The sequence below is a fragment of the Schistocerca serialis genome, chromosome 6 (assembly GCF_023864345.2).
Source record: "Schistocerca serialis cubense isolate TAMUIC-IGC-003099 chromosome 6, iqSchSeri2.2, whole genome shotgun sequence".
NCBI classification, from domain to species: Eukaryota; Metazoa; Arthropoda; class Insecta; order Orthoptera; family Acrididae; genus Schistocerca; species Schistocerca serialis.
Window position 1 is genome coordinate 472983870 of NC_064643.1, and position 72089 is coordinate 473055958.

The window sequence follows — 72089 nt, forward strand, 5'->3', positions numbered from 1 at the left end:
GACTCTTTAATGGGACTCTGAAGAGGTTATTCTGTTGGATATCCTCCCTCATGGTGCTACGAGGTTGTGCTATTGTCAGGAAACTAAAGAAACGATTTCAGCGTTTTCGTCACCACAAAAATGCAAATCAGTGTCTTCTTCATGACAACGCAAGGCCTCACATTTTCCTGCACACCCTAGAGGAGGTCACAAAACTTCATTGGACTGTTCTTCCTTACCTACCCTACAGCCTAGGCCTCCCACCTTCCGACTTCCATCTGTTTGGCCCAATGCGAGCAGCAGTTACGATAAACCGCATTCGTGATAGGCTACAATACGACCTTTATCGAAGTCGGAAACGTGATGGTACGCATTTTTCCTCCTTAAACGAGGCATCACAACGCTTCACCAGGCAATGCCGGTCAACTGCTGTTTGTGTATGAGAAATGGGTTGGAAACTTTCCTCATGTCAGCACGTTGTAGGTGTCGCCACCGGCGCCAACCTTGTGTGAATGCTCAGAAACGCTAATCATTTGCATATCACAGCATCTTCATCCTGTCGGTTAAATTTCGCGTCTGTAGCACGTCATCATCGTCGTGAAGCAATTTTAATGGCCACTAGTGTATGTGATCCGAAACACTTGCTCCTGCACCAGCGCATCAGATATACCAGACAACTACCGCCGAAGAACGCTGAACACGCAAATCACGATGAAGAGTGATGTGGTATACGAGCACGTTTCTGAGGTCACCAAGCACGTTAAGATTGACATTTGGCGTCTTTCCCGATGACAAGCTTGTCCGTGTGAGGACGGCTGAAGGCCTCGCCCACTGTCAGGGTCAGCGAGTGAACTACAGTTGCTTGGGGGGCCCCGCCGTTATCTTCCGCTGATAGCGGCTGTCGTGGAGCCGGTAGCTGCAGCGCTCCAGAAGCGATACGACGGCAGTGGTCGCGTAATCTGGCGGGTCGTTGGGGTGGGAGGGGGGAAGTTGGAGGGGTGGCAGGTACGGGTCGGTCGCCCCGGGCGCTGCGGCCCTCCGAAAACACGCTGGCCCTATAATTAAGGGAAACCCAAACACATTTGTGTAGTACTGACACCGCCAGATAGCGTGCGTTTAGCCTCCCGTCAGCCGGCCTTTTGTCGGCACACACACACACACACACACACACACACACACACGCACACAGAGGCGAGGCCGGCTTGCCGAGTGGGCGGAGTCGGGCGCAGGTACAGGGCCCCGCAGCGCAACCGCAACCTCGGCTTCCCCGCTGGGTTCCCAGGCGGCCCTGCGGATTTCGAGTGAGGCAGAAACCAGTGTCCGAGGTCGCTGCTCCCGCCCACCTGGACCTAGCAGAGTGTGATGTACGCGCGCTACGTGGACACCTCCCTCTCAAGAGATGTGCTTTAAATATGACAACCCGGAAAGACGTTAAAAAGTAAGGGTAAAACCGTCATCAAACCGTTGTTTTGTTTCACAACGCGTTTCTATGGCTTAAACTTCCATCATCAAGTGGACACCAGGCATGCATGTCTTGTGTTACGACCGTGGAATAAAATGTGGGACTCTTTAGTAGAGAGTACGTGGCCAAAAGTTTTGTGGAGATCTTTGACTAAAAGGTGATGCAACATATAAAAGTCAAAGTGAAATAAATAAAGTAACAGTTATTTAACTAAAAAGCTTCTTTATATGACACGTTGTTAAATCGGAGTGAAACTCCTTTCCGTCCGAACAGCCCCCGGAAGACCCAACGGTACCGACCGATCGCCGTGTCATCCTCAGCCGCTATGCGTCAAAGGTGGCGGATATGGAGGGGCATGTGGTTAGTACACCGCTCTCCCGTCTGTTGTCAGTTTTCGTTACCGGAGCATGAATAGTACACATAAGCCACTAGCCATCTTATTGCACTGCAGATGAAATGAACAGCTGTATGATTTTAGCCAACAAGAGCTGCGCTATGCACTCCTTAATATTATCTATTGTATGCGCCCCACATTTTTCGTTTTAAATTTTACTAGTGTTGTCATAGCCTCGAAGAGTCACAAATATACAGGAGTATTTATATTGGATTAGGAATCTGTATGGTGCCAGGAGAAATTATTTTAACCTTTTAGTCTGTTTAAAAACCATGCTACATTACAAGATTATTTGTTCAAATAATTATTTTCTGCTTTTTAGTCTCGTATGTGAACTTTTTCAGTCGCTTTCAATCATTCTGATCAGATTGCAACAGAGACGTGCCGTAAATTTCAGGTTTATTTAATTTTTTCTTTGCCTAAGTCAATAAACAGATTGCTTGGACCTATGTATACCACGCGAAAATACTGTGAAACTAAAAATTAGAGCGATCGAGGTCACATGAAGGCTTACCAGCATTCGTTATTTCCACGAAACATTCGCGATTCAAACAGATCAAAGGGTAAATAGCAATCGTACACAAAGTACCATTCCCGCAAACCAAACACAAAAACGAGTTAATATTACGTAGTCATAGAGTTCTAAGCTATGCCGAAAGTTGAAAATCTCTAGGTCATCGGGAAGTTAGATTGAAATCAACTGCAAAATTTGTACCGAACAGACAAAAGACAGAGAAACAGAGTACCCCCCGTCACACACCAGACAGTAAAGTAAATTAATATCATACTGTCGTACAGTCGTGAGCTACGTCGAAAGTTTCAAGTGTCCAGGTTTCGGCAAGTTAGTATAAAATCAAAATGAAATTTTTTACCGAATACATAAACACAAGCAAGCTACCTAATAAAAACGTGGTAAGATGGCCCCACTGCTCACAGGCTCCCTTTCTTGTCGTGATACATAATATGCACCACCACACTCTGTAAACACTGAGACAACAAAGATGACGTCTACAAACTAATAACTGCGAAGCAGACGTAGCAAACAAAAACACTACGTCGGAACATGTACTAGAACCAGGTACAGAAATAGAGTTTTGTTTTTCTGTACTAGACGGTGCCACAGGCTACTTCAAGTTGTAACACAATACATACTTGCCATATTAATGTATATAAATCTACCTGATGATGAAGTTCTAAACCTTCGAAACGCGTTGTGAAAATAAACAGGGACTGGCAACAAAAAACCTAAAATAATAAAATCCACATCCTCTGGTCTTTTATCCGCAAAGCGTTTCAGCGCAGAGATTTTGGAGTGCATTTCCCGCCGTTTTAGAAGAAACGGTTGAGATTAGGTTAAAAAGTAACCTTAAAAATAGAGAGGGAGGTGTTTGCTTAAATCCTGCTTGGACTAGTGCTCTCTCTCTCTCTCTCTCTCTCTCTCTCTCTCTCTCTCTCTCTCTCTCTCTCTGGAACTAGAGTGAAGCTACTTCTTTATCCGATGGTACTGAGCGAGGTGGCGTAGTGGTTATCGCACTGGACTGGAATTCGGAGGACGACGTTTCAATTCTCCATCTACATAGACAGGTTTATATTCCCTGTGATTTCCTTAAATTGTTCCAGGCTATATCAAGGATGGTTTCCTTGAAAATGGGGCGATCGATTTCCTTCGCTATTCTCGCGTAATCCGTGCATGTGTTCTCTTCTAATTGCGACACTGTCAACGGGACCTTTCACCCGTTGGTAATAATGTTCACCGACGTGGGTCATTTTTAATTACGTGGTGGCGTTAGGTGTTTATGGAGTATAAAAAAATGGTTCAAATGGCTCTGAGCACTACGGGATTTAACGTCTGAGGTCATCAGTCGTCTACAACTTAGAACTACTTAAACCTAACTAACCTAAGGACATCACACATATCCATGCCCGAGGCAGGATTCGAACCTGCGACCGTAGCAGTCTCGCGGTTCCGGACTGAAGCGCCTAGTACTGCACGGCCATGGAGTTTATGTGTTGCCTTTCTGCATAAGTGGTATTATGGTTGTCGACCGGCGTAGCATCACCTAACGGGAGTTTAAACTTCGTTGCATTTATGCCTTGAAAATTACGGGCTGATCACCTGGTCGTATGCTACTGGCTTAAGAAAGGAACGTTAACTAAACACTTGGCGGTTGGATGTCTCGCAACGTGAGTAGGACCGAAGGATAATGGCTGTAGGTTGTACAGCTATGTCTCGCAGATCAGGGAACGGTTAAGGATATTAAGGAAACCAATACTAGCCGTGGTGTGGCTCATTCTCGGTCTGTTCATGGTCTAGCACACCTACAGCGTGTCTTGCTTTCTACGAGTGGAAACTGCAAATGCGGTGAAAATGGAGCCCTGAACAAATTTGTGCTGTACTGTGAGCGGTACTCACATACACGGCGAAACACAACAAGAATCACTTCAACACATAAACACAGGCACTCATACAAATTGGTACAAGTAAATGAACTAACAGGTCACGTTTCTCAGACAGAACACACCATCTAAAAAAAGAAAAAACGAACGAGAGAGAAAGAGAGAGACAGAGAATGAGACTTGACAGGCACTGTAGTATACGAAAAAGAGACGACTCGATTAGTTCAGATGTGGACTCCAGTACAACGGACTCCTACAGCATCGACGCTTAGGACATGACTCACGAAGAAGTGCTTGAACATATTCGCAGTTCGAAAATGGTAAATCTGCTTGAGCATGAGAAGCTTCTGTCCATGGATTAGCGCGCTTTTAGAAAGCAATGGTACTGCGAAACTCATCTTTTCTCACATGATATTCCACGAACTATGGATAAAGGGCAACGTGTAGATTCCATATTTCTAGATTTCCTGAAAGCATTTGACATGGTGCTCCATTGCAGACTGATAACGAGGGTACGAACACATGGAATAGATTCCCTGACATTTGAGCCACTCTAAGACTTTTTAAGGAATGGGACGCCGTATGTTGTTTTCGGCGCTGAGTGTTTAGTAGAGATAAGGCTGTCGTGACGAGTGCCCCCAGGGAAAAGTGACAGGACCGTAGTTATTTGCTGCATACATAAATATTCTGGTGGACAGGGCAAGCAGCAGTATGCGGCTTTTTGCTGATTTGCTGATGATAGTGTGGTGTACGAGATGATGTCGAAGTGGAATGACTATAGAGGGATAGGAGATAGAAGATTTCTACGTGAGGTGATCAATTGCAGCTAGTTCTAAATGCAGTAAAATATAAGTTAATGAGGAGTAGTAGAAAAAACAAACCTGTAATGTTCGGATACAGCAGTAGTAGGGGCCTGCTTGACACAGTCACAGCATTTAAATATCTGGGCGTAATGCTGAAAAGCAATATGAAATGGAGCGAGTGTGTGACGATTGTGGTAGGGAAGGCGAATCGTGAAGTTTTGATTATTGGTGGAATTTTGGGAAAGTGTGATGCATTTGTCAAGGAGACGCATATCGGACGCTAGTGCGACATATACTTGAGTACTGCTCGGGGATTAAAGGAAGGCATCCAAGCGGTTCAGAGACGGGCTGCTATATTTGTTGCTGGTAGGTTCGAACAATACGCTAGTATTACGGAGTAGCTTGGGAAATACAAATGGATATCCTGCAGGGAAGCGACGTACTTTTACAGGAACACTACTGAGAAAATTTAGAGAACCCGAATTTGAAGCTGACTGCGGAAAGTTTGTAATGTCGCCAACATACATTTCGCTTAAGGAACAAGAAGGTAAGATACGAGATATTAGGGCTCATACGGAGGCATATAGACAGTTGTTTTCCCCTCACTCTACTTGCGGATGGAACAGGGAAGGAAATGGCTAGTAGTGGTACAGGGTATACTTCGCCACATAAAGGACGGTGGTTTGCGGATTATGTATATAGATGGAGATGAGGGTGAAGATATGTGGACATCTAAATATAGGACCAATAAACATATATAAGCAGAGAGACATTTGTTATCATATAATCGTGGCGGTTATTGTTCCAAGCGCCACGTTAAACGTGTTACTATTGTGACATAGATCTTTAGCACCTACCATAAACCACAGTAAGGGTACTGTGCTGGCGTAAGCTGACGCCAGCACACCAGGCGGCAAAGAAATTGCGAGAAGATCGATAGTAGGAACAAGCAACGCGCCTATCAGGCGAGAGGCCAAAAACAGACTCGCAGGCAACGTGCCGCCAACGCCCTGTCAACCGCAAGTATTCAGATCGCCACCGCGGACCGGAGGGCCCAGTCAGTCATCCAGTCAGTCAACGAGCCGAGTCATCAGTCGCAGGCCAGTGGGAGTCGCAGCAGCAGTTAGCTCAGCCTCCAGTTCAGACTCAGACGGCACCTGGCGACCGGAGTAGTGTGCATAGCGCGACGTGTACTTCACCAGCAGTGAGGCTAACGTGGACTATTACAGAAGAGCTTGTATCACAACATCTGGACTATCTTAAGTAACTTCTTGTTCTTACGAATAAAGACCCTTTTAATGCATGTGTGCAGTTAGTGTTATAGAAAGTGGGTACTGGCCACCAAACAATATTCTCTACGTGTTTCCCATGGTACAAGCCTACAGTGACATCGAGGCACACAAAAGGACATACACGTTAAAACACACAACGAGACAGAATACATAGCGTACACAACACATATCAGCAATAATCCTTTATTACATTGTATACAGACACCTTATAGAATGTCTAACCTATAGTAATCACCAGTCATTGTACCAGGTACAATGGTGAACATATAAAACGCTAACCTAGAATTGAGCAGCGAACATATTAAAATATCTTAATAAGTGGCCCTGGGAGTCACTGCACAGGTATTCAGGCTCGAGGTCACATTCCGAGACCCCCTTCCTGGTCAGCGCAGGTGAGAGGACATATACTACGCAGTCTATCCTATCCCCTTTTCTCGCTCTTCTTTAGTCAAAATTTTTCCTCTTATCATATCCTCCTTCAAATTGCTCTGAGCACTATGGGACTTAACAGCTATTTAGAACTACTTAAACCTAACTAACCTAAGGACATCACACAACACCCAGTCATCACGAGGCAGAGAAAATCCCTGACCTCGCCGGGAATCGAACCCGGGAACCCGGGCGTGGGAAGCGAGAACGCTACCTCACGACCACGAGCTGCGGACTTAAATCCTCCTTCCAATTTTTCATTTATAATAATTTAATTAATTTATAATAATTTAATAATATGGATACCATTCACGCAAAGAAAAAAGAGGACAATAGATCTACACGATGCCCCACCTCCACCTGGTGCTGCATGGGCAATATAGACCGAGGCCTCAGTTGCGTAGCGTAAGAGCTTCACGGTTGGGGTCATTGGTCCCTGGAGTGAGTGGAGCACTACAGTCTGCAAAAAACTTACCAGGCAGCAATCCTAGTAGTCCAAATGCAGCACAAAAAAATGAAATAATGGCTGTTGTCGAAGATGTCAGCCGGCTGCATTCCCGCAAGATGTTTGAACATTTATGCCCATTCGATAAGCCGGAGTTCTTACGATGTGATTGCCCCCGCTTACTATTTCATTTGTTGAATCCGGACTAAGTACGTAGAAGCCAGTCATGACCACATTTTAAAACAACAAATAATGACACGTTGATACTCTCCATAAGTTGCGACGTAGTTTTGTAATTAGTGAAACGAATTTTATGATATTTTCTAGCAACGGTTATCGCGTTATAGAACTCATGGAAGTCGTGTTGCAAGCTGTCGTCATAAACTGTGTACTGTTTACAATTACTCATGTCTGTCCAATTTAGCCGGCCGTAGCGCTACAGTCTGGAAATGCGCGACCGCTACGGTCGCAGGTTCGAATCCTGCCTCGGGCATGGATGTGTGCGATGTCCTTAGGTTAGTTAGGTTTAAGTAGTTCTAAGTTCTAGGGGACTGATGACCTCAGAAGGTAACTCCCATGGTGCTCAGAGCCATTTGAACCATTTGTCCAATGTGCGTCAATTCATAGTAATGTTAAATCATGCAGACTTGCTAGACATCTCGAAGTAAAGAGCTTGGCATTGTTTACTTGTTAATACATTTAAGAGGAACATTGATAGATTCACTGCTTTTGTATCGTACAGTGCTTTTGAGAAAGACTTAGAGAAAGCTTTTGACAATGTTGACTGGAATACTCTCTTTCAAATTCTAAAGGTGGCAGGGATAAAATACAGGGAGCGAAAGGCTATTTACAATTTGTACAGAAACCAGATGGCAGTTATAAGAGTCGAGGGACATGAAAGGGAAGCAGTGGTTGGGAAGCGAGTAAGACAGGGTTGTAGCCTCTCCCCGATGTTGTTCAATCTGTATATTGAGCAAGCAGGAAAGGAAACAAAAGAAAAATTTGGAGTAGGTATTAAAATTCATGGAGAAGAAATAAAAACTTTGAGGTTCGCCGATGACATTGTAATTCTGTCAGAGACAGCAAAGGACTTGGAAGAGCAGTTGAATGGAATGGACAGTGTCTTGAAAGGAGGATATAAGATGAACATCAACAAAAGCAAAACAAGGATAATGGAATGTAATCTAATTAAGTCGGGTGATGCTGAGGGAATTAGATTAGGAAATGAGACACTTAAAGTAGTAAAGGAGTTTTGCTATTTGGGGAGCAAAATAACTGATGATGGTCGAAGTAGAGAGGATATAAAATGTAGACTGGCAATGGCAAGGAAAGCGTTTCTGAAGAAGAGAAATTTGTTAACATCGAGTATAGATTTAAGTGTCAGGAAGTCATTTCTGAAAGTATTTGTATGGAGTGTAGCCATGTATGGAAGTGAAACATGGACGATAAATAGTTTAGACAAGAAGAGAGTAGAAGCTTTCGAAATGTGGTGCTATAGAAGAATGCTGAAGATTAGATGGGTAGATCACATAACTAATGAGGAAGTATTGAATAGGATCGGGGAGAAGAGAAGTTTGTAGCACAACTTGAGCAGAAGAAGGGATCGGTTGGTAGGACATGTTCTGAGGCATCAAGGGATCACCAATTTACTATTGGAGGGCAGCGTGGAGGGTAAAAATCGTAGAGGGAGGCCAAGAGATGAATACACTAAGCAGATTCAGAAGGATGTAGGTTTCAGTAGGTACTGGGAGATGAAAAAGCTTGCACAGGATAGAGTAGCATGGAGAGCTGCATCAAACCAGTCTCAGGACTGAAGACCACAACAACAACAACAGTGTTTTTGAACCATGAGAAACCGTGAGATGACGAAAGTCAATGGGATCCTCTTATTACTGTGTGGAATCTACTTTTGCCCGGCATAGTGCAGCAGTCCGACGTGGGGTGGACTCAACAAGTCGTTGCAGGTTCCATGCAGAAATACTGAGCCATGCTTCCTCTATAGCCGTCCACAACTACGAAAATGTTGTCAGTGGCCAGCTTTTGCGCACGAAGTGACCTCTCGATTATGTCCTATATGTGATCCATGCGATTCGTGTCGGCCGATTTGGGTTGCCAAATCAATCGCTCGAATAGTCCAGAATGTTCTTCAAACCAATCGTGAACAATGGCGGCCAGGTGACACTTCCATCTTTGTTTGGGAACATGAAGTCTGTGAATGGCTGAGAATGGTCTCCGTGTAGTCAAACATTACCATTTCCAGTCAATGATCGGTTCAGTTGGACGAGGGACTCTAGTCTGTTCCACGTAAACACAGCCTACACCATTATGGAGTCAACAGTTCCTTGTTGACAACTTGCTTCTATGGCTTCATGGGATCTGCACCACACTCGAACCCTACCATCAGCTCTAACCAACTGTAATCGGTACTTGTCTGACCAGGCCACAGTTTTCCAGTCGTCTTCGGTCCAATCGATGTCACGAGCCCAGGAGAGGCGCTGCAGGCGATGTCGTGCTGTCAGCAAAGGCACTGGTGTTGGTCGTCTGCCGCCATAGCCCATTAACGCCAAATGTCACCGCACTGTCCTAACAGATTGTCGTACGTCCCACATTGATTTCTGCTGTTGTTTCACGCAGTGTTGCCTGTGTATTCCTACTGACATACTGACGCTCTACGAATACGCCGCTGTTCATGGTCGTTAAGCGAAGCCTCTTGGCCACTGCGTTGTCCGTGGTGAGAGATAATTCCTGGAATTCAGTATTCTCGGCACACTCTTTACACTATGGACCTCGGAGTACTGAATTCACTAACGATTCCCGAAATGGAATGTTCCATGCACCTAACTCCAACCACCATTCCGCGTTCAAGTCTGTTAATTCCCGTATTGCGGCCGTAGTTCTGTTGGAAACCTTTTCATATGAATCACCTGAGTACAAATGACTGCTCTGCCAATTCACTGCCCTTTTTTTCACATGTGCATATCGCAATTCCATGACTTTTTCTCACCTCATTGTACATAGTCAGGAGTTAAACGACGAAGCAAAATTTCAATGGAAGGAGTACCCCAGCAGGCCCTTCAAATAGTTTTCTGGTAGTTTCGGCAATAGCACAAGTGACCTCTGTTACTTAAAAAAAAATGGATGAGACGTAAATTGCTGGTATGATAAAAAGAGGATGTCTATGTAAGTGTACGAAAAACCAGGAAGGAAGGTGTACCGAGTGCCTGTATGTCACGCCAGGATCTTCAAGGGTGTGGGCCTGCAACGTGTGTATTTTTTTAGAACTAAGAGAATTATTTAAAACTCGATTTCCTGTATTCTGACGGTACGAAGTACAACTGGGCTGGGACCTGAGAGAGCGTTCTTACGTCGTCCCCCATGACGCTCTGGCTGCTTCCTGCTGCCAGCAAGGGGCTTCCCTCCAACGCTCCTTATTGGCGCTTCAGAAGGTGTTGCTTGGAGGATTGTCAGTCAGTGCATCTTATGGGAACAATGAGCCTCTGCTGAGGTGACGATTCTACTCAGCACGTGGGCCGTAATACTTCATATTTGAATACTACAGACGAAAATTTAAGAAGAAGAAATTTAGCATTATCAAGAAATTTCGAGATACCCCCGCCTCCAGAATGGCTAGCCGACGTGCTTAAAAACTTTGCAGATGTCAACACCGTATCTACCCTCTCCAGGTCACTGCGCATTGAAACCAATGCAGTGGCACTTTACCTCAAATGCGTAATAATACAGTATATCCTCGGATACAGGCACCGGCGCTGGCGCTTATCTGAAAAGGACTTGTTACTACGGATATCCAGATCCACACGCACAGAGCTCTGCATAGAAGGCTATTAGCAAACAACGAATTAGTGTACAGAGGTGAAGTCGCTACACGATGCTACAGTCGCTAACAGCATGAATGAAATATAACGAGCGTCAGTAGAAGAAAAGTGCCAATATTGTTTGACACCTGATCGTCGTATATTAAGAGCATTCAACTCTGTAGAAGTTTCTGTCCGGAGTGCTTTTTGGGAAAAAATCCACAAAAGTGCGCCCTTGGGGAAGGCAGATGACAAGCTTAGATTTACTGGAACTGCCCAAAGGGCAAATTACAAAGATTTGCCCTTTTATTAAACAATTAATCATTTAAATGGAGGTCACTTTAACCCACCAATTAATCCAGAATTTGCCTTACCAGTCTGAAGACTATGTAAAGTGATTCTAATTAATAACATCAAAATAAAGATTCACAGGTTGGGTAATGGTCAGAATAAAACTGTGTATTAATTTTCATTCACCAAAAACTAATGAAATTCATTTAGCACGGGGAACCAGCATTTCAAGAATAACTAGTTGAAGATTGCACCCTTTAAGAAAATTAACTGTATCAAAAGTACGAGAATAATTAATGTTTCATCAGTAATATTGCCTCAGAGAAATAAGAGTTAGAACAATATATCATTAAGCGTTGACTAGACCCGTAAACTATTAATCAACACAGTAATGGACCAGATGCAAGAACATGAAGCAGTACAGTAAGCAATTTCTTGCAATATGAAAATCAATAAGTTTCAGTTATTACATGTAATATTTAAGGCCCAAGGACAGTTTATAACCACAATGAACAACAACGTAACTTTGCCAAGTAGATGCGTGGAATAGTTGCGGATAGAACAATGTACAAAACTAGTTGCAACAGGCAAAATATACAAACGAAGTCCCTTAGAAATGGTTACACACAACAGGGTGTGTCGCCCGATGTCTAGGTGATCCTTCCGGAACGCAGATGTGCGGACAGGCCAGCTCGACACGCTCAGTCACCGCAGAGTGAATGATTAATACAGGCAAAGTAGCCCCACACAGGAAAGTACATTAACAACTCTAGGATGGGAGCCAGACCCAGAATACAAAAACTACGACTGACGCCCGAGCAACACGGAACTGACATATCGAGCCCAGAAATAGTGCATTGATAATGGCTGGGCACTAGCCGAAATCTGGATTTGTCAAATAAAACCTACAAAAAAGGACGACTGATTGCTTCCTTCTATAATTTATCAAGAATATAACATTTACTGAGTGCAACAGCTTTTCTAATGGAAGTTAACCTGATACAAAAACGAAATATAAGAGGGAAAACTCGCATTAACTGCACACAGCGGTAGGCCAAATCCGATCTGCACTATTAATATTAACATTTTTAGCAAAACATCGCACGAGGCCACTACGCTTGGAACTGACACAAATTTAAGCAATCGCCCGAAATACCTGGGCCTTACTACGTTGACAAAACGATAAAGTACAATTAATCTGCTGACTTGACAGCCCAAGAAATTTACAGAAATCTTGAATATATAACATGCAACAAAATATTAGCTAGGTCACAAATTTACATCACCAAGATCTGCAATGCTGATCAGAATGTCACACGTAAAATTCCGGAACTTTAAACAAGGGAATTAAGCTTCAGCATCTTACCACAGTTTCAGCAGTGAATCCACGAGTAAATAACGCATCGGATACACCCAGTGGAAGAACCGTCCAGTGACGCAACCGTAGTTTAAACTTAGCTGTCCACATGGGCGGTACTATAATTTCCATCAAATTTCAATCAAATAAATTCAGAAATTTAGTACAGATCGCCCACATGCAAACTTAAGGAATTTCACATTACACACAGCCACAGCCAAAACGGTTGGAGGCAGTAATTTTAAATACAATTTGAAGCCAGCTCTCGCCCTCGCTGGCAATGCAAATGCAGAAGGAAGTAATTACAAAGCTTGTGTGTGTGTGAAATCTTATGGGACTTAACTGCTAAGGTTATCAGTCCCTAAGCTTGCACACTACTTAACCTAAATTATCCTAAGGACAAACACACACACCCATGCCCGAGGGAGGACTCGAACCTCCGCCGGGACCAGCCGCACAGTCCATGCTTACAAAGCTTGGATCCAGGGTTCTTAACAGTAATATATTCGCTTTCATAAGTTCGGCTTTGCTCTCCTCAAGTATGGCTTCAATGCACAAACCCAAGGCGCCAAAAATGAGTTCTGCCAGTCGGCCAACGTGCAACTAAAATACGTCACGAACATCGTAATAGTCACAACTGCCCGCGACAGCGCGCGGAAAAATCACCATTGTGCAGCACGCCCAATAGTGCGGACTTTCTCGTAAACGGTCTTTCCAAGCTCACTACACTCGCTTCACTGTTGCTTCGCCTAGTCTCACTCGCTTAGTTTACCTTCCGGCCCCGGAGCGCCACCTAGCCACACCGCGCGGCAGCGACTGATCGACTCGAAACGAGCTGCCAAGCACGGCTAAGGAACAATCATAAAGGAGTGAAATTTACGCACAAAACGAGGCTCCTACAAGAACACTGAAATCAGTTGTAGAATACTGTTACCCACCGCCAACTTAACATCAGCGGAAGAGACAGGAAAAAAGTGAGAAAATCTCCTCTGTTCGTGACGGATTTGTTCAGTCATTCGAGAGTATTACAGAAATACTTAACAAACGATGTGATCATCACAGAGGGCTTTACTTACAGGGTTCCGAAATCCCACTAGGACCCAAGTTCCAGAATGAGTAATGAGTATACTTGTTCCTGATGGAACAACCGAAGCACCCAGAAGAGGAGGAGAAAATGAAGTGAAACTTCACGGGTTCAGAGGATATGTGATGTTATTTCACTGATTACAACACCGACTCAGATTTGGAAAGAACTTGCAGTATTAGCCAACTTATCACTATGGCGTTACACCTCCTCTCATTTCGGTGCATGCACTGATTCGGTTACGAAGTGTATCATAAAGTCGTTGTATCCCACAACTGTTGTTACAGGTCCATGATATCCTCGACAATGGCACTGGGGGGTAGTTGACGACTAAGCAGCTCCTACAGATATTTTATCAGGAACTAATCTGGGGATCTTCCTGGTCGCAGGAGTACCTCAGTATCACACAGACACTTCATAGAGACATTTTCCACGTGTGGATGAGAATTGTCTAGCTGAAAAATCTCAACACGATAGTGTCGCATGGGAGCTAACATACAGGGACGCAGGACGTTCGCAACGTACCGTTGTGACGTCAGAATTCCCCAATCACTTCCAGCAGTGCCCTAAGTCACATCCGAAGGCTTCCCACACTATGACACTAACAAGGGGAGGCCGCCAATTGGGAAATTCAGATTCGATTCATATTGCGCATAATAAAAGCTCATGGCCAGAGGTGTAATGTGGCAAAGCACCAAGATGCACTTCTCAGCCGTTGTCGAGAAAATCGACAGTTCAAAGAAACCGTTTCGGTGAAATACTCTCTACGATTAATAATTTTCTACATCGTTGTGGCGCAGCGGTAAGCGCTCGGGTTCGTAATCCCAAGGTCGCCGGATCGAATCTCGCGCCATGCAACTTTTTTTTATTATTTGCTTTTTGTAATTCAAATGTATAGACACACAAACACACACACACACACACACACACACACACACACACACACACACATGCATTTATATATATATAGGTCAAAGGCTGTCCTGGTAACCCTACATGACATGAACAAGGTGACGCATTCGTATACGGCACAATATTCAATCACGATGTCTGGACGAGTCTTGCCTCTTATTTTCGTATCCCTCCAAGAGTCCACAGGTACGTTTGGACCCACAGTACAGAAGACAGTCGACGAGTACGCCACGAAGTATACCAACGTTTTTATTACATCCTCCAAATCCGGTAAACTAACAACGGGTTTGTTCATGGAATTCTTGCGTAATGCTTTGCAACCATACGTACAAAAGAAAGAATTTCTCCTTCTGATCGACTCTTGGGGTGGGCAAACGAATCCGTCGTTATACGATGAGATGTTCCAGGACGATAAGAAGTTGCCAACGTGCACTATAAAAGTCATTCCTCCAAAGTGTACTCCTCTCGTCCAACCGTGTGGCGTGTATTTTTACCGGCAGGCAAAATATTTGATCAAGCGCCTTCAAAATTGTGCTTTTTTAATCGAGCGAAACCGTGACATCAACTCCAGAGACGGTTGTATAAAAATCCAATCCCTCGTCCACCACCAATTGTCTTCTCCGATTTTTGCCGATATGATACGATACGCGTGGTATGTATCAAACCTGACTAACGATGGAATAATCTTTCAGAATGTCAATCAGGTGTGTTTCCCAACAGATAATTTAAAACACAATTGTTCTTGTAAAAACGCATCGTTTATCAGAAGTGCTCGATGTCGTGCTGTTTTCTGCTTTCCGTGTTTCTATGATAACTACCACTATGTGCGAGTGTATACCGAACTTTTCAATAAATTGTATCCACTTGAATATTATTTGTGGTATTGTGTTTTATTTCAAGTATTATTTTTCCACGACAAACGACTTTCAACAACTTATTATATGCATAATTGTTTATATACATTTGAATTACAAAAGCAAATAATAAAAAAATGTTACATGGCGCGAGATTCGATCCGGCGACCTTCGGATTACGAACCCGAGCGCTTACCGCTGCGCCACGACGCTGTAGAATATTACTAATCGTAGAGAGTATTTCACAGAAACGGTTTCTTTGAACTGTCGATTTTCTCGACAACGGCTGAGAAGTGCATCTTGGTGCTTTGCCACATTACACCTCTGGCCATGAGCTTTTATTATGCGCAGTATGAATCGAATCTGAATTTCACAATTGGCGGCCTCCCCTTGTAAGAGAAACACTGTTGTGCCTTTCCAAGACACTGGAAGACGGACATCGCCTGATTAGCAGCCATAATCGCCGAAGATGGTCTTTCAGGGCTGTACACAATCGCGATTCACCGTTAAATAGAAAGCGATGCCATTCACCAACAATTCGTGCTTCCCGGCCATGTCGCTACTCCAAATGCAGCCGCTTGGACTATGATGTTAACGACGGTCTACGTTGGGACGATAATTTACTAGTACTGTTGCTGCTAGTCTACGACCAGAGGTCCGTTACTCATTCTCGGATGCGAAAGGATGAGAATGTGCTTGGTGCACAGTACCTCGAACCTTCCTTATGGCGGCAAGACGTAGAGTATGCCTGCCATCAGGTTTCCAGGTAATCTAACATCAGGCTACTGTATACTCCCACAAATCTGGATATTGGAGAACTCGAACAGCCGGCCAAATTGAGAACGACAATGAGTCTCCTTTACAGCTCTGCCCCGTTCTGATAACGCTATGGTCTGTGAAAAGTTCGGTTTGTCAGAAGTGTTGACAAACTGCATTTTGGGACGCCAAACCTTAAGGTGATTTGGAGTGCAGATTGAAACCGGCGGTCGCTAATAGGGAGATATGATCCGGACCGTTTTTGTTTATTTACAATAACAAGACATATAACAAGAGAGATGAGATACGGCGTGAGCTACGAGACACATACTGAGTCCAGCCACAGCTCAGTGTTATGCTGCGATACCAGGTTATTCGATCACATTTCTCAATTTATTCTTAAGGTATGGTTCTTCCGTGTAAATAGGTCTATCAGAGGCTTTGATACGGCAATGACGGGTGGGGAACGTCATTCTCACCTAGTGCTGTTGACAATTCCATAATACATACATGGCACCTGACTCATTCTCGCCATAGCCAATGCTAGTTCGTTTTCTGTACTCTGGGGGTCTAAAACAGTGAAACATTTTACTGTGAATACTTTGAAAGGAAATTATTTGTCTGTTTTGCTAGACCTTTATTTTTGATATAGCTATTGTGAGCACCATGTGTCTAAACGTGTGGGTGTTGACCTTGTGGGCATCTCAAACAAGCAATAGCGTTATATGTAAATTGAAGGTGGAGAGGAAGAAAGGAAAGGAAAGGGGAGAAATCACTGCTCTCAGCTGCATAAGGACATTAAGCGGAATCAGTGGCTACGAGTGAAAATGTGTACCGGACGAGGAGTCCAACCACAGATCTCCTGTTTACTAGGCAGGTGATTTAACCACTGCGCCATCCGAAGCACAGTGTTGTTGCAACTATCTCAGCACCCCTCACGGCCGATCCATATTCACATCGACCGCCACCTATCCGCAGTCCCCGTCCGCTTCCTCCATGTTCGTTCTCTTAGAACCCCACGGGAGGTAAGACGAACTTGTGCATCCACACTCAAGATGGTGGATCTACTGACCAGCTAGGCCTTTCAAATTATATGAACTCATATAAGATATTAGCATGATACTCTAATTGGCTTTCTCTCATGTTTTGACGTTTTTGAGGAAAAAAAATTGAAGTTACAGTCACCACCACAGTTAAATCAATAACCTGTTTCTTAGTTTGCTGTATTTGAACTGTTTATGAATAAAATGTAAATTATTTGTTTATTTAATATGTATCGGTACTACAGATTTTCCCTAACTCACTGTACAAAACGAGCAGTACTTTGGTGATAGTGTGGGGCTACTTCTTTCATTAAAAATAATATGCAGGGAATGGTAGGTACAAATAATTAATTACTATCAACTGATATTTTTAGAGATTTTAATTAATGGCTCACGTCACCCAACATGATTTCAGGACAGAAGATGATAATGAATAATGTTCTACAGCATAAAAATACATTTACAATTGTGTTATTATTATTTTCGTTATAGACTGGCGTATTACCAAACAGGCGTGTGGTTTTGGAAAGGGGAAGGGAGGCGGAGGGCATGGCATAGAAAATGGGGAGGAGAAGGAATGGAGTGTAGAGGAAGGAGGAGGTGAGGGCGAGAGGAGGGCTGTGGCTTAGGAAGAGAGCGTGGCTTAGAAGAGGAATCATTACATCAAGTGCTTACCCCTGACTCTGCATGTAGGCTGCCTGACGGTCAAAGGTCAAATTTCGCCACATCTTATGTTAATTTGTAGCTGCTCATTCATACACATGTGTTAGATATCCTGATTTTTTCCTGGTAAGTATAGATAACACTGTATTGCTATTAAGCCAAATACCATATTTTAGCTGTATGTCTGTCTCATGAGGTGATGATACCATGTGGCTCAGCAGTTTGGTACAAGTCCTTTAATAGGACTCCACTTCGACGACTTGGGTGTTCCTAACCTACCCGACTGTTCCTACCGTTATCGTGGAATCTGGGCCACCTGTCGTCCCTCGCTATTCTCGTTATTGGAAGGTGGAAGTTAGGTTAATGGCAGACTAAAATGTGCGTGATTCGACCAGGATTCGGTTCTGTGACGTCTCAGTTTCCTTGCACACCCTTCACCACTAGCCCAATGGGCTCGGGGTTTCATGAGATTATTTGGATTACCTGCATCTTCATTTCTAATCCAACCGAAGCATGGAAATCCATCTCTGGACTGGCGCGTCTCGTATGCTAATCTGACTTAAACTGATTACTATCTGAACTTTATTCCTGCGACTTAATAAAACAGCCAACGAATGTAATAAGTAATGTCAGTGATTGCCAGAAGTAAGACGGCTACTTTTGTATTAGTTCCTACTTTTTTCTGGTGGTGGTTTCGCATGCAGTTTTCTCTGTGTTCAGTTGGGTAAGTGATGAGCCAAACCAGGCCTAGTGTGCTTGGCCACTGACCTGATGTTCGTGCTGACCTCCCTGGGGTGTAGCGGCCTGCCGTTTCAACTAAAAGCGCATGGTGAGGCAACCGTTAAGAGCAGGTATCGGACTCCAACCCAGCTCAGGGTTGGGCTGATGACGGACGGCCAGTCGCCTTCCTGCAGTTTTCGTATAATTCTGTGTGCTCTGTGTGATATGAGTCCAGGCCTACGTTCACAGAAATACACTCCTGCTCATAAATTAAGGATAACTGCAGAATGTGGTGCCACACAACGTGGCACTACACATAACTGGCGCTAATAGCAAAGGCACATAGGGAACACACACGACACAGATTTGTAAGTCCACCGTATTGATGATAAGTTGAGAAAACCGTCCCGAAACACATGTGCTACAAAACGCCACTATTTCCTGCGCTTGTACCCCGACATCAATATGGGATTTAATCACCATGCACATATACACAGGCCACACAACGGGTCGGCATACTCTGGATCAGGTGGTCGAGCAGCTCCTGGGGTATACACTCCCATTCTTACGCCAGTGCCTGCCGGAACTCCTGAAGTGTCGTAGGGGTTTGAAGACGTGCAGCGATTCGCCGACCGAGAGCATCCCAGATGTGCTTGATGGGGTTTAGGTCAGGGGAATAGGCAGGCCACTCCATTCGACTGATATTTTCTGTTTCAAGGTACTCCTCCATGAAGGCAGCTCGGTGGAGTCGTGCGTTATCATCCATCAGGAAAAAGGTGGGACCTACTGCACCCCTGAAAAGGCGGACATACTGGTGCAAAATGACGTCCCGATACAACTGACCTGTTACAGTTCCTCTGTCAAAGACATGCAGGGGTGTACGTGCACCAGTCATAATCACACTCCACACCATCAAACCACGACCTCCATATATGTCCCTTTCAAGGACATGAAGGGGTTGGTATCTGGTTCATGGTTCACGCCAGATGAAAATCCGGCGAGAATCACTGTTCAGACTATACCTGGACTCGTCCGTGAACATAAACTGGGACCACTGTTCCAGTGACCATGTACTGTGTTTTTTACGGGCTCTCCTGTGACCAGGGATCAGTGGAATGCACCCTGCTGGTCTCCAGGCGAATAAACCATGTCTGTTCAGTCGTCTTCAGGCTGTGTGTCTGGAGACAACTGTTGCAGTGGCTGCGGTAAAGTCCCGAGCAAGACTACCTGCAGTACTCTGTGGCCGCCTGCAGGCACTGATGTTGAAATATCGGTCTTCTTGTGGTGTTGTACACTGTGGACGTCCCGTACTGTAGCACCTGGACATGTTTCCTGTCTGCTGGAATCGTTGCCATAATCTTGAGATCACACTTTCTGGAACACGGAGGGCCCGTGCTACGACCTGCTGTGTATAACCAGCCTCCAGTCACCCTAGTACTCTACCCCTCATAACGTCGTCAATATGTGTTCTTTGAGCCATTTTCAACACACAATCACTATTATCACGTCTGAAAACGTCTGGACACTTACTCGCTGCATCGTACTCTGACATGCACCAACACATCTCTGCGTATGTGGACTGCTGCCAGCGCCACCGTGCGACGACCGCAGGTCAAATGGATCGCATTGTCATACCCTGAAGTGATTTAAATCCGTAAAGGCAAAACTTCCGGGTAAAACCACCTTCGAAGGACATTTTTATTTGTACCGAGATGTCACTTTGCCGGAATGCTAGGCGAGGGGCAGTCAGTGAGAGGTAGTGTCCCATGAGTTGTAGCTGGGCTGCTTCCTGAACAGGAATTCTTTTCTCTTAATGAACATTGGCCAACTTTCTGTCGCCACTTTACGTGACGCGAATAAGCTTTGGCCTAAATAATTGCAAGAGAGTTCGTCATTGGCTAACCTAAGCAAATAGCAGAGTAGAAGTCAGAACAAATTTCCATGAAGTGCTTATGCAGAGATGAGCGTTTTGGCTAAGACATCAAACTGTCTGAAGAGTGGGACATAAACTAAAATTTATTTGAGAACTGCAAGCCCAGGTTGTAACGATTGGTTAATGTTGAAAAACGTTAGCTTAGAGTTGAGATGGTTGCTTTGTTAACAAGACTTCTATTGGCTAGCACTTTTCAGAGCTGTTTACAATGGCACACAAAAATGCATAGACTTCTAGATTGGACGATGAAGACAGTGTTGGTAGAGAATTAGAGAACATTTCTGTACGAACTTCAGTAGAGAACACTTCTGTCAGTGGTTCGGCAGAGAATACACTTTCGTTTAGCAGAAAGAAGAAAACACTTGTGTTCAGACTCCAAAAATGGTTCAAATGGCTCTGAGCACTATGGGACTTAACACCTGCGGTCATCAGTCCCCTAGAACTTAGAACTACTTAATCCTAACTAACCTAAGGACATCACACACATCCATGCCCGGGGCAGGATTCGAACCTGCGACCGTAGCGGTCACGCGGTTCCAGACTGAAGCGCCTAGAACCGCACGACCACACCACCGGCTGTTCAGACTCCGTCTGGAGGTCGGAGGGAGAGCTGTTATGTTATAGTCTGCAGCAGATTATGGCGCCCACTACGCAACATTCCAATTCTCTTCTACGTTCGCTTTCAGAATGAACCTCCCTCTCGTTGGAAATCTGTTGCAACAATAGTGAAGCAATCTTTTTCCGGAAAGTCCTGAGTTCTCACCTCCCCACATAAATTACTGCGTTGACTCTCTCATCACACAGTCCCGGAAATCCTCATAATATGACCACTTTTCACCGCTACTAAAAACTGTTCTGTCTTCAACCAAATTATTGAAGTTCCTCTAATTACTAGATAAGCCGCATCCATCTGCCTCAATATATCTGAGTTACACTAGATACTTCTGCTCTTCAGCTGTAACTTCCATGTTAACTATGTTTTATTTTACATAGATAAAATGTGGCCTGCTGGGCCAAAGCTCTCAAAGATACACAGAAGTTGCATACGATTACATTGGAAAAAAATAATGTCATGAATTTATACAACATTTCTCTTTACACATTCACACGCTTGGAACCATAGAATAAATAAAAGAAAAAATAAGTAGAAGTTTACGATATATTCCTATGAAGTGTTACATGGATATGAAGATGTTGCGTAACTACAAAGGAAGCCGAAAGTATTCCCGTTATAACAATGGTGACCAACCAAAGTGGGACATAAGAAACCATTGGCAGCCCATTACAGAAAATGTTCACCCAGCATTGGGTGAAAATGACTACTGTAAATAAGAAAAAATTCACTTTTGCCACATTGCACTAACTTTAATATACAAAGTGATATTCACAAGAATAATCAACGATTTTTTTTTTCATTTCATAGCGTGCATAATGACTGAAACATTGTCAGTTACATTACTTAATATCATTTTTTTCCTGGCATCAACTGCAATGAATATATCGAAAGAAATTTTGTATTGACTAGTCTTTTTCAATGAAATCTGATGAAACAGCACAGTTTATTTAGCCATATAAAGAGTTACCAAAATACAATTATGTGTTAATCGAATGTTATGCATGCTGCAATAAATCATTTCGGAAACTCTATGTAGCTCATAAAAACACTTCAGGTGATATATACTGTCCTGTTCATTTCTTTTTCTTTCCATTCAGTAGTTATTTTCCAATGCCTAAATACAAAAACTCATCAAATGGTTGTATGACATCGTTGTTAATTCGTAGTATTTTCTTCTTGACGTGTCGATTATGTATTGTTTGAGTGTTACTTTAGTTGGTTTCCAGGCTTACTTTCATATTCTGTTAAGCTCCATCACGGACCACTAAATTTCATTTGTAGCGAAGGCAAACGGCTCTATACTAGCTGTGAAACAGTAGCATAGATATATTCCCGTAACTTATAGTCCTATAATATTTTCCTGGTTTAGTGATGTGAAATCTCCTTCTAGGACTGCAGAAAATGGTTTAGGGTATAGGGACTCTCTGAATCCTCTGTCAGCTCCGATTTTCCCACTGTTGTTGGCTGCTAGAAGCTTGACACTGATGTGTATATCATTCAGTGTATTGTTTCAGTCAATGCTTTTCCCTCGAGAGTTGTTTTGCAAGTTTTGTTGATTTTCAGATAAACATGTTCTCATTAAATTTGAATCCCAGACAAAGGAATAACTACCAGTCATTGCTCTGTTGAATAATTTCCTTCATCACTGAAATTCATCCTTTATGCTACATACTATTCTAAGACTAGCTACTTACTTTTATTTATTAAAAATCCATTGTTCCTTCGATACGACCGTTGATAATTTTACTGAGTACCTAGGATATACATGAGAGATACTTGACAGTTGCCTCGTTTCCTTACATCTTATTTTCCTCCTTTGTTGTAAAACTGAACAACTGCAATTTTATGGAATTGTCTTTATTGCAGAACTTCTTAAACATACACAAATTTCCTAAAGGATTATTTCCGGAATGTCATTCTCTTAATTATTAGATATCTGTGTTAATGATTCATTTCATAAACTACATAAATTTCTAAAGAAATTTTCAAATTTTCTTATCATTCGCACTTTTTTATTAGTCATTGTGTTAACTGATGAAATGTGGTGTTGATTCAACTGAAATTTCTGTTGCTATTTAATTTTTGTTCATCCTCTTATTATTTCCAACGACTTGTAAAATGTTCATTTGCTTCTCCTCATGTCCCCTTAGTTTCCAAGTGGTTTGTTTAGTTCATCATATTCTACCCCACTCCTCTTTCTTTTGCTTCTAATGCAATAAATTGGTTATCAGCTGTTAAAATAACTGAAGCCTTTGCTCAAATGCCGTTGGTAATATTAATAATAACAATGAGAGTAAACTATTCTGGTAAGTTTCCGAAGGTTGACAATAAAAAAAGTCACACTGTGATAGCTGGGTACAAGAATGAGTAGAATTATGATTTCGAAGTGAAATGTAGTAAAAGAAAAGCTAACTGGAATGAGCATACTTTTACCAGGAGGACCATGCATTCTGCATAATAGACTTTTTCTATAACTTGTTTTCTAAAGATTCTACGACAGAATTGTTCAAACATTTTTAACAATGCACATGTATACGCATATTGGACTACGGCTTCATATCTAGATATTCTTGTCCACGAACGATAAACGTGAGTTTAACAAATGTGGAGAGAGTGTGACATTACTATCACACATTGCTACGAAGTGCTTACTCATTTTTTGACATCAGTTAGTGGTTAATTTTGGTTAGAGTGTGCTGGGCAAATTTGCAAGGAGGAAAGCTTTGCGTTTTTCTTACTGAGAAGATGTTATCCTGGTTTGATGTCTAGGTCCTCTTTGTCAGCAGGAGGTGGTCCATAGATCTCATTAGGAAGGGCGAAGATCGCCTGGGAACTGTGCAATTTTCGTAGAAGTAAGGCTGCGCCCTGCTTCGTCCTTTTGTCAGCAAAGCCGGCGTCTCTACTAGCCCAGAACGAAAAGTACCTTGCTTTCGTTCCGAAATGTGGTGGTTCTAATCAGATTGAGTTGCCCCGCCTCTGTGTTTGGCCGAAGAAGCCGACCAGTTAATGGGACGCTCTTCCATCCCAGTACCAATCTCTTATTTGGTAAGGTTCGTGTCGTATTCAAAGAGTGGGAAGTTTCTGCAACATTGCCCTGTTTCTGAATGAAATTAGCTATATTCTCATCTGTCACATTGGAAACGGTATAGAGTCGTCCCCCGCACATAACATAGATTTTTTTGATGGTGGATTGTTGTGGAGGCAGATACATTTTTCGTGGTAATTCGCTTGCTGCCAGCTGTAAGGGTCACTCCTCTCCCGTCCGTTGTTTCATGCTGATGGGCGCGTGGTTTGCGGATTTCGGTGAATGCTCGTTACTTGCTTACTTATCTACGGAATTTGTGTGGCTTAATTTTGGTGTAATTTGTGCCAGCTTGAAGTATTTGATTTCGTGAGCTGCCCAGATGAGCAGATCTAATTGCACTTTCTCTATACAGTCTTCCACACTTTTTGGTATGATTCGAGTTTTAGAGAACTTTGTTAATTTTTACTGTAATTTTTGTCAGTCATTATCGCACTTAAAAATCAGTTGACATCAGTGTTCACTTCGATTCCAAGACTGTGTACGTCGTCCTACAACTTCTCCATGGATATGTGACCTATTCTTAACAAGTACAGGGTGCCCCAGGAGGAATGGTCAGTATTCAGGGGTATGTCAGGAACGATTACGCGACGCAAAAGAGGGTAACAAATATCGGATCTAAGGTTCACATCTTAAGACCTATGAACACATGCTCACTACAATATATGTATTTTACAGTGGCGAAAATGAAGAAATGATCGTATATCTTAAGGTATGACTTCGGATCAAATGCTTCCGTGGTATTTTTTTCTTTTTTTGGTCCATATTACCACATTTAAAAATATGGAAAGCAAAGCGCTTGCAGTGGAAGAGACTGGTTTTTACAGTATTCAAGGTAAAGAAGTGCTCGTACCTCTTATGGTATGCTCCAAAAAGCATTTTGGAGCCCACGTTTATCAGACATTTTGCTTCGAATTATCGTTCCAGTCATATCCATGAATACTGGCCATTCCTCCTGAATATCCTGTATAACCGGGTGCAGACATAAGCTTGTTGTTCTCACCGTGACGGTGTTATCTTTGTGCACAGGCCCCAAATTCAGTGGCCAGTTATACTAAGAATTAAGAGAAAATAAGGAGCATTGCACTTTCTCGCTTTGTGTGATCAAAGGTACATTTTATAATGAGCATTGCAGCTACACTCCTCAACCACAGTCAAGAACTGGGACCCAATATTCAAGATGAAGAGGTAGATTACAAGGAAATTTACATAGACATCAAACTAGTGTAAAATCCTACAACCATTCGAAATAAACTTCACGTACGATAGGCAGAACGGTTGTGTAATAGTACAGACTCTGAAACTTCCTGGCAGATTAAAACTGTGTGCCGGACCGAGATTCGAACTAGGAACCTTTGCTTTTCGCGGGAAAGTGCTCTGTTCGAAAGAAATGATAGTGTACTGTGTATAAAAGAAACTCAAAACTGAAATAAGGTTTAGAATGGGCACGTTATGGAGGATTTAACGTCTTACTGACAGAGTTCTCTGGATTTTAGATTGAGCATTCGCTGTAATTCAGCATCCGGTTAGTGAAATGCTTACCCGCATTCCGGATCCGGATTATGCCGTAGCACTCTCGGCAGAATGTGAAATATTCTTGACGTGACCAGCATTCGTTAGCTTAGCACTTGTGGACACTTATGAGGGAAAGTATTTATGTGTAGATGTGAACATTTAACAAACACTACTTTAGGATTTACATCTGGTTACGGCACCATTTATGCACCACTGTAGGGTCTCGTAAACTTTCATTAGCTCTAGTTTAGCTGTTTTACGACGTTGCTGAAATCTTTCGCTGAGAATAGGTCGTCAAGTGTTTTCTGGGATGAAATATATTTTCTTCGTTTGAATCCTGAATCGGTCATTTATAATGTCACGGACGCGTGAAAGAACACGTACGTTTTTCATCCTAATAACACTGTCACTCCAGTTGCCTATTTGTGTTACTTGAATCGCCCCATAATAATAGTATAACCATATTCATGAGTACCATCGAGGAAAGAATAGAAATATATTGAGGTATATTCCGAGGTATTTACCTTTATTTTCTATTTATGGAATGACATGCACTGACATACGCTAAGAATATGTATTTGTGATTTATCAGTGAAATGAAATGAAATGAAATGCCATGTGGCTAGCTAGCACCTCTCTTCTGGTAGACCGGTCGCCAGCTGCAAGTCTTTCGAGTTGACGCCACTTCGGTGACTTGCGTGTCGAGGAGGATGAAATAATGATGAAGACAAGACAACACCCAGTCACTGAGCGGAGAATCGAACCCGGGCCCCTTCGCATGGCATTCCGTCACGCTGGCCACTTTTTTTTTTTTTTTTTTGCATTTTGTTAGTTGTCTTTGGTCGTAGCGGACGTCACATGACATCCGCTGAAGTTCGTTGTGGATCCCATCACTCTGTATTTTATTGCGGGGAGCACGCTGAGCTACCGTGTCGGCACCACTAAGCTATCGAGACAGATGATTTATCAATATCCGATCTCCAACATAAAAATTTTTGATTAACGCCGTCCCACCCAGTGCATTACGAATGCCTTCCTTCGTTAAGAAGCAAATGTTTCTTCCACGTAAACGATGTCTTCCCAGAGAGAAACTCTGTCCTCTCCTAGTACAAATCCGTTTTCTTCTCTCTAGTGTTTCAGAAGTGCTTCCACAACAGCTTACAAAGGGAAAAGGAACAAAAACGGAAAAATAAGAAAAAACTGATTACCAACCTTAAGCCTTGTCGGAACACTACAGTGCTCCAGTAGTTGTGGTAGGACTAATCGTTTAGCTGGAAGAATGTCTTTGCCTCTTCCACCTCACCCGACAGTAAGGAAGGATATACAGTGGAATGCAAAATTCGTGTAACTTCGTCACATATATAGAACGCTGCAGGAAATCAACATTTTGCTTTCAATTAAAAATTATAGGAATAAGCGGTGTTGCAGCCATAGATGTTTATGAAACACATTACCTAGACACCGAGCTAATGGGATAACTTGAATATGTTTATAGGAACGCAGACGGAACGGAGATTTAGAGAAGGACATACCCAGTACATGAATAATTTTCTCCTTCGGTAAAACTCGGGCGTGGATGTGTGTGATATCCATAGGTTAGTTAGGTTTAAGTAGTTCTAAGTCTAGGGGACTGATGACCTCAGATGTTAAGTCCCATAGTGCTTAGAGCCATTTGAACCAAGCCACTAACCAATTACAAAACTTGTGGCGTATTTCTTTCAGTGCAGCACATTTCATCAGGTTGTAATTTATTTATTGACAAAAGCGTAACTCTGGTTTTATACTTCTGTTCTGGTGGTAACAAGACAAATGCGGTGCATGTTTTATAGGGGATACAGTAAATGTGTATAATGACTTGTCATGATTTTCGCTCTGACAGTCGTATACAGGGTGAAGAAAAAATGCCGCACTTGGAGGCCGACATGCGATATCTCATCCACATTTAAGACAAAAGCTTATCTAGCAAAATCAGATCGGATGCATTTTGAAAACACGTGTATGAAGACGAGGATCTGGCAATATTGTCACATCGCACAGCGCATCGAAATACACAGACGAGCGTGTACCACGCCGCAAAACCGTACCAGCTATCGTTGCTCATTGAGTATGCCGGCACGGTAGCTCACCGTGTTCGGTCAGAGACCTGGCTGGTGTCTGTAGTAAAAAAAATGAGTGAAAAAATGAACAAAGAGCTTCAAGAATGTCATGTGACTTCCGCTACGATCGAATACATCGAATAACAATGAACCAAACATAAGGAAAGAAAGAAGGAAAAAAAAGTAGACTGCTGCGACCTCAAACCCACATCCATCATAGAATTGTTGTTCAAATACTCGTCACGTTCCTTTTTTTTTTATTTTTTTAGACGTCCTTTCCCTAATTATCGTCGTTTATATGCAGTATTAATTTTTTCACATGACAGTAGCGTGTTACGTGATAACGGTACCCATTTAACTGCATGCATGTGTCTTCCAACCGCTCAGAGCACAACTATAACTGGTCCCATGAAGTTCATGCAGGGTGGCTTTCCAATTTCCCGATGGAGTACACAAACGATGAGTATGTCGATATGCTTATGGTGCTGGATGCCTCTGATAACCAAGCTGCTGTTGCTGCTCGTGTGTATGCTGTACGGTACTCCCGAAAGCGCCATCCTGAAAAGAATGTTTTTCGTCACCTGGATGGTTCAAATGGCTCTGAGCACTATGCGACTTAGCTTCTGAGTCATCAGTCGCCTAGAACTTAGAACTAATTAAACCTAACTAACCGAAGGACGTCACACACATCCATGCCCGAGGCAGGATTCGAACCTGCGACCGTAGCGGTCACGCGGTTCCAGACTGCAGTGCCTAGAACCGCACGGCCACTACGGCCGGCCGTCACCTGGAATAACGCCTTCCGGAAACGGGTAATATTCGTCCACAAGTAATGGATAGAGATCGTCCAAGGACTATATGTAGTCTATAAACAGAGGACACGATTCTAGAAACTATTCACCAGTCACCTCGTCGGAGTACCCCTGATATTGCAACCCAGTTCCAGATGTGTGAAACAATGGTAATTGAAGTGTTGCACGATAAAGAGCTTCTTCGGTATCATTACACGTTAACTCAATGCCAGCGGCCAGAAGACCGCATTAGACGAGAACCGTTCTGTGAATGGCTTTTACAGCAAGTGAATAACAACAAACGTCAGCTACAAATATCTAAAGTAGTATGGACTGACGAATCCGGCTTCACTCGTGAAGATATTTTCAACCTCCGCAACAGCCATTATTGGTCGGAAAACAACCCTTAAGTTACCCGTGAACGTGGGTTTTCTGTGAGCTGTAATCATGGGAGGAGTACTTTTGGGCCGTTAACAACTGCCGTAAAAGTCGATGTTGGCCCTGCAATACTTACGCAGTAAAAAGCGTTCCACTTGGTGTTCAACGATACCTGCGGTTTCAGCATGATGGTGCATTACCACACTTTTGAAAACGGATTGGCCGTGGAGGTCCAGTGTTCCGAACTCCACGTTCTCCAGACCTTAATCCACTAGATTTTTATTTGTGAGGGCACTTAAAGGAACAAGTTTATGGTACTCCACCTATGAATGTACACTACCAAACATCTCACGTGCATGCTGCTTCGGCAATGGTGGATGAATGTGTGTTGTGTGGGGTCCAGCAAACTATGATCCAGCAAGTGGCGGAGTGTTTGGATACGCAAGATGGTCGCTTCCAACATCTTCTCTAAAGTGAACATTGTTTTTTACAAGTATGTAGTAGCTCTGTGAAGATAATCCTGGACACCAAAGGTACAGCATGAAAACCGTCCTTAAGACCACACTCGCTACATAATTCCTTTACAATCTTAAGTTAATTCTATTATTATCTCCATAAAAAACTTGCACAAAATGGATTGAGTCTTAATAGTAAATACACTCCTGGAAATTGAAATAAGAACACCGTGAATTCATTGTCCCAGGAAGGGGAAACTTTATTGACACATTCCTGGGGTCAGATACATCACATGATCACACTGACAGAACCACAGGCACATAGACACAGGCAACAGAGCATGCACAATGTCGGCACTAGTACAGTGTATATCCACCTTTCGCAGCAATGCAGGCTGCTATTCTCCCATGGAGACGATCGTAGAGATGCTGGATGTAGTCCTGTGGAACGGCTTGCCATGCCATTTCCACCTGGCGCCTCAGTTGGACCAGCGTTCGTGCTGGACGTGCAGACCGCGTGAGACGACGCTTCATCCAGCCCCAAACATGCTCAATGGGGGACAGTTCCGGAGATCTTGCTGGCCAGGGTAGTTGACTTACACCTTCTAGAGCACGTTGGGTGGCACGGGATACATGCGGACGTGCATTGTCCTGTTGGAACAGCAAGTTCCCTTGCCGGTCTAGGAATGGTAGAACGATGGGTTCGATGACGGTTTGGATGTACCGTGCACTAGTCAGTGTCCCCTCGACGATCACCAGTGGTGTACGGCCAGTGTAGGAGATCGCTCCCCACACCATGATGCCGGGTGTTGGCCCTGTGTGCCTCGGTCGTATGCAGTCCTGATTGTGGCGCTCACCTGCACGGCGCCAAATACGCATACGACCATCATTGGCACCAAGGCAGAAGCGACTCTCATCGCTGAAGACGACACGTCTCCATTCGTCCCTCCATTCACGCCAGTCGCGACACCACTGGAGGCGGGCTGCACGATGTTGGGGCGTGAGCGGAAGACGGCCTAACGGTGTGCGGGACCGTAGCCCAGCTTCATGGAGACGGTTGCGAATGGTCCTCGCCGATACCCCAGGAGCAACAGTGTCCCTAATTTGCTGGGAAGTGGCGGTGCGGTCCCCTACGGCACTGCGTAGGATCCTACGGTCTTGGCGTGCATCCGTGCGTCGCTGCGGTCCGGTCCCAGGTCGACGGGCACGTGCACCTTCCGCCGACCACTGGCGACAACATCAATGTACTGTGGAGACCTCACGCCCCACGTGTTGAGCAATTCGGCGGTACGTCCACCCGGCCTCCCGCATGCCCACTATACGCCCTCGCTCAAAGTCCGTCAACTGCACATACGGTTCACGTCCACGCTGTCGCGGCATGCTACCAGTGTTAAAGACTGCGATGGAGCTCCGTATGCCACGGCAAACTGGCAGACACTGACGGCGGCGGTGCACAAATGCTGCGCAGCTAGCGCCATTCGACGGCCAACACCGCGGTTCCTGGTGTGTCCGCTGTGCCGTGCGTGTGATCATTGCTTGTACAGCCCTCTCGCAGTGTCTGGAGCAAGTATGGTGGGTCTGACACACCGGTGTCAATGTGTTCTTTTTTCCATTTCCAGGAGTGTACAAACAAGACAGTGATCGTAAATATGGGTTCAAGTAAAATGAAGCGTGAAGGGAAAAAAAAACATACAAATCTTTGCAACATCAAATTTTACGTTGTGTGCACTTAGGGTTTCCTGTTATAGCAGTGATTTTGATTATGGTTGGCTGAGAGTGCTGCTGATGGCCACTTGATCTTTGTATTTTTGTTCCTTGCTACACTTTCATAATTCAAGAATGTGTTAGTACCACGTTAATAGGCAGATCGTAAATTAGTATATGCCCCATTCCATTGATTCCATACTTTAGGAGTACCAAAATGGTTAATTCCCATTTATTGCAAACCTAGTTATCCCTGTAAATCATGCACGTAACTATGAGGCAAAGCGATTAATTAGGCAATACCAAAATATTTGTATACAAACTGTAGTTCCGCCATTAGATGGCTCCGCCGGCCGCGGTGGTCTAGCGGTTCTAGGCGCTCAGTTCGGAGCCGCGCGACTGCTACGGTCGCAGGTTCGAATCCTGCCTCGGGCATGGATGTGTGTGATGTCCTTAGGTTAGTTAGGTTTAAGTAGTTCTAAGTTCTAGGGGACTGATGACCATAGACGTTAAGTCCCATAGTGCTCAGAGCCATTTGAACCATTAGATGGCTCCATCCCTCCACATTCAGATTATAAGTTACCTTTACTTTTGACCATTTTCTTCATTATTTTGTGTACTCCAAGACTCATGTATACAAAATCTCGTACACGAGACAAAATCCAACCTCAGATTATCTATTCATCAAATTACTACATGCAAAGCTGAGCTGTAATATTCATGTTACTTTAAGCTGCGTATGAAATAACATGCCTATATTCGTATGATTTCATATGCTTTACCACGCCTTCGTTATTGTAATATATCCAGCGTTCACTGTATGTTTAACCTTACCGTTCATTATGCTTTTGTGTATCTAGCTCCCGCTGTCCTGTACGTTTTTAAACAAAAAAAAAAAAAAAAAAAAAAAAAAATTAAAAGGCAGTATACGCCACATTTAATCACAAACTGTCGCTGGAGACTGGATTGTTGCATATTGGTGAACTTCTGAATATTCTGCAGGACAATACGTTTTCCCATTGTCATCGTTCAAATGGTTCAAATGGCTCTGAGCACTATGGGACTCAACTGCTGAGGTCATTAGTCCCATAGAACTTAGAACTAGTTAAACCTAACTAACCTAAGAACATCACAAACATCCATGCCCGAGGCAGGATTCGAACCTGCGACCGTAGCGGTCTTGCGGTTCCAGACTGCAGCGCCTTTAACCGCACGGCCACTTCGGCCGGCTGTCATCGTTCGTCTATGTCATTTACCGCTCGACGTAAAACGGCCTCAACACGTACAATTCATTCTCCTATAAAAATACGAAGAATTGTTCGCACTGAACAACATATCATTTGGACATTCGCTGACGTCAAATGACAATAACATGTAAAACCCAACAAATTCGGGTCCACTCCCGTCACAGGCGAGGATATCAGTACATGTATAAAACCCGTCGTCATCAACGTTGAAGCACATTATCCCACACTATCAACTGATGATCAGACAATTATAACAACTCGAAAATAAGAAACACCAATTAAAGTCGCTATCCGTATGGTACTCCTAGTAACAGCCATCTGACATGAAACGAACACCTGACTTACAATGTCTCTCTTGCAGCTAGACATTCCTCCGCTATCATGCTCATACTCCCCTTCAGTGAGTGCCAGACGTCGGTGCGTCACGTCACCATTCTCTTTTTTTAACCTCAGCACGAGCCCTAAATACCTTGTCATGTCCTACTGTCTTAAATCACAGGCCTGTCTCCCTTCTCATCAACAAACACTCTTACCAAATATATTTACGCTACAATTCGGCAAGATGATAGAAGAATAAATTCCTGGGAACAGAAGAATGAGACACATATAATAAATAAAGAACTAAAGAAACTGCATTCCAACAGGCCTCGGTAGGCTCAACGGTACCGCAGGACCACACTGTCATCTTCAGCCAATAGGCATCAGTAGATGCAGATATGAAGAGGCATGTGGTCAGCACACAGCTCTCCTAGCCGTTATCAGCTTTCATAACCAGAGCCGCTACTTCTAAATCAAATAGCTTCTCAACGGATTCTGCAAGGGCTGAGAGCATTGCGCTTGCCAACAGTGATTGACAGACCTGAACAGTCGTCAATTCATGTTCTGGCCAAGTCCAACAGCACTTAACTTCTGTAATAAGCCAGGAAACAGTGTTACCACTGAGGAAAGGCTGTTGGCCCGCAGACAACTAATCGTGCAAAAATACTCATGGCCATGAATAATCTAGTTACACTAATTAATTCAACAGAGCAGTGCGAGAGATAAACTTTCGTAAACCATACTACTTGATTATTCATTAAATCTAATCCTAAACGCGCAGCAAGCTGCTCTCCCTCACCAATGATTCCAAGATTCATTTCTGCCCCAGGGTCCACCTCCCGTCCGCACCTTAGCGCGTCTGTTTTCACAAAGTCCATATTAATTGCCTTCTACTTCTTGTTTAATAAACGTGATTAGTATGATTTACGTGGTTGTTTTGCCACGTCTGTGGTCCGCCCCGTTGTATACAGAACTGCCGTCGCCTTTTTCTTCTCTCTCCTCTCACTCTATATTCCAGATGTCCTCAACCATTTTCTAAATTTATCTATATTTTCTTTCTTCAGTGAAGGCTCAACGAAATTTCTTGGGCAGCCTATCCTCGGACAACCAAATGATTTCTGTGAAAGAAAACGTTTCTCCAAGATATGCATTCTTTCTTTCTCGATTGTTGAGCAGCTGGACTGCGTTCTTGAACCCTATCCGTCTCTTAGTGCCCTTAAGCTCAATATTACTTCTTCAGTATTACTTTGTTTTCTACGTGGTCATTATATCTTGAGAAATTTCTCCCGGAAACCCAGAAACGGCGAGATTTCTTAAAGCCAGAAACGGCGAGAATTTCTTATTCACTGGTGACAGTCTGTTCAGTCTCTCTGAGTCTAGGTGCATCATTAAAAATGGAGGAGATGAAATTCTGACCATTTTCGAGGAAAGCAATTATCGAACTGTCGCATCCAAATCACCAGATGGATCGACGTCCCATTGTATTTGAATTTGGTGAACATATGTGGTAACTTGTAAATTTCGTAGCTAAGCATTCCCTTTTCCCTCGACGTAAATTCTGCGTCGGCCTCACAATTTCCAAACTTCCAGCACGCTGGAGTAGCTGTGGGTCAGCAACTTATGTTAATCAGTACAACGAAAAACCACTCCAACGTTGCAACTTTGGACTGGTTTCTCGTTGTACTCACAATTTCCGTATGTTCCTGGATTGTCAACATCTACAACGCTAACTTCTGCGACAGTAATGACTGGTTCTGCCAACTGGATGCATGGTTTTACTCAAGGTCGTTCTACAATCTGCTTTACTAATGTTAATCGTTCTGTTCTCCTATATTTAAAATTGATCAGCATCCTCTTGCAATTTCTCTGCTTCCTTCATGCATATGTGGATGACTTTATTCTGGGGTTGTCTGAGACCAGAGCGCAACTGTACTTCTGTAGCCCTCACCTTGGTCTCTGTGTGTGTGCCTGTACCTTTTTGATCCCTCTGCTATCATTTCTCGCTTCTTGACCAGTAATTCATGCGTAGCGTCTTCGAGTTTTGTCCTCTTATATTCTTTTAGTTTTTCCGTGTGCTCCTCTGACTTATCGGTCAGTCTCTCCCTCTCCTCTCGGTCCCTCTCCTAGTTTTTGCTCCCACTCTCTAATTTTGACAATGCCTCTCGACTAACTTCCTCTATTTTCTTATATTCTTCCCTTCGCCTTCTTTGCTGCCCTGCTTACTTCCCATTCTTAGTCCTTAGCCTCCTCCAAAATTTTGTTCTGTCAATTTGGGAACTTTCTTCGGTTCTCCCTTTATCTCCCAAATTTTTCTTTGTTTCCTTTCTCCCATGCCTTTAATTTCTTTCTGCATCTTTTCTCCCATGTCTTTATTGTCTTCCATTATTTTATTTCGTATCTTTTTCTCATGCATTAATTTTCTTTCCTCATCGCCTTAAAATATTTTCTAATGCTAAAATTGTCATCGCCCATCTCACTACCAGTTCTGTCTAGTGAATCTGCCTGTGATCCTGTCGGAGTAACATCTATCGCTGCCCGCAGCTCGTGGTCGTGCGGTAGCGTTCTCGCTTCCCACGCCCGGGTTCCCGGGTACGATTCCCGGCGGGGTCAAGGATTTTATCTGCCTCGTGATGGCTGCGTGTTGTGTGATGTCCTTAGGTTAGTTAGGTTTAAGTAGTTCTAAGTTCTAGGGGACTGATGACCATAGATGTTAAGTCCCATAGTCCTCAGAGCCATTTGAACCATCTATCGCTACCTGGTCCGACTACTTGCTCTCCTCATCTGTGCGGATTATCACCACTGATTTCACACGTTGTGATGTGACCTCACCTTCTTCTTTGCGTATACTGCCATTCACTGTACAGTCCTTATTCCCTAAAGAGGTGCCAACCGTTAATCTATGTGATCGCCATTTATCGGTTCTGACTGCTCATTGGTATAACTTATTTGATCCTTTCCTGTCTCACAAGAACCTATGGCTTTAACTTGTCTCATTAAACTATCTGCTTTCTTACTGCCCTAATTTAATTCATGATGCACTTTGCTTCATGTCAACATTCAAAGGTGACTTACTAGTAATAGTACTAACATTATATTACTGCTGATACTGAAACTCATTATAGTCTACCATAAATTCCCTCAAACAGAATTTATTCCCATCCAGCTTCGCAACGGTGATTTGCAAAACATATAAACCATCATACATAGAGCAGCGTCCAATGAACCATTGACATGAAGTTGAAGAAAATAAAATACGTGAGCTATAAATTGGCACCAGCAAGTACGAAAAACTACGATAGTACAGCGTAAGTCTCTTTTCAAGTCACATAATGAATGTGAAATGAATGAACAGAAACTCTTACTGGTTCCCTGAAGATCCAAGTAATTTTATCCTGAACACAGGTCCACCAGTTTCTGTGAAACTCTTTGCGTGTGTAATGTTATCCTGACCCAGAAAACTGACCAAGAACCAGACACACCTTTAAGTTCTAAGCTACAAATTAGTATGTATAACTTTAAAGGATAGTGAAAATTATTAAAGGCCTATCCATAAGTTCCTAAGAAGGAAATCTGCGTAGATAAATTAATACAAATAGAACGTGAAATTCTATACAAATTCTTTATGCAAACTCTGACTAACGGATACGTTGATTTGCTGTGTTACTGGAACTAACAACTCAATGCCCCTCTGACGCTAATGGCAGTCCGATATTTGCTCTCGAATCTCGTTAACCTCTACTGAAAAACTCTTACTGTTTACCAGATAGTGATTGAAAATCTCATACATTCACCACAGCAATGCTGGATCTGAAGCAGTCGTTCTTATCGATTTCCGCAAGTGCGGAGCAAGAAAATCCCCTATCACGTTGGTGCTTCTAACTGTTGACATTATAATCATTCACCAATAGACAAGCACAACACTGTCATTGTGCAAATTGTTCTGCAGCAGAGGCCAAGGGACATGCCAAGGCTGAGACAGCTCAGGACCCTAGTTGTGTGCTAAGATGGGCGCCACTGTCCATCTACAGTGTACATGGCTGACATGCTCATGACGCAGGAAGTTCCATGTGTTCGAACGTACTCTAAAGACGTGCTCGTTAGCGCGGCTGATCGTTGACTCTGATCCACTCTATTCAAGTCTAGCCACCGACGCCTTAACAGTTTTACAGAATCTTACGTCTGACTATTTCTTCCTGCCAAACCGTACATGCCCACCAAAACTGAAAAATTCATACATGGCCACTCAACAGGGGGGTTCCTTCAAGCACACAAGATTCCACCAAGATAGCGCATCGCTGTGGAATATCTATCACATTACAATGTGCTCTGCTACGTCCAAGTAACGGACGTTTGAGTTCCATCCCCATGACGTCACTCACAAATTTACAAATGGCACATTTTCGCGCCCAGAACTAGCCTCACATCAGAAGTCCTATGAAACTAGAAAGTTGCTCATGAGGCTAGGCCATTATTTGAGGCGGACCATGTTTCTTTCCAGAACCGTAAGGTGCTTATCTCTAAAATGATTTCTGCAAAATGATAGCTAATAAACAGTCTTGATCGCAAACTTCTTTCAATTGGAGTGACCAGTTTCAATCCTTAAGGATCATCTTCAGACTCCAGAACGGCAGGTGGACTTCTATGGAGCAGGCTGCGCCAATCCACGACGCTGAACTGAGTGAGCAGTTAGATCAGCGTCGTGGATCTGCGCAGCCTGCTCCATGGAAGCCCACCTACCGTTCTGGAGTCTGAAGATGATCCTTAATGATCAAAGAAATTTGCGATCAACACTTTTTTTTTAGTTATCGTATTAATGTAAGAACGCTGATAAAGTTTTCAAAAATTGTATTTCTGCAAAAGATGAGAAAACGCTGCTTTCGTGCTACTAGAGTCGCCTCTCCTCCTCAGTTCAGCCGCTGGCCAGGCCCCAGTTGTAAAACGCACAGTGGTTTGCTATCCTCGTTGGCTAGCCCCAGCATCCCGACCTCCAGTGAAACAAACACATGAAGTTCCAGCCTGAGCTGACAGCATAAAGGTCGCATTTTCCGCTATGTTCGCTGCCCCGTCTGTCCCAAATCCAATGCGTTGTCCCTTCCCCCACAAACAGAAATCTTCCAGAATACGTGAGAGTCTAGTAGGTTGTTGACTGAAAGGAAATGAAGCTAGAAGAAGGAGAGAGTGTCCGGTTGCCTAGTGGTGAGGTGAACCTAGTGCCCTGATCAGAATGAAGCCTGTATCTCAGTGTTACGAAAATACACACTAACTCCAGGAATTGTCACACTCTCTCTTATGCACAAGAATGTCTGAGTGAACACTAGTCTATTTGGCCCTGCCTTTAATGACAATCCATTGGCTTATACCTTTATATAATCTGCAATATGTTGAAAAACCTCCGCCAAAAATGTGGTTAAGTATAGGATATTCGTTAACTTGTGGTACAGGGATCGAGTAACAGAACTCACCTACAGAATCAGAGCATACAAAAACTCTATCCTGGCTACCAAGACAGTGAGTTCTCTTAAACCGACCGATTTTCGGTCTCTACTTCACGACTTCTCTCTCCGGTGGTCCGGGATAGAGTTCCCGAAAAAACTCGGAAAAAATTAAGACTCGCCAATCCCACCAAACAGCATGACTACCAATAGTGGCCGGATGCAGATACTAGCGCCAATCATGAATGTACGAATCGCCGCTGCAGCTCTACCAAAATATCACGAAAAAAACGTACTCCAGTTGAGGGGCTTGCCCCCAAAACTAGCAGCGCCTTGTTACGTCAGCAACCGTCGCCAACACTCCGCCAGTCAGATTGCTCTTGTAAAGCGCGTAGGGGACGACCATGGCATGGGAAGATTAGCCAACATAGGAAAATACTGTGCCAACATGAGACACTGGCTTAGCAGACACACCGCTGTCACAGACCCGCGACTCAAAGAATGTAACGATACAATGCCCAACCACTCTCGCCAAGCACCATATCACAGCGGCAGATTCCACACAGTCCTCGTTGTCTTCCCTGCAGCAGAGAGAAAGCAGACAGCGCCTTTGAAAGAGATCGTCCCGACCTTCCTGGAACCCCGTGGATGCGGCCGCTCGCAGTTTCTTTGTGTCGTGTGTCCCTACCACGCAGAATGTCCACCACCACATCTTGAAAAATACTACAAATGGAGTAAGTCTCATCATTTGATTTTATTCGAGAAAACAGTAATTAAATACCTTGAAACCTCATCACCTTCCTACCGTCATCCCCCGTGACCGAGCGAGGTGGCGCAGTGGTTAGCACACTCGACTCGCATTCGGAAGAACGACTGTTCAATCCCGTGTCCGGCCATCCTGATTTAGGTTTTCCGCGATTTCCCTAAATCGCCTCAGGCTAATGCTGGTATGGTTCCTTTGACAGGGCACGGCGGACTTCCTTTCCCATCCTTCCCTCATCCAATGAGACCGATGAGCCGGCCGGAGTGGCCGAGCGGTTCTAGGCGCTACAGTCTGGGGCCGCACGACCGCTACAGTCGCTGGTTCGAATCCTGCCTCGGTCATGGATGTGTGTGATGTCTTTAGGTTAGTTACGTTTAAGTAGTTCAAAGTTCTAGGGCAGTGATGACCTCAGAAGTTAAGTTTCATAGTGCTCAGAGGCATTTGAACCATTTTTGGAGACCGATGACCTCGCTGTTTGGTCTCTTCCCGCAAATCAACATCATCCCCCGTGAGGGCAGTGAAAATAAATGAGATAAGACAGGCCAAAATCGTTTGCCGCCTCTAAAGACTCAGTATGAACAATCACTGCGATCCGATATACGTTAAGAAAAACATTGCTGTTGGATTCCACTCTGTTTCTCCTTATAAATACGTAATCTTCCTCAAACTAAATTAAAAAGGCACACCGGACCACAGTCGTTACTCCGCGGTAGACGTTTGGCCCTTAGCCGGCGAGTCTCCCTGTGCGCCAGAAGCGGGCGGTTCTACGGGCCCGGCTATCCGTGTAGGACTGCTGTGAAAATGGTTGTAATGTCGTTTAAACAAGGTGTAGTGACAAAAAATGAACTGAGAAAAGAAACAGACCTGAAACGAAATGAAGAAATATCCTCTGTATACCCGAATTAACTTACAAATTTAAACATGTATTATTTCTACAACACTGTACATGCACGATAAATATAATTTTGAGATTTTCTATTCTTCTTGATGTCGCAATTTTAATCGTCAGCAGTGTAAAGAATCGCGAAATATCTCTCCGAAGGGAAGAAAATTCTTTTTGAAGCAATCTTACAGTGTCTCTCAAAAAATCTGGATAATGTTCCTTTGTTACTTGCTTGGGCTTTAATGATTCGCTGCCATATCACACCATTAGTAAGTGTAGAAAGTAATGCAGAGAATGCCTGCGGAATCTCACCTTCAAATTCTAGGGGATTTTCGTAATGTGTTAACTAGTATACTGTGTATCTAAGTTTATATTATAATATTTCTGTTCCGGTTCAGAGTTAATGATTAGAAGTGTTTTAATATTGGAATTGATGAGGGCAGCAACACTATAACGACGCTGAAGACATAATTTTCTTACTACTTCGCGCCATACCATCTGTGGAGTGGTCAGTTATCCAATTACTTTTGAAAAAGGATTATCCATTATCAATATTCTGCTTCAAGATAATGCCAATCATTAAAGATCCTAATTTTTTAATACATCAGTTGTAAGTAGGCTGTTTAGGTTTTTTTATTGGTAACGCCACCTCTGTGTGAAAATCACTGGCTGTGCTGTGTGCAGTCTGTGGCTAGTTTGCATTGTTGTCTGCCATTGTAGTGTTGGGCAGCGGCAGCTGGATGTGAACAGCGAGTAGCGTTGGGCAGTTGGAGGTGAGCCGCCAGCAGTGGTGGATGTGGGGAGAGAAATGGCGAAGTTTTGAAATTTGTAAGACTGGATGTCATGAACTGCTATGGATATTATGATTTTTCAACACTATTAAGGTAAATACATTGTTTATTCTCTATTAAAATCTTTCATTTGCTAACTATGCCTATCAGTAGTTAGTGCCTTCCTTAGTTTGAATCTTTTATTTAGCTGGCAGTAGTGGCGCTCGCTGTATTGCTGTAGTTCGAGTAACGATGATTTTTGTGAGGTAAATAATTTGTGAAAGGTATAGGTTAATGTTAGTCAGGGCCATTCTTTTGTAGGGATTATTGAAAGTCAGATTGCGTTGCGCTAAAAAATATTGTGTGTCAGTTTAAGCACAGTCATGTATAATAGTTCGAAGGGGACGTTTCACAGTTATTTTGTAAAATGACGTGTGTTCGAAATTAAGTGCACCAAATGAATTCAAAAAAATGGATCAAATGGCTCTGAGCACTATGGGACTTAACATCGGAGGTCATCAGTACCCTAGAAATTAGAACTACTTACACCCAACTAACCTAAGGACATCACACACATCCATGCCCGAGGCAGGATTTGAACCTGCGACAGTAGCAGTCGCGCGGTTCCAGACTGAAGTGCCTAGAACAGCTAGGCCATGGCGGCCGGCACCAAATGAAATATTTTTGTTTCTTTGTGTTAGTGGAAGTCTTACATCATTTTTAATGCTATTTTCAGTGTGACTGAGGTGGGTTCTCAACAGGAAATAGTGGAAAAAATTTTTCATGGCATATGTTAAGATACTTACGTCATATTTCTAAACGGCGAGAGCAGCTCCTCTGCGAAGTAGATCATCAGTTATTCAGAGCCACCTTGCAAGCACGCTAATTATTTCCAGAGGAAAATAGTCGCTGTCTTAAATCAACTACAACGAAAGTAATGGGCAACTTCCGTTGATACGTCGGCTATCTCGGATTCAATCACTGGACGCGGCGTTAGCATTCGTCGGTAGTGTTCCGCTGGGTACACGCAGAACTCCACTTACAGTTGACCGCAATCTCAAACAACCGCTACAGCGCTGCACTTTGTTACTCAGCGGTTTCTTTTTCTCCTGCCGCAGACCTTGACATGGAACACAGACTATGTTCGCACGCATAAACACACACTCAGAGCCTCGCAGGCAGACGTACAGCAAAAATAGTACAGCTTCAGTGACGATACGGCAGCCATCTAGAGCGTTTATTTGTAATCTTGCGGTCGAAGCAACACAAACAGAGAGAAATTTTCTTTCTGGACGATTGCCCGCTCAGCAATATAAATGTGGTACGAACTGTCGGCGGACGAGGTAACGACAGCGATAATGGTCGACCGACCACTGTATTGTCGTTTGAACGTCGTTGTGGCCGAGTCGCCTCTGTTTCGGAGACCGCCTCTCACGCCTCGAGACTTGGAACGTCCTTGACTGCCGACAGGTGGCGCTCCGAGATGTCGACAGAAAAAAGGAACTAGGTCTACGACGATACCTACGAAGGGAAAAAGAGGAAAAATTGCCAATGAACTTGGCACTATTCTTCTTACAGGGTAAGGACTTTTATGTTTCCCAGCGTCGTTAATTTTATCGGTAATTAATGAATTATGATGGAGGAAATGCATATCTTTGATTGGATGAAGAATTTATTTTATCATGAAACAAACGAGCCACTCTTGCTGTCCTTCTCTGTATCTACTACTCCTTTTGTCTCGAGCCACGTCAGCACGCCATTTTGTTGCTTTATGTAATATTAGGATGTTAAGGATCATATTCAGTCCGAAAATGCTGTTGCTTCATTGTAAAAGTACCTTTGTTAAGACAGGAATGAAACTCTCACTCTCCAGCGGTGTGTGTGCTAGTATGAAACTTCCTGGCAGATGCAAACTGTGTACCGGACCGAGACTCGAACGCGGTGCCTTTGCTTTTTGTAGATGAGTGCTCTACCGAGCTCTTTTATTTAATCTCATTTTGGTCTATGTTTTTTGAATTTATTCGGGGCGGACGTCCGATGACATCCATTTAGATTCTTCGTTGATCCATTTACTCAGTTTTTTTTTTTTTTTCCAGAGAGTAGCTAACTCTCTGACCGAACCGCTACCGTGCCGGCACCGACAGAGAGAGCTACCCACGTAGGACTCACGACCCTTCCTCACTGTGGTACTTCTGGCAGTACCTCGTCTCTTACCTCCTTCCACACTCGAGCTCTCCTGCGAGCCTTGAAGAACTAGCACTCCTGGAAGAAAGGATATTTCGGGGACATGGCTTAGTCACGGCCTGGGGAATGTTCCCAGTCGCGAGCACTTGCCCTCAAAGGCAAAGGCCCCGAGTTTGAGTCTCGGTCTGGCACACAGTTTTAACCTTCCAGGAAGTTTCGTACCCTTATTATTACTAACCATTTCTGAAGATCTGCTCTCATGTTTCAGCAGCGTAAGTACGCAGGATATTGACACGTTTGGTGATGACGATTGCACGCCATCAGTGCGATATCAAATTTACATTGGCAACCATTTAAGTCGAACATGCACTTAATTCTTTAAACACGAAGTTCGATTTTTCTTGTTTTCCAATGCGGCTTATTTATAGCATTGTACTGCACATTTTCAAGGCCCGCCGTCACTAAAGTTATCTTCCCTCCCACGAGGTTATCTGCGTCTGACGTCTTCATAAAATATATTCTTAAAGTAAAAGTGCAAATTCAGGCACAGCCAAGAATTTGATGTAAATTCAGTCAGAATTTCTAATTGTCCATTACAATTTTATTTATCGCTTTGGCCTTTGTGATCCATCCCACCTCCGAAGAATTACCATTCGGAGGTACAATACAATCTAGCATTCCATCTTCATTCTGACGGTGATGTCCTCCTTCATAGATGAGTAGCTTGACTGACATGCAGCGGGTCCGTGTTCGATTCCCAGCTGGGTCGGAGATTTTATCCTCTCAGGGACTGGGTGTTGTGTTGTCCTCATCAACATTTCATCATTATCGACACGCTAGTCGCCCAATGTGGTGTCATCTGGAAAGAGTTACGAATCAGCTGCCGAACTTCCCCAGATGAAGACCAATGCCATGCGAGCTTTACTTTTCTTTCTGTTGTGGCGTAACAAGACAGCTACGCCACACTGAAGTAGCCGAAAGGCACTCGTAATCTCACGTAGGCTAGATAGAGGTCTGAAACAGGATACGTAATGAATGGTAGCAAGATAAGTACGTAGCTGCTTTAATACTTAACTTTTAATCCTTCATGTGAATACAGCATTCCTTGATGATAAAAGTGAGACTCTATCTTAAAATGGTTAATGGCGCCTTGCTAGGTCGTAGCCATTGACTTAGCTGAAGGCTATTCTAACTGTCTCTCGGCAAATGAGAGAAAGGCTTCGTCAGTGTAGTCGCTAGCAAAGTCGTCGTACAACTGGGTCGAGTGCTATTCCGTATCTCGAGACCTGTCTTGTGGTGGCGCTCGGTCTGCGATCACACAGTGGCGACACGCGGGTCCGACATGTACTAAATGGACCGCGGCCGATTTAAGCTACCACCTAGCAAGTGTGGTGTCTGGCGGTGACACCACACTTTCCTAGCGTTTATGAGGGATATATCTACAGTTAAATGCGATTCGATTCTGTAAAATAATGAAACGGCGAAACGAGGTCCTCCGACTATATACAATAATATTTTGAATGAAACAGTTAGTTTCAAAATCACTAATGACCTAAAGAGAATCAGGGATATCATTTAACAAATATGAGGGTTTTGTTATTGAAGAAAACAGCCAAATAATAAAAGGTAGATGTCAAGCAGGCAAAGCACTTAATAATCTCTACGTGGAGGCAGCTTAGACGATTGTAACTGACAACTGATAGTCAAACGCAACGGAATGTGACTTTTAGGCTGTTTTCCACATCCACGTAGGTAAATACCGGGCTGGTTCTCACGCCCTGCCTCAGATACACGATGCACGAACACTTTGAAACACGATGTAACATTTGAACACGTGATTAAATGGATGCAAACAGAAGAGTGGGAGATAGGGAAGGACCTGGGCAGAAGGGGTGGAAAGCTAACAGTAGCTTTAAAATTACTTTGGGAGTGGTGACCCACTCGTAATGCGAGGGGCGTTCGGTAAGTAATGCAACACTTTTTTTTTCTGAAAGCAGCTTGATTGAATCAGACGCCATATTTCTGGGAGGGCCTGTAATGCCGCATGGAACCACTCTACTGGTCGACGTCCGAGCCAAAGTCTTACTGCATCAATAACCTCCCATGATCACGTACTGATTCCCGCAGAGTGCACTGGGAGGAACAGGTGCTGTTGTGTTAGACAGCGAGGAAGCCTGCGGGCACACACCTTTGAGTACCCCAACTTGTGGACGAGAGTGTGAGCACTGCCAACAGAGACGTCCAGTTGTGCAGCGTAGTGTTTCATTGTGATCCGTCGATCACCCGAATGAGAGTGTCCGCACGGTCCAACAGCGCAAGAGTCACAGCTTTGTGCTGCCGGCTGGCGAGCCATTGGACACGTTTACGAGTTTTTGTTGCGATGATGACAGATCCTGTCCTTATGTTCACTGCCAGGTCTCAGTAGACATTCCACAAGCGGCTATGTATATCTGCGATGCTCTGGTTTTCCGTCAACAGAAACTCAATGACAGCTCTTTGCATGGAACGTATCTCCGCTACAGACGCCATTCTGAGGATTACGTATACCGCCGCCACCTATCGAAACTTCAAGAAACCGAAGGGGATGAAGCGGGAATATTCCTTGATGCCCCACAATAAATTACGCCTTTTTCCACCATAATTGGTCTTGAAAAAAAAGTGTTGCATTACTTACTGAACGCCCCTCGTAATAACTTGTATTGATTGTTCTCCACGATTTAGGAGACTAAATACACCAGTCCCATCCTGGAGATCGTTCGTTAAAGGGCACCAGAAAAGGAGGAAGGAATCAATTCAACCAGTTTCTATTTTCATAATATCTTCCTGGTACCAAAGAGAATGTGGGCAAAATAAGAGATACTTATTTTTCTTCCAAATGCAAATTTCACTCCTTCAACCATTACAGTGGCGTCGTTAACATACATATAGGTTTCCCAAAATTACAATCAATTTACTGAAGTGGTAATAAGAAGCCTCGTATTTGCCAACATCGAACATTGATATTTTGTTTCAAAATGTCTCAGACTATGTTATCGGTTTTGAAGCAACGGTATTTAAAATACACTGCTAGCCATTAAAATTGCTACACCAAGAAGAAATTGGAGAAATATATTAGAACTAACATGTGATTACATTTTCACGCAATTTGGGTGCATAGATCCTGAGAAATCAATACCCAGAACAACCACCTCTGGCCGTAATAACGGCCTTGATACGCCTGGGCATTGAGTCAAACAGAGCTTGGATGGCGTGTACAGGTACAGCTGCCCATGCAGCTTCAACACGATACCACAATTCATCAATAGTAGTGACTGTCGTATTGTGGCGAGTCAGTTGCTCGGCCACCATTGACCAGACGTTTTGAATTGGTGAGAGATCTGGAGAATGTGCTGGCCAGGCAGCAGTCGAGCAGTTTCTGTATCCAGAAAGGCCCGTACAGGATCTGCAACAAGCGGTCGTGCATTATCCTGCTGAAATGTAGGGTTTCGCAGGGATCGAATGAAGGGTAGAGCCATGGGTCGTAACAAATCTGAAATGAAACGTCCACTGCGAACAAGAGGTGACCGACACGTGTAACCAATGGCACCCGATACCATCACGCCGGGTGACACGCCAGTATGGCGATGACGAATATACGCTTTCAATGTGCGTTCACCGCAGTGTCACCAACACGGATGCGACCAACATGATGCTGTAAACAGAAGCTGAATTCATCCGAAAAAATGACGTTTTGCCATTCGTGCACCCAGGTTCGTCGTTGAGTACACCATCGCAGGCGCTCCTGTCTGTGATGCAGCGTCAAGGGTAACCGCAGCCATGGTCTCCGAGCTGATAGTCCATGGTGCTGCAAACGTCGTCGAACTGTTCGTGCATATGGTTGTTGTCTTGCACACGTCTCCATCTGTCGACTCAGGGATCGGGCCGTGGCTGCACGTTCCGTTACAGCCATGCGGATAAGATGACTGTCATCTCGACTGCTAGTGATACGAGGCCGTTGGGATCTAGCACGTCGTTCCGTATTACCCTTCTGAACCCACCGATTCCATATTCTGCTAACAGTCATCGGGTGTCGACCAACGCGAGTAGCAATGTCGCGATACGATAAACCGCAATCGCGATAGGCTACAATCCGCAGACGTACAGCAAAGTCGGAAACGCGACGGTACTCATTTCGCTTCCTTACATGAGGCATCACAACAACGTTTCACCAGGCAACGCCGGTCAAGTGCTGTTTGTGATTGAGAAATCGGTTGGAAACTTTCCTCTTGTCAGCAAGTTGTAGGTGTCGCCACTGGCGCCAACCTCGTGTGAATGCTCTGAAAAGCTAATCATTTGCGTATCACAGCATCTTCTTTCTGTCGGTTAAGTTTCGCGTCTGTAGCACGTCATCTTCGTGGAGTAGCAATTTTAATGGCCGATAGTGTAGCTCCATCGACATCTCCTACACATCGATGATCATCGAATATGTCTTCTCGCAACTGTCTTCTTTCCCGCAGGACTGCTAGTCCAGAAGATGTGGAGGGATATTCCGCTATAGTTCGAAGAGTTAAAGAGAAGTATAGAACCGGCGAAGGTGGGTCGTTTTTGGATTGCCCAGTCGATCAGAACATGGCTACGAATTCAAAGGCCCAGGTTCAAGTCTCGGTCTGGCGCGCAGTTTTAATCTGCCAGGAAGTTCCAGCCCTGCGATGTATTACCTTTTTTTGTTGTTCTTGTCGGCGATCGACGAGGTTGCACAGTGAGCAGGACGCGGTAGCGCGGCGGCGGCCGCTTACGACTCTCGGAAACCGAAGGCGGCGACCGCGACCGCGATAGTCGATAGCGTCGGGATTATCGGCGCCGAAGAAACTACCGAGCGCCGCGGCCTATCGACCGCTCCGATATATCGCTGGGCCGGCCGCAGCGGGCCCCGAGCGGCTGTGGCGGCGGCGGCTGAGGCGGCGGCGGCCCGTTTAATCAGCGGCCGGCAGGCTGGCCAGGTGTGAAGGGGCGGGCTGGAATGCGATTATTTTAATGGCTGCGGCGCGGCCCTGCCGCTCTGCGCAGTCGCCGCCGGCCGCCGGCCGCCGCCTGCACCAAGAGTCCTGCAGCACGCGGCCGCCTCTCTGGAGGCTCCAGCCGGCTCCAGCCGCCACCTCTCGTCTAGAGACGCTCGGCGCTCACGTGGGCCACCGAGCAACGCTCCCGCAGTGTCACGTTCACAAGCAAATGTACAGGATTAAAAACTTCTCACGCCATCCACTTTTTAACTTGGCCTTGGTATGGATTTCGTTAACAGCATTCAGTTTCAGTTACTGTTCACATTTCGTTCTGCTTTCGATCACCACAGTTCTTCGATGTGGGCTTCTTCGTTTTTGCAACCACATGATTCCTAGCGGTCTAGGAATCTTTCTATACGTTAATAGTGACACTCGACGGTGATGCACACATTCTGATCGTAAGTATCCGTACACCCGTGTGTACTGCGCAGTTGACCACTAGTTGTCATGAGAAACAACCCGACAGTATAGGAGTAGGCGGGGAGTATTGTGTTGCCGAGTGTGTGTGTGTGTGTGTGTGTGTGTGTGTGTGTGTGTGTGTGTGTGTGTGTGACTGTGTGCGCTTGGAGTTAACGAGCGCTCAACCCTGAGGTTATCAACGCCCTTACATGTATTACAAGAAACGAATTTGGATAAAATCGCTAAAACTGTTCTCACACAGTGGTGAGGAAGTCTATAAAATGACACTCATTCACTCACTCCCAAGTCAGGTTGACCCACGGAATAACTCTGTCTCACAATTCTTAAGACAACGGATAATAGCAGAATTGGTCGTTCGGAAGGGTACAGAGACTTGAAACGTGGGCTAATCATTCGGTGTTACCTATTTCACAAATCTGAGACATGTATCCCTTCTAAAACTGCCTAAGTCAGCTGTTGGTGATGTGTTCGTGGCGTGGAAACGTGAAGGAACAACCACAGCTAAAACAAAACCATGGTAGATCTTATGCAGTAACCGAGGGGAGGAGGAGATTACTGTTTAACGTCCCGTCGACAACGAGGTCATTAGAGACGGAGCACAAGCTCGGATTAGGGAAGGATGGGGAAGGAAATCGGCCGTGCCCTTTCTAAGGAACTATCCCGGCATTTGCCTGAAGCGATTTAGGGAAATCACGGAAAACCTAAATCAGGATGGCTGGACGCGGGATTGAACCGTCGTCCTCCCGAATGCGAGTCCAGTGTGCTAACCACTGCGCCACCTCGCTCGGTATGCAGTAACCGACAGGTACCGTCGAGCACTGCAGATGATGATTGTAAAGAATCGCTTGTAATTAGCGGAAAGAATCACTGAGTTCAAAAGCGCTATGAACAGTCCAGTTAGCACAGCGACTATGCGTAAAGCGTTAAAAATGGATTACAGTTATCTAGCTGTTCCTCATAAGCCACGCAGAATGTCGAGATGTTTGATTTGGTTTTATTAATCACCCTATAGCGTGTGACAATCAGACAGAAGCATTTTAATTTGGCGGGTATGTGTAGTGCCAACAGCGAGCTACGGAGGAGGTGTATTAACAGACAGGGGTGTTCATCAGGCTTAGTGTATAAGCAGAACACAGACAAATGTGAATTCATTCTAGCTTCGGGATAGGTAGCAAATTGGGGAATCCACTAACATCACATACCGTAAGCGAAATACATGTCTTTTCCATAAGAAACAACCTGACAATTGTAATTTCTTCGCCTTCATCGAGGTAACAGACTTCCAGTTGAACGCTGCCATTTTGAGTGGACAACGATCAATGATGATACCGAGAGACGTATGCCGATCCACCGCAGTAGCCCATGGAACAACCGCGTCCTCAAAACCTCGCAAGGGAAGAAGCTTGCATTTACTTTCATTAAGTTTTGCATCTGAACTCCGACGAAAATCATCGATTACAGCCTTCAGTCGAGGTATCTCAGCAGGATTACGAAGTAAAACCATCACGTCATCCGCGTGTGGGCGAACAGCTATAGTCCCGCCGGAAAGCGTCCAACCTGTCAGATGGGCTGCTAGCATCCGAAGTAGGGGCTCCAGAGGCAACACAAAGTCATTGACAGCGGGCTTCCTTGAGGCACTCTCCAACGGATATTTATTGGGGGCGTCAGTTGGAAATAACAACCACCGAAGCCGAAATACCCGTAAACAGATTTGACAGCACTCGCCTTGTGTCAACAGTGAAACCAACTGCCTCCAGAATCCGAAGCAGAAAGTCGTGATTAACACGATCAAATGCCTTATCGAAGTCCAGAAAAGCAAGGGTACAAGGGACGGACGTCACAGCACGAACCGAAACCAAGTCACGACACTCGACTGTAGGGTTACAATGGTACGACCAGGTACGTAGCTTTGATGTTAACAATCGTCTCCAGAAGAGCCTACATCCTACTATTAACTGCCCTAGCTACAGTCTTATAATCAAAGTTTAACAAAGTAAGTGGGCGAGAGCTGTCAGGGGTAGCCGGTCCGGCGCGTTTCGTGATTAAAACAATTTTTCCCCCCTTTGAGCGAGGTCAGCACTATTCTATCGTGTAACACTTCATTAAAAAGGGAGGTGAACGTAGCACCCAACAACGGCCAAAAGCGCACATCAAATTCCTTGGCAAGTGCATCTAGACTCGGGGATTTTTGAGAAGGCGATCCCACAATAAGTTTGTAAACTTCCTCACGCCCGATACTCACAGCTTTACTTCTGCCAGTACCTCGTCTCCTACCTTCCAAACTTTACAGAAGTTCTCCTGCGAATCTTGCAAAACTAGCACTCCTGAAAGAAAGGATATAGCGGAGACATGGCTTAGCCACAGCCTGGGGGATGTTTCCAGAATGAGATTTTCACTCTGCAGCGGAGTGTGCGCTGATATGAAACTTCCTGGCAGATTAAAACTGTGTGCCCGACCGAGACTCGAACTCGGGACCTTTGCCTTTCGCGGGCAAGTGCTCTACCAACTGAGCTACCGAGGCACGACTCACGCCCGGTACTCACAGCTTTACTTCTGCCAGTACCTCGTCTCCTACCTTCCAAACTTTACAGAAGCTCTCCTGCGAACCTTGCAGAAGTTTGGGAGGTAGGAGACGAGGTACTGGCAGAAGTAAAGCTGTGAGTACCGGGCGTGAGTCGTGCTTCGGTAGCTCAGTTGGTAGAGCATTTGCCCGCGAAAGGCAAAGGTCCCGAGTTCGAGTCTCGGTCGGGCACACAGTTTTAATCTGCCAGGAAGTTTCAACTTGACTGGTTGCTGTTCAAGATTGAGAGTTGTGGCCACAGCACAGTGATCCGTAAAGGAAGCTGGGATGACTTCAACATTAAGAATACTATCGCTCAGGCGGTCTGATATGTAAAACCTACCTAACCTGCTACTAGAAGTCGCAGTAAAATGTGTAAATTTGACTAACGTCGGGTATATACATATCCAGACTTGTTTCAGGAGTAAGGAGCGGACCAATCGTGTAATTCACGAGAGAAGTTAAAATTTGGAGATTGATCTGCAGGACGCAATACACAGTTAAAATCACGACCCAGCAGAATACTCGAAGAACTTTTACGAAACAGATAAACAATATCCCCTTTATAAGAACGCGAACGATCCACTGCGCGACCAGTGCCAGAAGGGGCACATAAAAGAACCAAGGTAAAATTAAAAAGTTGACAACCTATGCCTCTACCAGAATCCAACATTTCCACCTCAGCAATAAGAATGCCTTCGCAAAAGAATAACGTGGTCCCCGTAGAATATTCAGGTTGCTACATTAAAGTTCATACGAAAACCAGGTAAGGAGAAATTACTAAATAACACCTCCTGTAAGAAGAGTATATCCGCACACGAATCGTAAATGAACTGACGCAGCGAAGCCAATTTCAAATCTGATTCCACACGATTAACATTTAAGGAAAGGAACGTGTAGGCTTGGGTCACTGACCATAGCTATGGAGGGATGTACGGAACGTATTGAGCAGATTTAGGTAGACAGCTGAGCGTCAAGGTCCATTCTGGAGTACACAGATGAATTAGACATCGGGGGACCAGAACCCCCATCATCACAAGCTTTTTTACGTGCCACCGCACGGTCAGGTTGTATACGCTGTTTCTGCCGTCTACGTGGCATGGCGGCCTCTGCAGACGGAGGTGTGGGAAGGGCTATAGTCACAGCCTCCTGCCCATCAGAACAAGGGTCATGTACTGCAGGTCTATTCACTAAGGTGGAAGCATTCTGTGGAACTACCAATTCAATAGGTCGCTAATTTCATTCTCCTCAGGAGTTGTTGTAGGCGGAAAATTCGGGAAACCGTCAGTTTGTAGAGACGAAGGAGCAGAAGGACAATGCGTTGTCTCAGACTGTAACGGAGGACACAAAGAAGAAGGGGGAGGGGGGCCTCTGCTCCCTCTCCACGTACAGGCAGCTCAAGAGGAGCCACTTTACGAGCAGGAGGGATGCTGGATATACCGTCTTCGCCACTCACCGTACCACGGATCGGAGTTATCGTAGCATCGAGAGGAGCAGGTGATACAATCGATGTGGAGGAGGTTGGGGCAGAAGGCACAGCCAAATCCTCATTCTCACCATCTTGAGTGCGACATCGCTTGTTTGTCAGCGTTACGGGTACTATCCTGGGGGCAATAGGATTCTGAACCTGTCGCGGAGATAAAGGCGGAAAAGCAGTCACACGATTATCAGAACTGACTTTTTGTTCTTTGTGGTCTGAAGCAGAAGTAGGTCCGACGTCGGGAGTGGAAGGAACAAGATCAGCAACCGTCAATTTGCGACGATGCATTAATGACGGCTTTAATACAAAACCTCTCCGCGGGCAATAAGAGCGAACATGTCCGCTTACATTGCGTGGGAAGCAGGTTCCCTCTTGACCAGTATACATGACACGAACGCGATAACCACATACTAGTAAATGTGATGGAATATTGAGTTTGACATGCATTTCCACGGAATGAATTCCACTGTAACATTGTAATCTGTGTTGAGTAGACCACATACTAACGGAATTACTGTGATACTTGAACGGGACTCGAGAACCATATCGCGACAGTAAACGCGAAGGGGTTCCATAAATTTCACATAAAACACGTACTCGTCTGCGTCAAAATAAGCAGTGTGCACCTGATCAGAGTTCACATGAACTATATCGACAAGCCAATCTTGGATTTCTAGAGACCCAGTTTGCACATGTCACGTTCTTTTATCGAAAATGAAGCTCACAGTACCTTTTCGTGGAGTACACGTGGAAACCATGGTAGCCATAACGGAGCGGCCGACGCCTCTGTAAGTAGACGAACACAGACAGACAGTAAAGTGGAGCGGAGGCGCTACGACTCACTCGGCAGACAGAACAACACTAACGAGGGAAAACTTCACACAAGCGACGCTGAGGCAAGTGAAATAAACAAGAACCTTCCCGCTCGCAGCTCAAAGTGGAACTGCCGCTAGACCACGAGCTGCGGACAGTTGGTGTGATGAATGGCAGCTAGCTCCAGATGCTGGAAAACGTAAATTAATGCGGATGACCAGGTAGAACATACTTGTAATATACTGTTACGGTATTACTAGTGTCTTGCTTGACACAGTCAAGTCGTTTAAATATCTGGACGTAACGTTTCAAAGAGATATGAAATGGAACGAGCATGTGAAAACTGTAGTAGGGAAGGCAAATGGTCGGTTTCTGTTTATTAAGAGAATTGTAAGAAAGAGTAGTTCACCTGTGAAGGAGACCTTAAATTGGACGCTGGTGCTTCCTATTCTTGAGTACTGCTCGAGTGTTTGGAAATTGCACTAGGTCCGACTGAAGGAAGACATTGCAACAACTGAGATGAGGGATGCTAGATTTGTTACCGGTGGCTTCGAACAACACGTTAGTCCTATGGAGATGTTTCGGGAACTTTAATGGGAATACCTGCAGAGAAGGCGACGTTCTTTTCGAGAAACACTATTGAGAAAATTTAGAGAACCGGCATTGGAAGCTGACTGCCAAACGATTCAACTGCTGTGCATCTTCATATTTTCGAAGCGCAAATACTGATCCATAAAAATTCGGGCGTGCAGCCGCATAAATTTGACTTCATCTTCTAATATTTCAGCTGAATACCGTCCAGCCACCTTCAGAGTGAGCCGAGGTGACAGACGCTCCAGCGCTTCCTCCGTCCTTTTAAAGCCGTGGACCGCACCACTGGCGCCTTGTGTATCTGCGGCCACAGATATATATCTGCATTACATGTTAAGAAGGTAACGCATAGCTTAATAATCTGCGTATTTACGTTTTAGTAATATTTTCCATTGGCTGGTAACAAGAGAAAAACACCGTGAACTGAAGGTACAATGCTACTGGAGGGTTTTAGAATCGATAGCCATCTGCTGCTTTCAGCTGCAAGGAAAGCAACGGCGAACGGCGAACTAGAATTGATATTTTACCAGAAAAGGCTCTTCATACTCCAGCTACTAGTCAATATCCAGTAAATGTTCAGATCTTCTTCAACCTGATACCGAAATGATACGTCTGTGTGCCCAGCAGACGAAGATAGTTAGGCGACAAAGACTCTACGCAGTTGTTTCTAATCTGATGGGGCAGAACATGACTCCTGTGATTTTATCAACACGTGTTCGAGTACCATTTGCCTGCAAAAGCCGTGTCATTCAACTAGTCTGATCGTCTACAATGAGTTGTCACGTGGCATGGCTCCGTTATAGTTGGCCGTGCATTTGCCGTGGCAGCAACCCCCTGAGCAAGCTTCATCACGCGAAACGAACTGCTGGATATGTTCGAAAGCGTTAAACGCTCAATTCTAAGTACTGCGAAACTCTTAGATCATGCAGATATGTTCTTGAACGACGTTGGAAACAATCGGTGAGACAAGGCACTTACCATAGACGGGAAGAAAGCATCCCCAACAGACCATGACTACGAACGAATGAAAGACTGTGAAGTACCCTCCCGGCATTTTTGAATGAGGAGCTGCTCTCGGCATTGCAGTCTGTCTACTGCGAGCGTTTACTCTCTCCACGCTCCTCCCAATGCCAAGTTAATTTTTTGAGGGTTTCTAAGCAGATACCTCTCCAACCAGTCCGTTTTCTGGCAACGGTCTTCCAGTCTTCTTTTCCCACTTGTTCGTTAAGTATTACATGTCCCATAAAACACTAAACGATTCTTTTATTGAAATAATACAGAACAATTTAGTTGGCAGGATTTGTGTACAATAATAGGTAGCAGACTTTCCTAAATTCATCTCCTTCGTTATCACTAGTCCTGATGTTAAGCTTGTTCCAGTCCTCATTTTTGCTAAATCTGATTGCTTTTGTCTTTCTTCGATTTACTCTCAGTCCACATTCTGCACCCATTAGACTGCCCATTCCATTCAACAGTTCTGCAGTTCTTCTTCACTTTCACTAATGGTAGCACCATTATTTTTTTCTAGTCCTACTCGTAGAATTTCACTCAGTGTTTCAGGCAACCAATTTTGAAATAGAAATTCGTTCATGGAGTAGAAGGAGTTGTCCAGGAGAAGTGATCTGTTAGATTTAAAACTTGAACTTGCTTTGCTACCTGCCAGACCTTTATGTTATTGGGCAAGTGATCAAAAATGTTTGTTGCTGCATGTTGAACTACTTTCTGAGCCATTGAGGGCTTTAATTAGGAACAATAAAGGTGATATTTTCCTACAGTATTATAGGTATGGATATCACTTTTCTTCTCAAATTGTGGTGGATGTTCTAATTGGTGAGTTATCCCAGAAAATTATTCCGTAAGACATTATTTGGTGGAGATATGCAAAAAATATCAAGAGGTTGATTCGTTTATTTCTAGCTATTATACGAAGAGCAAAAGTAAATGAACCTAATAGTTTGAGCTCACTAATAAGCTTCTTCCAGTTCAAATTTTCATTAGTATGTACACCCAGGGATTTGGAGGATTCTATCCTGTTTACTGACACCTGCACATGTGCTACATCAGTTATTGGTATGACTCGATTTGTTGAACTAAAAATAGTGTTTGTTTTTTTTTTTACATAGAGATTCCATTTTCAGAGAACGGCTCTATAATTCTTCGGAAAACATAATCAACAATTTTCTTTTGGGATCCCCTTCTTTTCGTATCTTTCGTATCATAACCATATCAATAATACACAGCCGTGCTCCAAATGCTATTGACGATAAGTCTCCTTAACTCTGCATTAGTATAATAAAGCTTGGGATGATGTCACGTTAGAACACTGCGAACCGAGCCCGATTGGCAGATTTTTGTACTCAGCGACGAATTTAGTTTACGAGCAGCCAGGGATGAGAATCCCATCCCTGTACAGAAGTATATTCTCGCAACCAACAAGTAAAAAGACTACCTCTCTAGTATCAGTTCGGTCAAAAACCTTTTGTCGACGTAGAGTGTTCATCGCATGGACTATAAAAATCCGCTCCTCCAGTGAGGAGATTCAGCAACCAGTAATCCTTCTGATTCCAGTTTCGCTCTGCAGGACATTTTTCCGCTCAGGAAACACTCGATTCCATACAGCTGCTATGTCGATAGACATATTGCAAGCCAGTGGTACTATCGCCCATAGCATCTCCTCACATCACATTCAAATAATACGTGTAAACCTTTGTCGCGTCGTACGGAATGCACTGCTGTCAGGAGATATACGTGATCTTTGTACGGCGATTCAAGCCACATACATAGTCATCGAAGGTGGTCAAATACCTGAATACCGACAAAGGAAGGAAAGGTAATAATTTCCAGTATTTAACAAAAGGGTGTATATACGCTTCTATCGTCTTTTTCTAAGAATGCGCATTAGAGCAAGTAGAGTCGGTCTTATCAAGCTCCTGCTGGCAAGCTCTAACTCAAAATTTTTTTGGCGTATTGTGAATTTGAACCAACTGTTTGACATCGAAAATAAATTGAACAAATGTCAAACCTGATTCTTGTTAATTATCAGATTGACGGCTTCAGTGAATCCACCATTATCAAACGTTTTCTTAAAAATCTTCTTGGTCAGCTACCGAAATAACGGTAAAAAAGAAATGGTAGCATTACAAAAATGTCAAAAATCTAAATGAGCAAATGAAATAAAAACTTAACCAACAGTCACTAAGCAATACCTTTGACCTTACAAGCAGCAAGAGCCTATTAGATCGTAATATCTCGCTCAAATGGTTCAAATGGTTGTGAGCACTATGGGGCTTAACTACTGAGGTCATCAGTCACCTAGAACTTAGAACTACTCAAACCTAACTAACCTAAAGACTTCACACACAGCCATGCCCGAGGCAGGATTCGAGCCTGCGACCGTAGTGGTCGCGCGGTTACAGACTGCAGCGCCTAGAACCGCTCGCCAACTCCGGCCGGCGTCTCGCTTATTATATGCGTCATGCTGTTGGTAAGATTCCTTCATTTTTCCAAGCGTAGATCGTTTTTTAGTACTACCAGGTCATATATATCGTTATTTTGCTCTGCTCCGTAGCCAAAATGCCGTTTCCACGCTACTGTTGAAGTTCTGTATGGAGACCTTGCCGGTTACGGTGTACACGACCTTGTAACCATATTGTAGTCCAGTGTACCGTGTTACATCTCATTTGCGCACGATCTGCCATGGTGTACGGCTTGTGATCCTGTTGATGGCTAGCGGATTGTCTAATAGGAAGACTCTTTTGAAACTATTCGAATGGGCTCTTTATTTTGAGACGTGTGAAGACTGCTTCTTCTGTCTGTTTTATGGTTGTGTTTACCGTTAAACTAGTTCTGATAGTAATCATTCTTAGACTACCACCCAAAAAGTCAGCACTTTTATTTGCACCTTCCTTATCTATGTAAATGTTACAGGAAATACCACTCAAATTTTGTCAGTCCCTTCAAATTTTCGAACGGTACTCAATTCATGACGCTTTGTGGTACTGACTGCTTCCTCGTACGGATATGTCGTTCAATTTCCTCAAGTTGCCACTCCTCACCTACTCAAAACATCTTCGCCTGTCCTGGCGCTTCCATAAACTCAAATCTCAACACTTAGTTTGGTTGCCTTTCCTTGACATTCCATGCCTGCTTCCTAGCCTGTGTATGCAAGTGGGCTTGCTAAAAAATAAAGTCTCTGCATTTTTCATGAGGAAACTCTTAAATTTTTTAAAATAAAACATACTTTGTTAACATTCTGCATCTTTATTCTTAATGTCTACGTATTTATTTTTCAACATAGTCTGGTGACAAACACGTTCCTCTTAACCAGAGACCAGGTTGTTGATATCGCCAGTGTAGAATTTTTGACTTCGTTGATGCAGCCACAAGCTCACCTCTCCTTGCACCGCGTCATCACTATCAAAGGGAAGACCTTGAAGGTGTCCTTTAAGTTTTGGCAACAGATGAAAATCGGCTGGAGGATGATCGATGAGAGTGAACCCAAGGCGTCGGATTGTTACAGGCGTCGCAGCGCTCGTGTGTGGTCTAGAATTGTGATGCTGAAGAAGCTGTCATTCTTCTATGGATTTCGATTGGAAGCATGTTTCCTGCGGTTAGAAACTCGATCACTGTACGCTGTTTCTCACGCAGTGACCTAATTACGCCGGCCGGAGTGGCCGTGCGGTTCTAGGCGCTACAATCTGGAGCCGAGCGACCGCTACGGTCGCAAGTTCGAATCCTGCCTCGGGCATGGATGTGTGTGATGTCCTTAGGTTAGTTAGGTTTAATTAGTTCTAAGTTCTAGGCGACTGATGACCTCAGAAGTTAAGTCGCATAGGGCTCAGAGCCATTTGAACCATTTGAACCAACCTAATTACGTCACACACTGCCATCTTACACGCTACAATTCAGTGCCTTCTAGGTGCATAGGGTTGTAGCCTGCGTCAGTAAAGCGGGAAAGTCGACCAAGTAATATGCATGACGATTAGTATCTTAACCGATAGTCAGAACAGAATAAAAAATTCCGGGGTATTACTTTGCATGACGCTTCTTAAGTTCCACCTTTTTAATAGCTCTATGCTCGCCACATTTTCTAGGGTAATTATAACCACCTCTCCCTTGCCAGACCATGAAATCATTCCAGCAATCCACACATCCTGCACCTGCAGCATACACAGATCGTCTCAATTACTGTAAAAGTATCCAATCCATCGTTCCTGCAGAGCTCTTCAGCTGCAAACTCCGAAATCCTGTCTTTCAGTTATTTATTATGTACGCATCCTAAATCAGTGTCCTTGTTAAATTTTTTACAATCTTCCATCCGTGATCAAATACATTACCAACGAAATAATGGCAGGAGATCTGATGATGGCCATCCCGCAGACGGACAATGACTCGAATAAGCAGTTTTTATTTAAGGCATAATTATTCTCTAGTCTTCTGCAGCAGACTAAGCATAAGTGACAAATACGTAAACACAATTAAGTTTCATTTAAGATGAATGGCAGAAAATACTCAACTCGTCTTCTTAGCTTAATGGGTGACTAATCTGACAAAGATGAGATGAGGAACAGTTTCACATGAAATTTGCAGTAAGTGATGAGACTGTACCTATATCTGACATCTCTAGCCAAACGTTTGATCATTTAGTATGTCCAGAAGTAATGCCCGTTTCTCTTTTTGGTCGTATTCGTTCCAGGCGTCCGCTACAGCAACAAATCTGCCATAGCTTATTCTAGCCATTAGTGTATTTTCTGCTCAGGAAAGCATCGTGAACGGTTGTGACAGATGATGCGGGGAAACTCCCCACTGCGCCCTGGCCATCCGTAACTCTGGCGTACCGTTTTGTTGAGCGGCAAACTCATAGTAGGCGAGTTAGGAAAAAAAACAGCACTGATTGTTTATTCAGCGCTGGCTGAATGTTCGCCATTCCATTAACAGGTCTGTCTTAAAATATTGGACAGTTATGCAAATGAAGCGTTTCCTAACGCCAGGGTCCCGCGGACGTAAACAGCGCCGGCGAGTCACCCGGTCGTCGTGTCGGTTTCTCGCACTTTGCCACGAGCGGCCGTGATGGACGGCGTCGGTAAACTAGTCGGGCGGCTGACAGCCGCGCCTTTTTTGAGGCTCCACCGGCTGTGTAGCGGGCCGCTCCACCTGCCGTGTACGACGTACGCGGGAGCGGCGCGAAAGCGTTGCCAGTATCTAGCTAGAGACCACCGCAAGTGCAAACATCATGTGTGCTGCACTAGTGAAAAGAGAAAAGAACAACACTTCCAAAAACATGACGTAGTATTATCACACCTAACGAGGAAACACGCAAGTGCCGTAACCCGATTTCCCAGAAACTTCGCTCTGTGGAAGAGGCTTCAAAATAAGGGAACACGAGTCTCGTCTTACCGATAGCTACTCGTCTGTTTCTAAATAAACGACAGTCCAAGTTTTCGAAGCGATTATATGCATTTCACCCAATAAGCGCATGAATCGAAGCGGTGGCACAGTGGCCGGCGTCGCCGTACTACACCGCCACCCCCCCCCCCCCCCCCCCTCCATTCTTTCCCGTGTTCGAAACCCGCCTATTATTTTTGTTTTTAGTTTTTTTACCGAAGTCCACAGAAAATTAGCACTCGAATGTTTTCCAATATATACTGAGTTAAGGTTGTCCTTGTGTTCGCTTGTCCCATAGATCACGAATACGACATTTCGTAATGATGCGGAACGTGTCACTGTAATATAAGTTTTCCTTACGCAAAATAATTTTCTTTTTTGTGCAGTTACTGCTTCATATTGTAACCTCCCCACCGCAATTTAAAAGAAAAAGACAATACTCAATAGAAATGGGATCCAAGTGTAACCTCCCCACAAAATTTTAAAGAAAAAGAAAATATAGCAATACTAATTAGAAATGCTGATGGACATGGCTCTATGCGTAACCTGCCCACAAACAAATGTACTGACAATGGCAACAAAAAAGTGAAATTCGCAATCTGACTCAAATATAAATCCTTCAAAAGTAAAGTCCATTCAGTGACAAGAAAATTCAATTAAACCGAAATATCGGTCTTTGGCCCTGTGAAAAACGATCAGAATTAAAGTCTTACCTCAGAATAAATGGATGTCACATATCTGCTCTTGTTGTTGCGCACCGCTTGGAGGAACTGCATTGCAAATAATAATATTCTCTTTTTTTTTTGTGATTCTAGTGAAATTTTTCTTCAAAAAGAAGTGGAATGAAATGGGAAGTGCAACGAGATCTTTAGTTCAAAAAAAATTAAAGTTTTGAGAAAATGCTTTTGAAATAAAAAAATTATTATTGGGAGACTTGTTGGAGAATAATTACAATAAATAAAATTTTTCATTATCTAATGATTATATTAATTATCAGTATACCTTATTCCTCATCTTGACCATTGTTGCCGACCGCCTACATCACACAACCGCACTGGGCTGCTACTTAGCGACAACTAACTCGCAAAGACTACTGTACTGCACTGGCCTACAGCTACTAACAGACTGAGCAACGACTACTGACTGACTGAGAACCGCTCGCAACACTCGCGCGGTCAAGCGCATACTCTCTGGTCACAGATGCTACAATGCCTCGCCATCGCTGCTGCGTTACATACGTGTTTCATAACCCTCCACTCGGGGGGCAAAAATTTGGCAGCGATGGTGAGTCATTTGGACTTGCCAAGCGCGGCAAAATTTTTCTTTAATTAACAAAATCCTACAACTTACAGAATATTTAAATGTTGTGCACACGCACTAAGTACAAAATATATCAGACAAGGACAAAATGTGAATACTAAACATAGTAGCAAATCAGAAAAAAGTATATACAAACTTTTTGACAGATAAAGTGCACAGGCACTGAAAAAATTCTTTAGCATATGCAGAACAAATAAACAGACTGGCAAGAATAATTAGATGTAGTACATAAAGTAAATGTTGTGCACACGCACTAAGTACAAAATATATCAGACAAAGACAAAATGTGAGTACAAAACATAGTAGCAAATCAGAAAAGTATATACAAATTATTTGACAGATAACAAAGTGCACAGGCACTGAAAAAATTCTTTAGCATATTCAGAACAAATAAACAGACTGGCAAAAAAATATTATGTTGACAAATGTACATGCACTGAAAAATGTCTTTAGCATTTTCACAACAAATAAACATAATGGCAAAAAAAATTCATGTCCAAAGTGCACATGCACTGAAAAATGTCTTTAGTATTTTCACAACAAATAAACATAATGGCAAAAAAAAAAAAATTCATGTCCAAAGTGCACATGCACTGAAAAATGTCTTTAGTATTTTCACAACAAAGAAACATAATGGCAAACATCATGTCGACCAGTGACATAAGTGTACTCACACTGGAGTTTAGCGAATCGAAAAATGTATAACCTATGAACATAAATGATGTTACCAAAAAAAATTTTTTTTTATGTGACAAGAATCAGGATAGGAAAGGGAAGGATTGCATCATGGTTGTAGCACTTTAGATTGCACACAGCTGCTCTGAAAGTCCATATCTTTCCACAGTAGTACAACACCAAGTGACACAACTTGAAGTTCTTTTCCCATCAGAATTTATCAGTGTAGCCAAGACACTGAACTGTCGTAGTAATGTTCCATGTTTTCATTTTGGCAGTACATTAGGTACACCAAACAGTGGGACCATAATAATGTCTTCATCGCTCATGGTGGTGGACAGCATGTCGTGTCAACACCACACTCTTACAAGGCACACCAACGTAGAATTAGTGCAAAACCAAATATAGTGCTCCATGATCACTGGGATAAACAGGACAAATGGACATTGCAGTAATTCAGGGTAGTCAGCTTATGAGGTGAAGGACATCAAGTCACATAATATTGACAATTACAGTCTTCATTGATAGTTCGTGGCATTCATAGCCCAGTTATTGAACATTTCTGTACCAAGTATGTAGTATTACAGAAAAATGTTCATTGATTGTTTTACATAGAATCAGTAGCCTTCTTTTCCTGGTTACAAAGCATTATGAAATAATCGCATTCCTTTCAGTTACAGAGTATAATCAAGAATCATTAACCTTCTCCTAATTACAGTTAATTAATCATTTGTTTTTAATTAATCATTTGTCTAATTACAGTTAATTAATCATTTGTATAATTACAGTTAATTAATCATTTGTCGTTAATTAATCATTTGTCTAATTACAGTTAATTAATTAATCATTTGTAGCCTTAATTAATCACAAAGCATTATTAAACAGTACCATAGTTAATTAATTATGTGTCATTCCAATCTATTAAGAATCATTAGTCTTTTCCTAATTACAAAGCATTATGAAACAGTCACATTTATTTCCAATTACAAAGTATGAACATTGAAAACAAGAGTTAATTAATGGCATAATTAATAACAATTTCGTTGATTGACATTAATTATTGGCACTCAGTGGCCATCAAGTATTGAATAGAATAAAACATAGTTCATCAGTCAGTATTATTCAGATCATTACAAAGTCATTATTAAAAATCAGTTAATTACAGTCAAATCATTAGTAATCACAGGCATTACAATAAACAGTGGCAGTTATTAGCTAGTGACAAAGCATTATTTTGAATACAGTCTCATTAAGAGGTCATTACTCGAGTGACGTGCTATTCAGAGTTAATCAGTATTATTCAGAATTATCATAAACTAGTGACATTATGTGGGATTGGTAATACATTTTTTTTTGGTAGCAATGCATTGCGTTGGGATCGATAATTAATTGCTGAGGCATAATACTTTTTGCTTTTGACCTATTGCTGCAAATGAGGATAGGTAACGTCATTCGTCATGAGTCAGCTGTAGCAAGATTATGTAACAAGGCAGTACATGTGATCACATTTATAAATGATAAACACAAATGGGTAAAAAATATAAAAATGCAAGTACTAGAACAGGTATAATAAGTAACAGGTTTAGTAAGTGTCATGAAAAACTTCTCCTGGAAAAATATAAAAACGGATTATTGACCTGAAAGAAGAAACGCACACTATGCTGAAAAGTAGTGAACTTCGAATTAACAAGTAGTGAAATGTGTATAAAATGTGTTCCATAGCTGTCCTTTCCAAAACTTTCCGTCATCCTACTATGCAATGTAACACCTGCTGTCAAAGCAAACTGCAACAAATACTTAAATAACTACGTAGCATAAATACATTACTTCAACATTATTCTCATCTGTAAAGAAAAAAACTTCATTATCCATCACTTCATTATCCATATTATCATAACTTCATTATTATCACCACCTGTAAAGAAAAACTTCATTATTCATAATACCATTTCCTTCATCATTATTCATCAGTATTCACTATCATCTGCAAAAAATCACTTCATTACTCATTACATAACTATTCCTTATCTCTAGCATATTTCATCACTAAAACTAAGATGTGTAGTTCTCTCTGACAGCCTGCATCAATCACCTTGTATTCTGAAAGAAAAAATTAGTTAAGACTGCTATTCTGTGATGAGTATAGTATAGTCTTGTTAATGCTTGTTAATCCTGATCCCTTTACTCTTCCTCATAAAGTTATTGCATCTCCTTTCGTTTATTCCGTAGGTGAAATTCCCATTTATGTTAAATTTATTTCTTAGAATCATCATTCCTTTCTGAAATGGATGAACAAAGATTAATGTCTTGCATTTAAATCCTATACCCACTAAATAATGACTGGTTTATGGAGACACAATTAACCATACAGCATAACATGACAGAAAACGTAATATGTCCAAGACATTGACAGTGTTCGTATGCGAAAAATGTACACAGAATAATACAATGCAGTAGCAAAAAAAATGTGAAACAGTCACGATGTTGAGATGTCATAAGGCAAAAAAAAAAAAAAATGTCAAAGTCAACTGGTGTGTGTTATATCTTAACTATTTCATAGTGCATACAAACAAAACTGGAGTACAGTCATATACACAAAAAATGGAAAATGTGCACGGTCTGATGTGTAACGACAAGAAAAGCGACCTGCTAACCTTACCTTGCCGGGCACTTGCCAAGAAAAAAAATACGATAATCATCAATAATTAGTCAGGTGAATTAATTGCATTAGTAAATGGTATCATAGTGTGTTGAATCATACAGTGGTTTCACTCAATAAACGGTTTAATGTTTGAGATATGGTGATTGCCTTTCGATTTTCTGGTTCTCAAAGTTTCGACGTGTACAACATTGGGGTGAGGGATGCTGCGAATCCGATACGGACCTGCGTATAGAAGTTCAAATTTACTGCACTTACCTTTTAGTTTGCTGGATAAATAGTGTGTACGTACTAATATCTTCTGTCCAACGTGAAAGTCGCGGCGTGTACAAACCTGTTTTTGCTGTCTTCTCCGGCGCTCTGCGGCACGTTTGATGTTGTTCAGCGCAATGTCAATTATTTCGTGGTGTCGTAGGCGACGATTTTTGGGGAAGTCTATTAATTCTTTAATTTTGTTCGGTGGTTCAACGTTTTTCAGTATAACAGTCGGAGATAGCATAGTGGATTCATTTGGAATGGAATTAATTACATCTTGGAATGAGAGTATGTGTGTATCCCAATCAATATGTCTTTTGTGGCAGTATATTCGACACAGCTTACCAATTTCCTTCATTAATCTTTCACAAGGGTTCGAAGAAGCGTGGTACTTGGATATATAGATCGGAGAAATGTTTCTAGCTCGTAACATGCGTGTCCATACACTACTACGAAATTGAGATCCATTATCAGAAATTACTTTCATTACATGCCCTACATGAAATAGAAAATGTTTTACAAATGCTTTCGAAACAGTTTTAGCAGTAGCTTTGCGTAACGGAGTGAAAGTAACAAATTTTGAAGTGAGCTCAACAGCGACAAAAATGTAGCAAAAACCTCTGTTAGTTCTCGGAATCGGACCAAAAATATCTACTGCGGCCATGTGTCTTAATTTCACAGGTATAATGGGATATAAAGGAGGAATATGTGAAGTGGTGTCTGATTTAGCTTTCTGGCAAATTTTACAAGACGCTAAAACTCGTCGTATACGTTTTTCCATGTTGGTAAAATAACAGTTCTGTCTCAGTATAAGAAAACATTTTCGTGCTCCGTAATGTGCGTAACTTAAATGAGTGTACCAAATTAGTTTGTTAACCAGTTCGTCAGGAATGCATAATAACCAAATGTTGCTGTCAGGATGAGAGCGGCGAAACAGAATGTCATTGCGTACAGTGTAGTGGTTCCTAATCGTAACATTTTTCCTATCTTGCCAAAGGTGTTTAATTTCTTTCCACACATTGTCCTTATTTTGTTCTTGTGCTATGTCCTGTAATGACGATGAAATAAAATTTTCAAATGCAACTTGCTGAATGTACATGACACTGAAATTTGCTTTGCAGAAGTTGGTTGCTACGTCTTGCTGATTGTTACTGAGAGAACGCGATAGTGCGTCTGCTATAACATTTTGCGTACCGGGAATGTGAACTATTGTAAAATTAAATTCCTGTAAATATAGTTTCCATCTGCTTAACCTGTCGTGAGTGAATTTAGCTGAAAGTAAAAATTGTATCGCTCTATGGTCTGTGTAGACGGTGGTATGTCTGCCGTAAAGAAAGTGCCTAAATCTCGAGAAAGCCCATACAACACATAATGTTTCAAGTTCTGTGACGGAATAATTTCGTTCAGCAGGTGACAAAATGCGACTTGCAAATGCGATGTTTTTAATTACTGTAGAACCATCTTCTTCTATTTCCTGGAAAATGTGTACGCCTAAAGCGGTGTTGGAACTGTCGGTAGCAATGGAAAAATTTCTAGTAAGATCTGGATGCGATAAAAGTGGTGCATTCAACAAAGCATGTTTCAGGTTCATGAATTCAGAGTGTGCTTGCTTATCCCAAGACCAAATACTGTTTTTACCTGTTAATTGGCATAGTCTAGGCGTGTCTAAAGCAGAATGATGAATAAATTTACGAAAAAAGTTAATTAAGCCCAAAAAACTGCGTAATTGCTTCTTCGTCGTAGGAACACTAATGTCACGTAGAGCCTGAAGTTTTTCTGGATCAGGCGCAATGCCTTCTGCTGAAATTACGTGTCCAAGAAATTTTATGGAAGTTTTGCCAAAATGCGATTTACTGAGGTTAACTGTAAGTCCTTGTGCATGAAAAGTTTGCAGCAGTTGTTCAAGAATCAGATTGTGTTCATACCAGTTAGCTTCTGCGATAAGAATGTCGTCTACATACGTCGTAATTCTGTCTTTTAGTTCTGTCGGAAGTATAGTGCTCAAACCGCGAATAAAAGCTGCAGAGGAAATAGTTAAGCCGAATGGTAATTTGCAAAATTGATAACAGTCGCCGAAACAGAGAAAAGCTGTGTATTTTCTACAATTCGGATGAAGTTGAATTTGCCAAAATCCCGATTTCAAATCTAATGTGGAATAAATAGCTGTACCGTGAAATTTCTGTAAAAGTTCCTCTAATGTCTGTGGTCGATCTGTTTCATTAATAATAATGTCATTAATATGACGTGAATCAAGTACAAGGCGAAGTGAGCCATCTTTTTTCTTAACAATATGTAGCGGGTTTATGTACGGACTAACTGCTGGTTCAATAATTCCCTGATCAAGCATATCTTGCAGCTCTTTTTTAACCTGTTCTCTGTGAATATATGGAATGGGATAATGCTTTGCTTTAAATGTGTCGTGCGGTTTGACTTGAAATTCATACATAAAGCCGGACATAGTACCAGGAATGTTGTCAAAAACTGGAGCTTGCTGTAAAAGAATTTTGTGTAATTGCGTTCGTTCATCGTCTGTAGTTGCACTGCTCTCTTTAACCTTATCAGAAATTAACTGCATAACGTCGTAGTCAGCTTCGTCTGGAGTATTATAGTTATGTACGTACGTATCCGCGAACAATGTGGGATTACAGTCCATGTTACGTGTTGCGGAAATGACCTCTGTGCGGTTAATTGTTTGTTCTTCCGTAGATAAAGAGTGCTGAAATTCTAAAGCAAGTTGTACATTTTCATCCTTTAACATTAAATAAGAATTCTGAAAATCAATGACTGCTTCATGTTGTACCAGAAAATTCGTGCCTAAAATAACGTCTGTTGTCAATAAAGGAACAATCCAAAAATTAGAGTGAAAAGTATGACCTCCAATACAAAATGATAAATGCGTCTGTAATTTAACGTCTACACCTTTACTCGATACTGCTCCTTTCACTTTTGTTTTGCCTAAAGGTAACGTCGGATAAGCATTCTCTTTGTTGCACTCATTAAAAGTCTCCTCATTTATTACTGATATAGGTGATCCGGAATCAATTACTGCTGAGAATTTCGATGAACCAATTTTAATTTCGATAACAGGATGTGAAATGGTTTTCTGAATAACTGGTCTTTCCTGTAAAAGAGTGTCTCTGATGTCGTCAAAAGTAATTACATTTTCGTGAACAACATTTTGCGTGTCAAAGGTAGTGCTTGTGTTATTAGAAGATGCGTCCTGTGCAGTATTTAGTCAGATTCTATCTGACGTGTTATTATTATTAGGAGGATTCTGTGGCATTTCGACTATTTGAACTGTCCTATTACTTCTTCCAGGCGTGTTACGCTCTGGATGGTACCTACTGTCGGGTTCATTCATGAGAATATGTTCTTGCGTATGATTTTGCTGTTGGTATGACCGACTGTTGTTAGACGTTCGCTGAAAATTGTCTTCATTATTTTTACGTCTGTCGTAATAGTCATTCCTATACGGTGCATTACGATAGGAATTGAAATACTGTCTTCTTTGTACGTAGTTGTTTCCTTGCTGACGTACGTTACTATTTGTTGGACCAGGGGCTATACGTCCACGCGGCGAAACATTAAAGCCTGGTTGACCTTGTGTATTCCATTGTTGGTTAGGTATGTTAACCGGCTGGTTTTGATGTTGTTGTTGTGAAACACCTCTATTGTTACTAAAGTGTTGTTCCTGTTGCTGAAAATTTTGACGGTATTGATAATTAGAATTTTGCCTGTTATTAAAGTGTTGGTAGTTGTCGTTCCTAAAACGTCTGTTATCTTTCCGATTGGAATTACGTCCCTGATCATAATTGTAGTACTGTTGTTGACCTTGGTTGTTACTCAAAAAGTTCTTGTTTACAAAAGAATAATCAGATTGCTGTACTTCCAAGAGCTGTAAAAGATCTCTGAATGCTGAAATGTTTTCTTTTTGCTGGCCCGTTAGAAGTGACACTCGTAATGACCGTGGTAATTTAGAGATGCATAGTTGTATAAGTGCGGATTCACTGTACGGTTCACTTAGGTACTGGTTTTGTTGTACCATATGCTCAAAAAATTGCGTTACACTGGGAAAATTTGAGTTTTCATAGTTTGGCAAACTAATTAGTTGGTCTTTAATTCCGCGCTGTGTCGTCTTCGACCAGTACGCTGACAGAAAAGCATTCTGAAATTCCTCTACCGAGTAACACTGTCTCGCGATCGGTCTCATACGAGTTGCCGGTTCGCCTTCCAAAAAACTGCAAATAAATTCAAGTTTATGTGTTACAGGCCAAGTCGGTGGAAGAGCAAAGCTAAACTGTTGAATCCAATCCAGTGGGTGAATCTGCGTTCTATCGTTTTTAAATATTTTGAACTTTCTTACTGACAGAAAATGTTTATAGTCGAAATTATCATCTCTGTGTAATGAAACAGGTTCAGGATCGTAAGAGAATCTATTGAACTGCGGTTGATCGGAATCTAAGTCCCGTACTCTCTGTAGATTACCCAAATTATACGCGCTGCGTGAGTCTGACACATGTTCATAAAGTGGCGTCTGTTGTGGTATGTTATTAACTGACATGTTTTTCATCTCTGTTACTTCTTGTTGTAAATTTGATAACTTCCGACGTAACGTGTTGTTAGATGAATCGATTTCATTAATTGTCTGCTGTAAATTTTGAAATTCAGGTGTTTGGATAAAAGAAACCGGTGCAGTATCGTCTGATTTATTGTCATTAGTATTTTCGATAACATCAATACGACTGGCCAATTCATCACATTTTTCAGTCAGTATTTTAACCTGATCATCGGTTTTAGAATCAGACGCATTAATCTGTTTTTGCAACTTGCGCGTAGTTTCGCTCAGTTTTTTAACATCAGCTTTGATGACATCGCAATCCTGTGTTAGATCTAGTTGTTCGAATCTATCTGTCACTGTTTGAATATTTACTGTGTGTGTATCCGTTTTTGCTTTAAGATCAGAAATTTCACCCCGTAATTCCGCGTTCAATTGTTCTATGGTATTAATTTTGTCGGACACTGTAGTAATATTATTGTCTACATACGTCTTCGCTTTCGCGAATATTTTACGTTTGTCCTCTTGTCTCTGTGCAGTGATTGTTTCCATGACTTGTCGTTTTACTTTGTTTTGATCTTGAATAAATCTGCGGAAACGCGTATCACTGTTCTGTATGTGCTGATTAAAGCGCTCGTTAATCTGAGTGTTCTGCTGTTCGAATTTCGCGTCTATCTTTGCGTCCATAGTGCGCGAAAGTTCTACCGTCATTGTTCTAAACTCGTCCCGTAATTGTGCAGCTTTTTCAGAGCATTGTTTAGCGACTCTGCTAATTTCGTCTCTGAGTGTATCTGTCGCGGCTGTTTGCATTTCCCTTAATTCTTGCGCAACAGACTTTATTTCTTCGCTATTTTTTTGTGAACAAGCCTCAATTTCTACGCGCAACTGTTCCTTAGTGTCATGGCACTGCGCGGCAACGTCTCTAATTTGTTCACTAAGTTTGTCTTGTTTTTTGTCATTATTGTCAAGTTTTTCACTTAAGTGTTTGAAATTGTTGTCTGCTTTCTCACTTTGCTGTTGTAGTAAACTTCTCATAATTTGTACCAAGTCAAAACTAGCGTTTATATTCTCTGTGCTGTTTAGTGGTGGATCTAGAACTCTCTCGCTTTCCGTGACCATTTGGTCATTCTGTAATTTAGAAAAAGGTTTGTCAGTCGGACATACACTGTCAGACATTATTTCGGAATTAAATACATCTGTCCTACTTTGTGTGATCTGTTCATTTTCATTAGACAGATTTGACTGTACATTACTTGAATTTTCCAAATCGGGTGTGTTAAGCTCTACAGCGCTCATTACCATAGAGCATTCTGCGTCATCAATTGTCGTCAAGTTAACAGACGAGACAATTGAGTTCGTTTGTTCATCATTAAGGTGAAAGTCATCATTAGTGGTTGGAATGCACTGATTGTTAGTGAACGCAGGATTGTCACCATTACGTTGCGTATCACAATTACTATCGGTCACGTTGTTTAAGTCGGTAATTTCATTCACAATACCTCGCGATACACTATTCACAGTCTTTCGCGGCATTTTTACAATAGTCACAATTTTTCAGAAAATAAATAAGCACAATGCAAAAGCAACACACAAATACAACAAAGCAGCAAATTGCCGTTGACCTGTAGAAAGAAAGTCACAATATTATTAAAAGCGTTGCGCCAAATCCTAATTATCTAAGCAAATAAGAGCAGATATCTGACTGTCGCTCAAAAGACTCTCAACGAAATACGATCCTGGACTGGGTGTCGCCAAGTGTAACCTCCCCACCGCAATTTAAAAGAAAAAGACAATACTCAATAGAAATGGGATCCAAGTGTAACCTCCCCACAAAATTTTAAAGAAAAAGAAAATATAGCAATACTAATTAGAAATGCTGATGGACATGGCTCTATGCGTAACCTGCCCACAAACAAATGTACTGACAATGGCAACAAAAAAGTGAAATTCGCAATCTGACTCAAATATAAATCCTTCAAAAGTAAAGTCCATTCAGTGACAAGAAAATTCAATTAAACCGAAATATCGGTCTTTGGCCCTGTGAAAAACGATCAGAATTAAAGTCTTACCTCAGAATAAATGGATGTCACATATCTGCTCTTGTTGTTGCGCACCGCTTGGAGGAACTGCATTGCAAATAATAATATTCTCTTTTTTTTTGTGATTCTAGTGAAATTTTTCTTCAAAAAGAAGTGGAATGAAATGGGAAGTGCAACGAGATCTTTAGTTCAAAAAAAATTAAAGTTTTGAGAAAATGCTTTTGAAATAAAAAAATTATTATTGGGAGACTTGTTGGAGAATAATTACAATAAATAAAATTTTTCATTATCTAATGATTATATTAATTATCAGTATACCTTATTCCTCATCTTGACCATTGTTGCCGACCGCCTACATCACACAACCGCACTGGGCTGCTACTTAGCGACAACTAACTCGCAAAGACTACTGTACTGCACTGGCCTACAGCTACTAACA

The 72089-nt window shown here is 42.9% G+C and overlaps 2 non-coding genes across 2 annotated transcripts; one reads left to right on the top strand and one right to left on the bottom strand.

Annotated features, from left to right (window-relative positions):
* Nucleotides 1-50765: 50765 nt before the first annotated feature.
* On the bottom strand, nucleotides 50766-50840 carry Trnas-cga (transfer RNA serine (anticodon CGA)). The gene has a single exon. It is a non-coding gene; the product is annotated as a tRNA-Ser (tRNA).
* Nucleotides 50841-50997: 157 nt separating this feature from the next.
* Nucleotides 50998-51072, top strand: Trnas-cga (transfer RNA serine (anticodon CGA)). The gene has a single exon. It is a non-coding gene; the product is annotated as a tRNA-Ser (tRNA).
* Nucleotides 51073-72089: the final 21017 nt, after the last annotated feature.